We start from the raw sequence: 61805 nt of genomic DNA, 5'->3' as shown, positions 1-61805 counted from the left end.
AGGATGTATTGCCTAAGCTTGTCCTCATCAGGCTTCTTAAAAAGCCTTGAGACTATCAAGCCAGCATGATACAGATGCAATTTCAGGAGAAAAGTGGTTCATCAGGACCTAAAAGAGGATCTATCGCCTTCAAATCGGGGGGGTTATGTTTGTTTTTAATCCTCTTCACTTCATGAAGTCAGGCCCTGCCAACAGGCTGGGCAATCTCTTCAGCCATTCAGACCTAATGTTTTGCTGTAGGGGTGCCTACCATCATTGCAGAGGGAGGGGGGTACAAAAGCAGCAGGTGGGTCAAGAGCAGCTCCTGCATTTCCAGTGAAACATGTGAAGAGCTTGTTGTACAGATGGTGGGTGCAGAGGAACCTGGCAGAGAAATGACAGATCTGCCTTGGCTATAAGAAAAGCAGCTGAGGTCAGTCAGACCTTAGAAGAGGCACATAGCCTACAACTGATCTCCAAAAAGAGTGAAAATGTCTCCAAAAAGTTAAAAATGTTACACATAGTGCCAGAGAAGTGGAGCTCACTCAGCATGTGCTTGCAGTGCATGACCATAATGAGATCACTTGTCCGGGACAAACTCAAAAGGGAGAATGAGTCACTTCTGGGATACAGGAGGGAATTGAAAGAGATTGGACATTTCAGGAACTTTTGTTTGCTGAAGTGTTTCCTGAAGGTCCTTTTGCTCACAGCTACATTCCTCAATTCTTACATAAAGATTACTGCATCATTATTCACTTGCTGGTGTAAAAGTATATCTGCCTTGTACCAAAACTCTCCCTCTTGTGAATTCATCAATATTAGCGGAGTTACGCAGGGGAGGTCAGTTTGGCCAATGGAAGCCACTAGAGGGATCTCAGAAGTTTGAACCAAGAACTGGAATAGGTGAGGTTTTCACCTCTGATACATGCACTTATAAACATCAGATGCACTTTGCACTGAAACAGGTAAGGAAATCCTCTGCAGGATCAGAGACATCCCCACACAAATACTTCTGGACCCTACAGCACTGACCCATCAGCCTCAGTCTTCATGACTGGCACCTGCTTTGGGGTCGAGCTATTCAGAATCAGTTCAAAGACTTAAAACAACAAAATGTGACAGGTGCACTCGTAACAGGTGAGGAAACAGAATTTGCTTGTGCTGTGTTATCTTACAACTCTTTGACTTCCAAATGCAAAGCCACACACATACAGAGAAGATCCTAAGGATACTTTTAATCTTTCTGTTAAAGAGCAGCAGAGTCTTGCAAAGGGTGAGGGGTTTGTCCATCCAGGATAGAGATTTATTTTAACAATAGTGCCTGTCAAGCTTGAACATACTTTTATTTATTTATTATTTATTTTAACATCTTTGTTCTATGAAATTTCAGTTGGATTCTAATAGAGCTACATGCTATGAAAGATATTCAGTAGCATATTCTGTGAATAAGCCAACTGGAGAACTAGATTTGGTGATATATTTGGTGATGGTGGGTGACCAGGTACTCAAAGAAGCTTCATAACGCTCAACAAAATTATTGTTGTCAGAGAAGCACAAGTTGAAAAGCTATTCTGTGGGATCCAGCAAACTCCCAGGTGAAGTAACTTTTTTTTTTTTTTTGTCTGTGTCAAAACATGTTAAACCCCTAAAAATATCTGAAGTCAAATAAACCAGATAATAGGACCCATTCAGCTCTACAGCACTGAATGATCTCTTGCCATTCTTCTCCCTCTGGCACCTAACCTCACTTGGTTCATTTATCAGAATAGACTCTCCTTCCCAATCACTGGGATCTGTATCAAAATGACTGCCATTTCTGCTTTTGTTTATTTTTATTCCAATTAGTGCATGGGCAATAGGTGCTGCACAAACACATAGTGAAAGCCAGTCTTTCTCCTGAGGACCTTGTTTAACCAGGCATAACAGCCGATAGGGAGGAGAGGCACAGAGCTGTCCATTCCCAGCTCAGCCAGAGCTCCTCAGACAAGCGAGGAGCATGTCAGAGCAGAGATGGAGGGAAGCCACACGTACCCAGACTGGGGTCAATGCCCTCATCTGGTGCCAGCCAGAATACTGTCTATTAACTATATGGAAAAACCCTTTGTCTCAGAAAATCCTCTGCAATAGGTTAGAATAAATAATAATTTTCTGTGCAGACCTGGAATTCTGTCTGCTTTTATGGAGGCCTGGCCTCAAAGGAGAACATGAATGTATACAGGAGTTGCAAGTTTGCATTTTTAACTTTCATGCTGATAAAACCTGACATGCATATCCTTATTTTCTTTTCTTTCTTTAATTTGGTGAGAATTGCTGTACTATACAAGCCTGTGATGGTCTATTCCAAACAGACCCCTGACAAGGAAATGGAGAGTTTAGATGTTATAAACTGCTAGTAATTTAGTATTTTGAGATTGGCATATATTTTGGCAAAGTTAAAGTTGGCTGGAGTGATAGTGAGTGATGAAAGATGTTATGGCATTTGAGAAGTGGCTGAATTCCTTTGTATCTAGACTTTTCACTTTTTTTTAAGGCGCGGAATGTTTATATAGAAAGTGTAATATTGTTTTATGAGTACTTGCTGGACCCTGCTAAAACCAAGCGTTTAAGCTTTACTCTCTTAAAGTGTTATGTTATGGAATTCCTCTGGGTTTTAATGTTTCTAAATTAGGGTTAAATCAGGCTGGTATGTGGGGGCCATGAGAGAACAGCCCAGAAGTGAGAAACTGTCTGATGCCTAACAGGGTGTGCTTCCTCTCCAGGGGGTGATGTGACGGCAGGAAGAGAGAGGACTCTTCAACTGGGCATAAAGAAGCCATAACACAGGGGCACAAAAGGGAGAAAATGGGGCTTTTAAGTGCTGGGAAAACTTTTGGCATGTTAAGAGTTTAACATCTTTAATGTTTCAGAGCTACGGGTTGGGTGGAGAATAGATTCAGAGCAGCCCTGTGGAGAAGGATGTGGGGGTGTTGGTTGATGAGAAGCTTAACATGAGCTGGCAGTGTGCGCTCGCAGCCCAGAAACCAACCATATCCTGGGCTGCATCAAAAGCAGCGTGAGTATTGTGTACAGTTCTGGTGTCCTCAACATAAAAAGGACATGGAGCTGTTGGAGCAAGTCCAGAGGAGGGCCACGAGGATGATGAGGGGGCTGGAGCACCTCCTGTATGAAGACAGGCTGAGAAAGTGGGGCTATTCAGCCCGGAGAAGAGAAGGCTGCTTGGAGACCTCATAGCAGCCTTCCAGTATCTGAAGGGGGCTTATAAGAATGCTGGGGAGGGACTCTTCCTTAGGGACTGTAGTGGTAGGACAAGGGGTAATGGCTTCAAACTTAAACAGGGGAAATTTAGATTAGATGTAAGGAAGAAGTTCTTTACTGTGAGGGTGGTGAGGCACTGGAATGGGTTGCCCAGGGAAGTTGTGAATGCTTCATCCCTGGTGGTGTTCAAGGCCAGGTTGGACGGAGCCTTGGGTGACATGGTTTAGTGCAACGTGTCCCTGCCCGTGGCAGGGGGGTTGGAACTAGATGATCTTAAGGACCTTTCCAACCCTAACTATTCTATGATTCTATGATTCTAAGAGACCCTGCCTGCCCCTTGCCTGCTCTCTGGGCCACCAAAGCCTGCTTGTTTCCCACGTCTCGCTTCTGTCATCTGGGACACAGGAGTACTTTTGGTTAGTTCCATAGTTATAAACAAACATTCCTCTTTCCTGCTCATCTCTACTTTCCCCTCCAATACTGTGGTATATGATGAGCCATGATACACTCAAGAAACAAATTCTTGTTTGTGATATTTCTATCCACATTTCCTCCACATTTATCTCCTCCAAGTTGGCTACTCACAAAACTCTTTGGCTTCCTGCCCTCAGTTTGGCCTGCTAAATCTTGGAATCCATCTCCAGCCTTTTTGTTTTTACAATAAAGGACAGCCTATGTACAGAACTGTGAGCCACAGGATTGCAGGACATTGTGGCAGCGTGGAGGTAACTTTAAACCATGAAGAAACGGAAGCTGCTAAAGAACACTCAACTCAGTGTTTCATTGATGTCAGCCATTGCATCAGGGCTTCCTTCAAGCTGAGTACAAGTAAAAAGAGCAAAGTCTCTGCTAAAGCTAGGGAAAACCAGCTCCAGACAACTCACAAAGCTTATTAGGAACAAGAGTCAATTTTCTGATTGTGTCATGCAGTCTGTGCTGTGATAACTTTCTGAGTCTGTATTCTCCAGTTTAATACTCCACTTTAATGAAGACCTCACATAATGCTTCCACTCTGCTCCTGCCTGCTTGCATTATAATCTTCATAAACTCCTTTTGCCAAGTAGCATTATGCAATTCCAGCCCTCGAAAAGACAAAGCAAAGGTTATCTTTCCTGCCCTGGCAATGCTAGAGGGCAAATAAGGCAAGAAGGAAAATAGCAAGGGGAAAAGCAGAAGAGCTTGCTTCAGAGAAATTTAAGAACCAGGCATATGAACCCTCATCCCTATTAAAATAAAAGACCAAACTGCCAGTGGCTTCAACAAGATAAGCATTATACCTCCAAACTATACAATTTTTATTTAGATTTTTTTTTTTAACTCATAAACATATATATAGATTTAGCTTAGCACTGTGAGGCCTCAGCTGGAATACTTTTCACAGTTTTGGGCACTGCTCTTCAAGAAAGATGTGAACCAACTGGAGAGAATCCAGATGAGAGCAACATGAATGATCAAAGGTCCAGAAAATGTGATGTATGAGGAAAGACCAAAAGAATTGGTTTTGTTTAGACTAGAGAGGAACAGTCTGAGGGGAGACATGACAACAGCCTTCAGACATGTTAAAGACTGTGGCAAAGGGGAAGATAAACTGTTCTCTGTTTCTACTGGAAGTAGGCTAAAAAGCAATGGATTTAAGTTACAACAGCAGAGATTCAGATTAGACTTTAGGAGAAACTTTCTATTGGTTACAGCAGTTATACCTGAGAAGACATTGCCTATGGAAACTGGGATCCCATCATTTGAGGTCTGGGTACTGGTATAGTGGGGTCTGCTTTGTGGCAGAGGCATGAACGATAAGACTGGTCCAAGTCTTTTTCAGCTTATTCTCCCCAGTGTTAGGAATGCAGGAGAGAGACTGCACGTGAACAGAACAATTAATTTTTTCTGAAGGAATTTGTACTGCCTGACCTGAGTGGTCTTTGAACAGGACATTAGTTGTAGCCTTAACTACGGAGTTAGTATCACTACCTTATAACCGTTACAAACTGTCTGCAACTACCAAACTCAGGAAAATGGGAAAATAAAGTTCTGAGGTTTATCTGCTCTAAAAATCCTGGACACTATTCTGGCAGTGGAGGCCTGTATCAAAGAGCCTGGGTTTAAATAAGCATAGCATCCTAAATATTGTAAAACATACCATCCAGTGATAGATTTCTATGAACTCTGTTATATATAGAAAGATTTAATACAGGAAGGAACCCAAACATGTGACATCTTATTAGAAAGTAGATTACATAGTAAAACATGTATTTTGGAATGAATTTACAATGAGTTTTAACTATAAAATGGAATCAAAGAAAGAACAGGTGAAACTAAGACAAATGCAGGGTGAATTGAGACAAAGTGCCTGACTGATAATTCCAGCAATAATTGGGAATGTAAGTTAGCACTTCTGAGATCCCTTGTTTCAATAGGTGGCTTTTTGTTTCTTTTTTCTGCTTGTTTGTCTGCTTTCTGTTTATAATAATAACAATAAAAAAAGGCAAGATTGCAAAAGCCAGCTTTTTCCTCAGTTTCTTTGGTGCTTTTTGCTAAGCAGCCTTGGAGCTACAAAGGTTCACAGTCTTTCAAACATACGACTCATACCCTAGAAGTGTTTACAATGGAAAGAAGACTCCTTAAAATATATGACCACATAGAGAATCATATGGGATCTGCTGACAATACATCTTCAGGTGTCTGCAGCCTGGTAGGGGCTGTGCATGAAGAGGCCTCACTCCTCAGACAGACATAGGTCACAGGTCTGTGGAAATACTGATTTGGTTTGGAGCTGCTATACGTACTGGCTTCTGAGGAGAGTTCTGCAGAGGAAGAACCGTCTCTTTGATTTTAATGTTTCCAGAGCACAAACTCAAGGTTTAGAAGGAGTACTGTGATACATATATCCTCAGCCGGATGACAGAGCTTCCTCTGAAGTTGATGACGGTGTTAACAGTGATCATTTCCAAGTCCAACTCAATAGTACGGGGCCCCTTCACAGGGCGGGTCATCACCAGAGTAGCACTGATTGGTCCGGTTTGCTGTGCACAAAACAAGAGAAAGCAGGTAAGATTTTCTATTATTTGCTATTGCCTCACTACAGTCTTCAAGCAGCCAAAATAACTGGTTTCTGTTGCATTGTTTGAAGCCACTGCAATTCAGGGGAGAGAGCACTTCATTTCAACATTTGGCTCCATTTGAGTGTTTTGTATGAACTATCACCTTCCGTTTGTAGAGCCTTTGGGAGCCCTGCACACAAAGGGAACTATTGAACATAGAAATTTGCTATTGTCCAAATGGAAAAAGATGAAAACATGGATTTAGGATATAAACAAGTAGTGACACCTTTTCTTTTTTTTTTTTTTTTTTTTTTTTTTTTTTGTAGGGGGGATGAGGTGTAAGGGGTGGGTGGAGGGGGGAAAGATACTATTTCGTTTGATGTAAAGAACATTATTATTTTGAAGCAGTGAACACCAAGAAGGGGTTATGTTAACGGATCTCCAAGAACAGATGTTCCTATGTGAACAGGATCAGAGTTTGTTATATAATTGCATATATTAACGTCACAAAACCTTATGCTCTGAAGAGAGCTTTAAATATGTGAAGGCGGTTCAGAAAAATCTGTCTGTAGTAAGTGGAACCAGACCTTTGAAATATTTGGCCAGAACAGTGGATTATGAACATTTAAGAATCAGAGCTTCTGATGTGAAGATCAAGTGCATTTTGTTTTATTTTTCTGGCAGAAGCTTACGTACACGAAGTGGTACCTGTTTTACCACTAAACTGAGCAGTTTGTGTTACCTCTGATCAGAGAAGCCCAACAAAGCTGTGAGAAAGAGCTGGACGGGCCCTGGTGCCTCAGCCCATGGGCGCAGGGTGCGGGCCCTTGCCCTTGCCTTGCCTTCCCCTCCTCCCAAAGCAACGAAGCGACGACTGGGCACCACCTGCTGGCTACGACCTCACCGAAGAATGAAGATGCTGCCAGGAAAGGGGTAGCTTGTGCAAGCGGAGTGGCTTAGGTGACAAATAAATGGGAGTGTGATAAATGAAGAAAAGAAAACAAGCAACTTGAGCACTGATGCTGGTCGCTGGAGCTTTGGCATCTGGTGGGTCGACCCAGATAAAGAGGAAAGCTTGGTGGGATCAGTAATGACTTTGCAAGAGGAAAGCTCTTGTGAGATGTAAATGATCATTCCGGGACCACTTGTCATTCCAGGATTTTGAAACATTTTCCTTTTTTTACAGTGAGAATCTGAGGCTCTTGTGAGAAATTAGAATCTATCACACTACCGGTTTCTGTGGGCAACGGGAACCATCAACAGCTGCTGAACATTACTTAATGTGAATATCAAAGCCAGATTTTGCCTAGGGTTAAAAATCAACCTTCTGAATGTCACCATCCCCCTCATTCTGTGCAGATGCTTCCCATCATCCCTACATGTCAGAGATGCAGTAAAGATGACTGGAGAACAAAGATGTCTCCTGAGGAAAATTCAGATTAAAGAAAAAAAGTAGTTGTGTATTCCTCTAACAATAAATACATAAAATGTGTATTCTCAGTGAAAAAAATACATAACGAAAGAAAAGAACCCAGAAAGTCAATTACTGAGATAAAAGTTGGGGTTTGGTGGGGGTTTTTTTTTTGGTTGTTTGGTTTGATTGGTTTGGGTTTTTTTGGTTGTTTGTTTGATTTTTTACTTTTTGGTTTTCATTTTTTCCCAATTTCCAATGAAGAGTTTAATACAGCAAACAAGAAACATTGACTCTTTCAGTGACAATTACTGATTGTCCATCAAATATAAAAGGTTTGGCACATAGTTTCTCTTGAGCGTGGGAGCCCTGAACTATTCTTAGGCATGGGTAAAGACCTGGACTTTCCTGAACCTAGTCTCATAAAACAAGCATATTTGCTTTGGGTCAGTTACCTTCCTGAAAGAGCCAGCAGCCTCTGCAGATCAGCATACCACTCAGCATGTCTACATGTAAAAATGCTTCATACTGAAGCTTTAAATGATATTCATTAAAAATAAGTTCTGCTATGAGAAGGATATTCAGCTAATAAGAAGATAACTCCGTGCTTTCTCTCAGTGAGCACCAGACTTACCCGCATGTAGAATTCCCTGCCCTCGTTCCCTGATTTGATTTGGAAGATGTAATAGGCTCCAGGGTAGCGAGTTGTTGCTTGCATCTGAAAAATGTCAGAAGGCACAGACCGCCCGGACACCATATCCATCACTCTGTACAAGATGGTGAATGGCTGATCTCTGCACCCGGCGTTTTCAGCTGGACACATGCAGCGGCTAATTGTTAGAGATAGGATTGTCATCAGGGATTACAAACTGCTGTAATTGTTGATTCTTTACATGCAAGTACAGCTGCTTAAATAGATAAATGAATAATGTTGTTGACCAGCTAAAAGAATCACTGAAACTTGTAATGAATTTTCTTACTTTTAGTATTTATTCTCTGTGTTGCTATTCTGACCTACCTATATCCTTGCCTTCTTTTTCTTGTCTTCTAGGCCAAAATATCTTGGCATCTTTTGTCTCCTTAGAGACAACATTCTCTTTTTTATCCATCAGATTGTCCAGCTTCCCCTTATATCCACATGAATGTTTGGCATCCACAGCCCTCTGCAGCCAGGAGCTCCACAGTCCCCTTCACCTCTCTTTGCACTGCCTCTTGCTCACTTCGTGTGATGCTTCCAGCTCTTCTATTGAAAGGAGAGCAGCCAGTCAACCCCTGCTCATCCTCCTTACACAACTTAGGGTTTCATATTTGACCCTGCTCATGGCTGAGGAGTCTTAACTTAGTTGTTTCTCTACGAGGAAGCTATTTCATACTTTTGATCATCCTCATAGCTCTTTATGAGCCTTTGTCCAGTTATATTTCTTTTGAGAGGAGGGGAAGGAACTGCACAGTTTGAAGATATGGGTACACAATGGCACATACTCTAAGGACATTCTCTACTTATTAACACTCAAATTCAGACTGCTTTTCTGATCTTTAGGTACGTACTGCAGATCATGGCAATATCTATAACAACCCTCAAATCTTAGTTTGGATGGATTATGATCAGATCAGTGCTTTTTATTTAATTTGGGAATCTGGGATTGTCTTTTTACTTTGCATTCATCTACACTGAATTTCATCTGCCACTGTTATTGCACAGTCATTAAGGCTCCTTCTGCAATTCTTTTTTGACCACTCTTTTCTCTACTGTCTTCAGATACTGTTGCCCATCTTATGATTTATCCTTGCTCACAAATAAGTTACACAAAGTAGGTCCAGCTCAAACTGCTGCAGAACTTCACTGTGAAAGTTGACAATTTAATACTGTATTTGCTTTTTATCTTTCAGCCTCTTACTCTTCAGTACCAGGAACTTCCCTCTTACTTATGGCTGCTTAATTTCCATACTAACATTATGTGAGGTTCTCAGAAACTAAGGAGACTGCATCAGCCCATGCGTCCTAGCCACATGCTGCTGATTTCTTCAGAGAACACTAGTAAAGTTGTGAGGCAGGATGTCCCTTTATAAAAGCCATGTTGGGGAATTTACTGGAAAAGAGTTGTGTCTTTTTGCCTATTTTTTCTATAACCTCCACTACTGACACCAGTTTCAGACAGTTCATCTGCCATGCGCCCTATAAAAAGGCTCCTGGCATTACAAGCACCCAATTCCTTCCACAGAAAACACAGATGCAAGGAATTCACTTGGCTTTTATACTGACCACTTCTAGACAGATGCCACAAATTAATGCAGTCACATCTAGGCACCAGCCAAAGCCACCAAATACAAAGTTCAGAGATCAAGAGTTCTAATGCAAGCTGATCTGCAAGGAATCAGTTGGGCTCTGGGAAATTTAGATCATAGGATCATAGAATCATAGAATGGTTTGCATTCGAAGGGACCTTAAAGATCATCTAGTTCCAATCCCCCTGCCACAGGCAGGGACACCTTCCACTAGACCAGGTTACTTAAAGCCCCATCCAACCTGGCAACCTACATAAGAGGCTTCAGATGTTTCAAAATCCAGTTTAAGACTCTACCACCTCTGAAGGCAGGTAAACCAGAACTGGAAGAGCAGAACATGTCCGCTCTTCTGCTGACCTGGTTCAGAAAGCAATATAATGATATTAATAAATTATAATAAAAAGAAGCTTATTTTTCATCTCTTGCCTTTCTCTAAAATATATTAGACTACCAAGCAAACCCAAATAATTTTGTTTCGATCAAACACTGTGGGTGAAATACTATGGGCTGCGATATATAGACGTCTATCTGGAGCTGAAATATTTTGAGCCCCAGAAATACACTTACAAAAATATAAAAGAAACAAGCAATTTTCAGAAATGTGGGGTTTACTTTTTGTCTGCTCAGATAATTCCAAATTTAGACAGCAACAGTGCTAACAGCCTATCCAGACATACCCAATTTCTGTACAAGGCAAATCAGTCTGTGGACTTTTCAGCACCTCTAACCTTTAAGCACTAGGAAACTACTTGTATTCTGCTGTAACTATCATATAACGTTTTAAAGTACTTCCCAGACATAAGCTAGTTCATATTTACATGAGGAAATTTCATACTAAGTAGTTTCATATTTCATGAGGAAATACTCATACTAATAAATAGGCTGGATTTGAGCATATATGAAGTCAGTTAGTAATGTAAGTAAATGTCTCTTATTACATTACAAATCTTGCTGGTTTTTCTACTCCCTGGTAAATGTTTTTCCAGTGTAACTTCCCACACATCTGAGTATCATATCATATCATATCATATATCATATCGTATCGTATCATATCATATCATATCATATTATATCATATCATATCCCACCTGGTGACCTGATAACGAATTGCAATTTCTTATTTTTATAAAGCTTACCAATGATAAATGCAGCAACAGTATGTATGTATAGCTTTCTAGACACACTTCATGGCTGTGTTGTAAAAATGCAGCCTGTTTGTTTCGCTCTAGATATGCTTCACACAGATAGAATTTGCTTTTGTGGCTGTGGGTACGTTACTCACTTCTCATTAATTTGGACATAAGGATCCTCACATCGTACTGGGTCTAAACATTTATATTCTCCTGGGATATTGAAACACGTTTGCTGTGGAGTGCAGGTGAAGTTTCTGTTTTCACATTCATTGATATCTAAAACATCAGAAACAAGAAAAAGGCTAAATCAGCAAAATACGTGCAAGACACCACTCTTACAAGCCAGTTCCATCTTAAGGAGTTGCCCCAAAATTCGTAAGACTCTTGCACCATGAGAAGTGGCCTTTTGATAACTGGCCCCTCTTTTAAGATCAGCTTTTACTCCATTCATTTCTGCTATTGGAGTGCTCCCATATGCTGACCGCTGTAAAACTGAAAAGAAATTGGCTGCTCAAGCTCTCTGACCTTAGAGAATCAGAAAACTAAAGAGAGACGTGCAGCAGAGAGGAATGCATCTGAGGGCTTTCCCATGTAGCTGTTTCCTAGTCAGTAAAGTCTTACACCAACACACCAATTCACCTCAGCGGGACTATTCACATGGTGACATTCTTACCAGAATTACATAATTGGCCCCCATGAGTATTCACTGTGCAGTGCCAAGACAAAGCATCTCAATTCTTGAAAACCTTTCCAGACACAGGACTATTTTCTGGTCCCCTCGGGTTTTAATCAGTGCAGGAATGTTCTTACCTTGGCAGCTTCTGTTATCGTCAAGCAAGTTATAGCCCGAAGGACAGATACAGTAGTAAGAACCAGGCCCATTCACACATTCGTGCTGGCAAAGGAACTCTGAGAAGCTGCATTCGTCCATGTCTGCAGTGATAAAACAAAATTTAGTGTCTTTGGCTTTACAGTCCCACAGGCAGGTGGCCATCCAGACTAAGTGCCCATCAGCCCAGCTGGAGGTTGGCACCCTCCAGCTCCCTAGAGCTCTGGAGCAACCTAGAAAAATGCTATACAACAGGCTCATGGTTCAACACTTTTTTGTTCAGGAAATCAAAACTCCTGCTGAACGAAATGCATTTTATTTATTTATTTGTTTTCGAATACCTGTCAGCAGTTGGCCATGTTTTCAGTTCTGTTTTACGTCAGAGCTAGAGCCACTCCAACAACAAAGCTGCAACTGTAATTTGAAAGGAGAGACTTGGCAGTGGTTTTCTTTGCTTTTTTTTCCACCCTTTTTTTTCTGGAGAGCAAACTTCCCTTTCCCAGGGCCACATGGGTCCCAGCAGAAGTGCTGCAGCCAGCCCTGGCTGTTTTATGATTCTTAGCCTCTAGCCAGTTACTTCCAAGGCATTCCAGCAAGACTACAGAGCTCATCCCTGCTTGGGCCAGACCTACTGAAAGGCCCAGCCATCTCCCAGATACCAGGAAGCTAAGCAGTCTGTCAAATCTCTGATCGAATGCAGAAATTGTGCTCTTTTCCCCTTGCACTCATGAATTGATCAGTCATTTTAGTCTGCAGAACTGTGCTTAAGTGAGAAATAGGAACTTCAATGCTGCACATGGAGGCATGGCTGACTGAGGGGAAAACACATGCAAAGGCGCTAGACTGAGGGAGGCTGCAGTTAATCATTTCCTTATTTCCCTGTTCAGGAGAAGAAAGAAACAAAGGCCAAAGCCCCAGCCAGGAACTCCCAAGTTCTTATTCCCAGCTCTGACATGTTGACTCTCCCAGGCAAATCACTTTTACTCTTCAAACTGAATTTCCCTTTCTTCTAAATTGGGCTCAGTCCATTTATCCACTTTTGGTGTTTTGTGCAGATGGATTGGAAAGTATTTGAAGTCCAAATGTGTTAAAGTGGCTTTATGGCTGTAGCCACATTATCAAAAGAGTGATGAAAGGAACTCTACACCTACATAGTCCTGTTATCATGTGACTTGGCCCAGAGAGTTTGCTGAAAAAAACCCACCTTCCTAAGAAAACATGAACTGAGGGCTGACTCCATGAAGGGGCCGAGATATCAACCACCCCCTCCAGGTGTCCAAGCCCATACCTCCAGCACATTGGATTCATATAACCTGGGCTCAGCTGCTGTTAAGTGCTGGAGGGACGTAAAGCCTTAAGCGTCCTACATTTCTGTCACTGAGCCCACACAGGACAGACACACCTTTACTGTCACTAAACACTTGGGGCATTCTGCTGGCTACCTGCAGAGGACAAGATGGTAGGCATTTCAGAGCACAACTAGTGCACATGCAAGACCTCTGTGGCTAGAAAATAATGCCAGTATTGGGAAAGCCAGGCTGAAATCTCTGCCTCTCCCCTTCGATTGGGGTAGAGATGCCTCCTATCTTGAAGCTAAGCTAGCTGCCATGGAGTAATCCAGCAGCTGTTGAAGTACATCTGGATCCAAGATGCCTCATAGGAGTGTCCTCCTAACCAGGCATTCTCTTTGTGAGCATCAGCAATGTCTAGTGATTGCTTGCGAAGTGAAAGAAGCTCATCCAGAAAAATTTGACCTGCTTTGACAAGCATTTTCTTGCACAAAATTGTCAAGAAAAGGTTTTCTGCATCTCAGAAATGGCATGTTACATCTGTTTACTGTAAATTAAAAAACAAGTATTTTCCAGTGTGCTTTTCCTTCCAAAGAAATATTGGCTGGATTCTCTAATTTTATCAGGCTGTGGGAACATTAAGCAAAGAAATAAGTTTTGCCTTCAATTAAAATAAAGCAATAAAATAAAAACAAAAACAAGAGAGGAAAAGTACAGTGACATGAGCACAGTTTCGTCTTCTATGTGCTGAACAGATTAGCAATAGCTGTACTGAGAAAATCTATATTGTTTCTGAAGTGTAGCCAGAGCCATACAGGACTTCTGGGGGAGGTTTCAGGCAGAAGTGTGCAGTCATGAGAGCAAGAGGAATACAGGCATTCAACAGACAAATGGAAAAGTGCTTTATATAAAGTATTTAATCATGGAAGAATGTTCTAAGACTATCCCTACTTTACGTGCTCTAATAAAGTTTCCTGTTCAGCATTACAAAGCATTTTCTTATGTTTTGCTGTTTTTTAATATTAAGCTTATTTCTTTAAAACCTTTTGCAGCCCTTTTCTGTTGTGCTTTTCTGGGTATTTGCTGTGTGCTTTAACTAAAAAGAGGATCATGGGAGTTGCAGTAATCCTGCTGCTAACCATGGACCAAGGTAAAAAAGCATGTACGGAACAGTACATTGGAAAAAGAAAAGTTAATAGAATTAAAGAAACCAAAACAATAAATCACTAAAGATAGTTACCACTGCAGTTAACTCCATCAGCTTCCAGTTCATAGCCAGGTTCGCAGCGGCAGAGAAAAGAGCCATAGGTATTGACACAGGTCTGAGTGCAAGGGTTTTCAGTTGTACATTCATTCACATCTACGGAAAAACAATGCCCAATGCATCACTGACTTCTCCCCAAACTCTATTTTCAATTCATTACTGTAAAGCATTTCAAAGAGATTATCTGTACAGTCAGAATGATTTGTTCTGAAAAAATACAACCAAGTCAGCATTGTTTATCAGGATTCAGGCTGATGCCTGGAAATAGCGTGTTGGAAACACAACATGCATGGAAATGAGGCATTTTGGGAATGTCTTCAATTAAAATAAAAAAACCATGGAAGATGAGGATGAAATATTTATTACAAATGCTTCTGCCTTCATCCTGCAATTTTAAAACCATTGAACTGATTTGTCATAACAGACCTGAGACAAAATGCAGCAGGATATTCCTGAGGAAGATAATGCAATGAGAAATGGTCCTCAAGGAAACCTAGGACTAACACAAAACCTTTTTTTTTTTTTCATTTTAGGAAACAAGCAGCTTCTGGTCATCATTAGCACAGACCATTTCCCACAGCATGTGGGAAGATGCTCCTTGCTTAGCTAGAGAGAGGCTTTATGATGAAGTTGTGTTGACTTCCAGAGAAGGGCAACAAAACTGGTGAAGGACCTAGAGGACATGGCTTATGAGGAGTGGCTGAGGGAACTGAGGTTGTTTAATCTGGTGAAGAGAAGACTCAGGGGGGACCTTATCACTCTACAACTACCTGAAAGGAGGATGGAGCGAGGAGGTTGCTAGTCACTTCTCACAAGTAATGAGTGAAAGGACAAGAGGTAACAGCCTCAAGCTGCATCAGGGGAGGTTTAGACTGGGTTATTAAGAAATATTTCTTCACTGAAAGGGTGATCTGGTATTGGAACAGGCTGCCCAGGGAAGTGGTGGAATCAACATCCCTGGAAGTGTTCAAAACCCATGTCCTGCAGGCCCTTACTGACATGGTTTAGTGGTGGACTTGGCAGTCCTGGAGGCTGGACTTGATGATCTTAAAAGGTCTTTTCCAACCTAGTCGATTTTATGGTTCTATGATAGATTCTGTGACTTTGGTTGAGGTAGCATATCACAGCAAAAGGTGGTCCAATGCTCAGGACCCAAGTCTGGAACTTGGGAGACTCAGATCTAATTTACTGATCTGACAGAGTTTTCCTGTCTCAGGTGGGTCATGCAGCCTCAGATTTTAGATATAAAATCAGTGCTTAAACTCTTGGTAATTTCAGTGAACCAGATGTTTCTCCCAACATACTGGTCATGTTGCACTTGTACCCCTCCGAGGTACTGTGAAACTACAGAAATATCTCAGGCTGACAAGCAATGAACATTTTCAAAAGAGTGTTAGGAAGGTTACTTGTATTCTAAAACATAAGCAAGTTTTAAGCGTTGCTGGGTTGGGACCAAAGGCTTCAGTCATTCACAATACCTTGGCATGACCTTCCATCATCGTTAAGGGTAAAGCCTGGGTTGCACGTACAGGAGTAGGAACCGGGCACATTGGCACACAGCTGCTGGCAGTAGCCGTAGCGACATTCATCTATATCTGTTGATGGGAAAGATGAAAAGTAGAGATGTCTGCATTCTCACATGCAGGTACAAAGCAGCAAACACACTGAGTCAACAGTACCAATAACACAGAAATAACCCAGCATACTGGTTAGGGATATAACAGCCAAACTTTCAGGTGTTCAGACCCAGAGTCAGTTAAAATATGTCTCAACACAGACGAATATAGTGATGTGTTTTTATCCACAGCTGACATTTATCAGTATGTCCTAAGAACTGATTGTCATTGCTGTAATCTTCATCTTAATGTGATGCCATACAGAAGCCAAGAATCAGTCCCTTTAAGCAGCCACCTCGAAGCATACCTGATAGCTGGCACAGACCATCAGCACAAGCACAGCCAACATTGTGGCAAAGTTTTGTCAGAAGCTAGATAGAAATCTTTTTTACCTCTACAGATACCAAAGCTACTCACTGGGAAAGCAGTATTTGTTACTAAATACTTCTTTTTTAGAGAGAATATTCTTTAAGGCTTTTTTCCAAATAGTCACATTCACATTTTATATTAATTTTTAACAGACAAGTTACAGCCTCTAAAATGTAAACAGTATATTTAATGCCAAAATAGCAGTTTGAGCTGAATGCAGCAATAGGAATACATTCAACTAATGCTTATAAGCACAAGAAAATGGTGTAAGATATGTATGATCATAAGTGCTAGAAGAATTTTGCCCCTGGACTAAGAACTGGAATGAAACACCTGGAGTAGCTGACCTTTCCAAAGCTTTACATTTCCTTTGGTATCAACTGGCTTTTGATTTATGGAGATTTTTTTAATGGTTACTCTCAAAGCTTTGAAGTCAAGTTTGCGCAGTAGAAAACCAAGTGTATTCTCTCCTGTCAGATAGCAAGATAACCTAAAGGCAAGGGTCAGCTATGGTATGCAGACCAGCAGAAGCTTGGCCCAAATCCTGAAAAAAGTGACATGGGGTTTAAGTAAATTAATACCTCATTTCATTAATACAGTGCATTACACTAAATACATGCTTTGGCTTTTGCAGGACTTGCGATAAGCAAGAGTGCTACATTTTGAGGATAAGGACTTTTACAGGGCTGCTTTTGTGGGTGGGTCATGTGGATACTGCTGTACTGGCTCCTCCTGTATAAACTTTACTGGGATAATTACAACTGATAGAAGTGTAGTTTTTTTGTAACTGTGGTTTACTAACAGTGCACCAAAAAAGCCTGTCTCTAAAACCCAACCCAGCCTCTGATTACAGTAAATAGCCTTCTACTGCTTTATGCCAGGAGAAGTCACTTCTCCAAAGGCAGTGGAAAGCATGGAAAACTGAGAATTTTCTGACACTTACAGAAAAACATAGCAACTCTAAACACAATTTGCTTTTAGCTCTTTGTATTGTCTTGTAATAATCTTACATGATTATTTAAAGTGGGCAACACTGGGATATTATTGCCTATTTTAAATAGCAAAAGCAGATACCCGAATCAATTCACCAATATAGCCATTTCAGTTCTTTGGTATATCCATCAAGCAGTGAAGTACTTTAGATCCATGTCTAAATCCGGAATTGTTGTACACAACCCTTTTGTTTGGGTTGTAACTGGGAGAACTAAATGGGTAACAAAACAGGCAATGCAAAGCAGAATCCCAGTCCCTGCCCTCCCTCATCTCCACCCCATCACATACACCTGTACAACTCCCGGCACAAGCTTTTTTCCCCAAAGAGGAATTATCAGAGATTAAGAAGCAGGGGACTTGGAGATTTCATATCCCAGAGGAACTACAACACAGTGACTCCCCAGAGTGGCTATGGCTGCACAGACCCTGGCTTGGGTGAGGCTCGGCTCTGTCCTTGCCAGGCAAGCTACACAGCAGCTGTTTGCAGTAGTTAGGAAAGCAGCCGTGAGTCAGTCCTTCAATGGAATTGGTACTTGGAAGAAGAAAGTTGGAAAATAACTGGAGAGACTCCAGGGATGAATGGGCAGGGACAGCCCATTCTCTTTCCAGCGGAGGTGTTGTGGCAGGACAGTCCAGCTCCACAGAGCTGGCAGGCGAACAGCCTGTACCATGGGGAAAGATATAATAATGAGCAAACATTACCACAAAATGTTGTATCCTATCTCCTAGGTCTTATCTGTGTACCTAAAATTAACATCTATTTCATCATCACATGGGCATGTCAAGTGAGGGGAATGGACTGGAGGAGAGGGGAGCTGGAAGGTTTTCCTGTGCTGTTGTTGAGGGATGGATTTTTTTAACAGGGCTGAGCTAAAAGTATGAACAGGACATTGCTGCAAGGAAAATAATAAAATCAAAATAAAACTGGTTGGAAGCTACCAAAACAGCACCTGGCTCAGAGGTATTTCTCACCCCAAAGCAGAAGATTTGGTTGGTTGAATCTAGGGATTTACTGGTCTGTTTCTTAGTATCAGATACTGGTCCCTACAGGTCCACATTGTCACAGTGTGGATAGGACAAGTCTGTTGGAGAATAAATCTTTTTGTATACATGCTTATGATTGATCGTATATGAAAGGGAATCCTTCAGACTGGGAATATGAAAATCCCACAGGTCACATGAATACTAGTCATATGGCATTTACATCTAAATTTTTGTTCCATAAGGGAGTCTCTGCCAAGCATACCATTGGCACTTACAAAGATGAAAGACAATTTCCACGTAACCGAAGGTTTAACCATGTACTTGACAAAGATGCTCAGTGACATTTTTTCAGCTGTTCATAGGTACACATGCACAGATGCTCAAATAGCATATCAAATAGCAATAGCATTTTTACCTAAACACTGGCCTTCTAACAGCCAGTAGCCTTCAGTGCAGGAACAGGTATAGCCCCCCTCAGTATTTATGCAGATCTGGGTGGGGTTACATTGGTGAGAATCTGAAGCGCATTCATCCACATCTGCAACACAGAAACACAGCAAGAAAATGTTAGAAATGGCAACAGCTAAAGACTGTTCACACTGTGAAGCGGCTTGCACTCACAACATGTACACTGGCTCCATGCGAGGAACCAAAATGTGGTGGAGCATAAAGAATGACCATAACCTGAAGTAAAACTCATAAATGTCTGAGGGAGGTGAGAACTTAGAGTGCTCACCAAATCTCTCCCTCTTGCAAGTGACCCAGTGTTTCTCAGAGCTCCTCAAGAGAGGGATTGCATTACCTTGAGCTTTTTATTACTTCCACACTGAATTTTGTCACTGAACTGAGATTTCCATGCTACAGGGCAGTGTTCAGCCCTAGGGAAAGGCTGCTAAAAGGGCTATATAACCCCACTGTGGAGTTAGAGATGAATGGGAGATCGAGAGATGTACAAACACAACTCAGACATCTAAAAGCACACATTTCCTGCCCTCAGCAATGCAGATTATCTCACTGTAATTTTTCTGACAGAAGGTTCAACCAAAATCAACCTTTACCTGACAAAAAAAAACCCCAAAAAACTTCCCTGGAATCAATTTCCTGACAATAAAACTCTTTTCTTTTTAATTTTTTTTTAACTGTCTTTAATATTTGTAACGTATTTGGGTTTTATTACAATGCCTCAGGGTGATTTGTTGTGGGCTTTTTTTTTTTTTTTTTTCTTTCTTTCTTTCTTTTTCCTTTTGCAGGGGAGGTGAATAGCATTCCTACGTTTATATAAGCCAGGACCCTGGAACCTAACTGATTAAAAATGCCTTTCAGAGTCAGAAGTTCAATTTGAATCCCTCCTTGCTCAATCTCTTCCCTGATGTTTCTGGCATCGGATTTGCCTCTAGATGTCAGAAATGGAAACATCAAAAGATAAATTATGTCATTTTTTCAGCCAACTCAAATTTCTATGTTTTATTTATTGATACCTAAATTTTTTTTATTCCAGCATACTGTGTGCTGGCCTTTGCTGAAGTACTGTGCTGCTCCCTTGACCACCCCATCACCATACACCCCCATCCCCACCCCCATTCTTATTAACCCAGACTTTGCTGGATTGCGACTGAAGGTATCTCACAAACGTGTTGGGCTGGAGCAGGCAGCAGAGGGCAGGAATTACCTCTCAATATCTACTCCTGAGGCACCTAGCACAGCCAGGCAGCTCTAAAACCCCAGCAGTCTTGAAATAACTGAGCCAATCTACCACAGCAGCATATCTAACATGTTCAGATATATAAATAAATACATACATATTATATATATGGAGAGAGTTCTTATCTTGCCAACATCTGTACCAGAACAATTTATGGTGAGTCAAAGCTGGTAAGATAACAAGGAGTGGGACAATTAGAGGTAATTAACTCTGTCAGAAGTTGGTTCCCATGTATTTATTGGCCAGATGAAGGCCGGCAAAACAGTGGGGGAAGTGGAAAAGGGGTAAGATAACAAGTCTAGACTATGTGGTTATATAAATATGTTGTTCGGTTCAGCTATTGCTTCTGCAATTGGGCTAAAAATTCCACATCCTCCCTTCATACAACATATAACATAATTGGTAGTATTTAAACACAGATTTTATCTAACCATAAATTTAATAAAAATGACATTATTTTCTTCTAAATGAAAAGGCTTTCTATTTGTCATGTTTGCTTATTGTTTTAGGAGTTGGACCTTAGGATCTGGCCAATTCTGTTTCTAACCTACCCCGAGCTTAAAAAGGAGATTTTATTTTTTCATGCTCCCTGCTTCCAATAATATTAACAGATGAAGCATAGTGGAGACAGAATGAAGGTCAGGATCTTACCACCACATATGGTAGCAATGATGTTTGAAGACTATAGATCCTCTACTGTTCTGTGGTGCATCTTTCTTGCAGGGGTACAACATGCATCCTTCATCAAAAGTTAACAGCTGGCTACGGGATCAGCTTTGTTCCTGAGCCATCTTTGTAGCAGTTGCATGAGCAGCAGTACAATCACTCCAGAAAAGTAAGACATAGATCATCTTTTCTTTGCTATCTACCAATCAAATTTTTTTTGCTTACTGCCAGTCTTCAGCTTTTGTAGTGGTATTGGAGACATATTTCCATTTGAATGCAAAAATTTTTACAACAGTGGCTACCTGAAGGGTTTCTGCTGTCCCTAGAAGACCTCATCAACCCAAAGTTCTCTATGTAAAACACCTTGACTCCCCACACTTTACAGTGAATAATACCTCACTGACTCCATTAATGAAGCTTAATGCAACCAACAGGTACAAACAGCTTTACTGGTAGGATCAAAACTTTTTGTTTGGGCCTGAGTGCACACACCCAGTTCTGTATTACAAGTCTCTGTCTTTCTCTGAGAAAGACATGCCCTTTACCATGATGTCCCATTAACCTCTGACAGACTCAGGCAACGCAACCAAGAAAGATGTCGGTACAACATTAGGTATCCTCTTGAAGAATATCAGAACTGGGAGACAGAGGGTACATTGCCCAGCCCATTTACAGAATGCAGCATACAGTAAATCTGGTGTAGCTGATAAAGTCAAAACTAGACATTTGACAGGGAAAGGAGAAAACCAAAACCCAAATTATTTCCACTGGGGAGAAAACTAGTTATAAAACTTTGAGAAATTGCCTATAATGGATTCACTAGACTTAAGTGCAAGCATAGAAACTATATCAAAACACTCCCAGGGCATTTTTGGTTGAGTGGAAGATTGCAAGTGGAAACAACCTGCAAGCTAGTCAATAATGTGTAAATCATTTCTTACTGTGGTTGCCAGCTTATTTCTGTCCCATTCGAACATAAATCTTAGGTGTGTTAATGCTCTGGGAATATCACTTCAAAGCTCATTTTTACTGCCTCTGCCCTTGTGATGGGGGTCACACACAATAGTAGACTAAGAAAGACTGTGATGCTAAATGTACATGATACTAGATTGTCATCAGTTTTGTACGTTCAAAGCAGGTAAGACAAATTCAGGTAATAAAAAAAAAAAGAAGTAAGGATTACTCAATACAAGGATTAGAACATGTGGCAAAGCAGTCCCTGAGATGCAGTCTTCTGAAGCCTGGAAGAGTGCCTCTGACCCAGCATAACTGGAGTTGGAATCTTCACCATGGAAAGAAAGACCACAATGAGATATCAGCCCCAAAGTAAAGTCTAACAAGCTGAAGAGTAGAATAGTTACTAAAGCAAAGCCAGCTAGTAAGAAAACCTAGAAACCCCACTGCCCCCTATTCAGGGTGTAAATAGCTTGTGATATTTGGTGATTTTGACATCAGTACCATGAAAGCATCAGATGATGTCATCCATCACTGATGAGTTCATTATACTGAACCTGCTTATAGTACCTTTAATAGCCAAGGTCCTTAGAAAACACTATCTGCATCCCAAGAGCAAGTCTAGATTTTACTAATAGCTAGCTTTATTGAATACCTCCTCTGTGATTATGCCTAGATTACTCAGTGTGTGGCTACAAGGAGAACTGCCATGAGGTCAACTAGGACACAATCATAAAGTGGATGTGTCCGCAGTGAAAACAGACTAAAGTATCTGGTAGCTACTATGCAGGACAAAGAACCAGCACAGCAGCAGTGAATGTAACTCATGTGCTGAGAATTTACTCTGTGGGAATTCATACTTGCTCTTCATCTTCCGCCTCCCTGCTTCCTATTTGAAAAATACGAATAACAGAATCTCTGTTGTAGTCAAGCCTCCCTCAACTGTTTAGCATCTAAAACTATTCATGGCAGGGCCTGTCCTTTTCTATAAAGAGAGAGTTCATGATTAGTCCATTTTTATTTGAAGCCTTCCAATCCTCACACAAATCAAACTGTACTACAAAACCCTGCAATGTCCCACTTGCTGATAAATATCAGTGTCCCTGGATTTTAACAAGGAAATTCAAGGCTAAGGAATTAAAGGACTAGCCCGAAATCACTCAACAATATAGAAGTAAGAACAGGACACAGTTATTTCTGACTTGTAATCCTTCATGTAGCCCCTATTACATGATCACTTAAGAAGTATGACTTTTTCAGAAATTTTGTGCAGCCTCTACATTGGCTACTGAGATCTAAAGTAAAAGATAAACCGTCATTCTGAAAGCATTATATTCTACTATGAGACCTCAGAGACACGTCAAAGGCTCTTTCAGCTAAACTCTATGTTACTCCCAATGTTAATGGTTTACCCTAATGGTGCATCAAACCTCAGTTTCCAGAGGTTACTGAAACAGAAAGATAATTATTGACAGTGGCAAATTGAAAATGTTATCTAGCTACCAGACTTCTTACCTCTATAGACAGGACTGGGACTGCTGCTGTGAAATTACATATGAAACCAAGAGGATGTTAAAGATCATCATATCTAATCATTTTGAGTGAGTCCAAATTTTCCCAGGTGACTCTGGGTGACTCCTTAGAGGTTCCTGACTTCGAGAGCACTGCTGTTCAGCACTTAAAACCACACTAGAGAACCAAGGCAGGGCAGGATGGATACCTGTTCAAAACTTCTCTTGCCAAAGAGTCCTTGGCCACCACTGGCCCTGGATATCTTGGCTCTTGATAATGCTCCTGTGTGCTGTCAAATCAGCAGCAATCTACATTCACTCATCCATCCTTCCAGTTGTTGTGTTCACCTTACTGCTCCCACAGCTAGTTCCAAGGGCAGAAGTTCAGGCAGAAGTCCAGCCTGAAATTAAAACTTTACCTGAAGTGGGAATGATTCACTTTGTTACTTCCCAAATGAATGTTGAGAGCAACCACACAGCCCATCCAGATGTCTGCTCTCTGCCTCCTAAGAAATGCCACCTAGAATGAATACAGAGCCTCATGGCTTGAAGCCATGAATTTTATAGATCTTTGGTTTACAGGCTGAATGAGAGGATGGGTAGGCGGCAACTCCATATACATCTGTCAGGAAGTCCTTGATGCAAGAGCCTGAGCCTGAATACACCAAAATTAACCACATCCCTCTCTCTTAGCTCAGTTTGTCTGCCTTAAAAATTTATGGCTGCAGTGGTTTGGTGTAGCAGCCCTGGGGTGTGATCTGTTTACTTGACATTTCGACAGAGGTGAGGTGGCTGGGGCAATGAGGTTTCATCTGGGGATTGGAAGGGTGGAGAAAGTGGGTTTTTTATGTTTCTGGCTGACTGGTTGCCTTTTGTGGGATGTGATATGCTGATGCTTTGTTTTTATTGGTACAGATTGTATTTTTAATGGATGGCAGGATGCATGGTGACTGGATAGATATCATTTACAATGTCAAAATAAATAAATGAACTAACTCTGTTTAGCATGCAAATTACTGGCTCTGTGTTTTATTATCTGTAAAAGCTAGCAGAAATCTTCATGGATTCTTTAGAATTTAGCCACATCATAGAACAATGAATGAAATTTTTAATTCATTGCCCATAAAAATAATACTTAAAAAAAATTTAAAGCCATAAATAATGGCTTACATATGCATACATAAAAATGGAGCAGCATATTAATACAGACAGAAAGAAAACCTAGATGTCAAACTGCAGCACAACAGCATATCTCACCCAGGAGGCTAATTCCTACCAGAAGACTAAGTGATCATTTATACTGACTCAAGTCCACAAAGACTGCAGGACAGAGGCCACTTTCATGTGTATCAATAATATTGCAAGAAATCACAGCATAAAAAGAAGAACAGTAGTCCACTGAATCAAGACCAGACATATTCAATACTGCTCAAAAGAAAGAGGCTAAAATGAGGCGACCAGAAACCTCAGGAGAGAATCATAAATGTGGAACCACACTGTGAGTGTCTACAGGATCCTGAGGATCTTGGTTTGGTCCACTCTTTTCCACATTTGTGATATAATGCAAAGGATCACAAGAGAGGCAAGAACTGAAAAGTGAAAACAACTCTTATAAGAAAGTAATTTTCTTAGCATGGGGGACACATTTGAAAGTGTATTTCAAGGCAGACAAATGCAAGATCCTATATCAAAAGTAAAAAATGTTGGTCATGAAAATAATTCTGGAGTCATTAAAGATAATCACTTGAACATGAACTTTTCCTGACACAGTGGTGCTGAAAGGACAAGCATAAACATGAGAACACTGAATAGACACAGGAAATTGTTCTTACCGCTGTATATTGCAGTAAAATAATTACTGAAATACTTTCCTGGTGTCAACTCTTCAAAAAGCAATATTGCAAAGAGATCAGAAAATCTCCAAAGACTAATTCCAAGACACAAAAATTTGTCTCAGATCAAGACAATGCTCCATTTAATAACCTATTTAAGAAAAGTTTCAAGGTATATTTGCCTGTGATCTATAAACATCTTTATGAAAATAAAGGTTTTAGCTGGAGATGGTCACTAAACCTAGCAAAAGACAATGAGATTAAATTCTCTTGGCCAGTGAAACTACTGAAAATGGGGACAGGAATTTGTAAATATCTGCCAAGTGCTTTCTCTTTTGTAAACATTTAAATGTACATGTGCAATTTTTCATTTTTTTTTGTTTGTACTTTTATCAATAGATTTGATTTTTAGTCAAAGGTATTGTACCTCTAATGTTTGTAGTAATTGCAGAAAATACATGGAAAATTTAGAAAACATTGCTATCATCGTTATGTTAGAATGTGTTAAGTCATCAGCCTAAAGATGTTGGGCATGCCAACCACCTTTTTTTCAGGACACATAGAATGATTGCATCTTCATGAAGCATGAAGTAAGATAAAGATGAAGAATCCAAGTTCTTCAAGAATCTTCAAGAATCCAAGATCCACAGACAATCTGTTGAATCAGGTAGGTGATTGTTTGGCAAGCTAAGTGACTTTAAGAGGTGGAAAGCCATGGAAGAAAGCCAGCAGAAAAGAGCAGAAGGAGCAGAGGTGCTTAGGAACTGGAAGAAGATCCCCACTGGAAGGTGAGGCTCAAATACTGTCAGCAAAGACACTCTCTACCTTTCTTGTGCTCAGAAAAACAGGACTTGGTGCATAAAGAGGACTTTATGCCTCAAAGAATACAGAAGGAAACAAAGGCCTTAAGATCAGCTCAAGATCAGTTCAGAGAAAATATCAGAGTCCTTTAGGAAGAGACCTTCTTACAAAAAGCTACTTTTAAAAGAAAATCAAAAGTTAAATAAATATATTGATGAGTTTCATTTTGGTATTTATGGTTATATACCACATGACAGAATAAATGCATGTGGAAAGCTTACCAAAGAACTCCATCTCAAGGAGATGATGTGCACCTGCCACTACAGGAACAAGAGAGACTGCTGCCTTCTTAAGACCACCAACTGGTGTTGAAACTGGTGGGATCTGTGACTAACCTTATCCTTTCACAAGCGTGGTCCATACTTAGGGTGCTGTGACCATTCCACTCCCTCCATGACAGCTCCTTTCCCTGCTGGCTGAGAAGGTGGTAACACCACTAGCAGAGAGCTATCATGGAAGGATGTGGAGTTATCATCTCTGAGCTAGAACCACATTCTTGGAGACTTTGGTGATTAGAAGACAAACTTTGCTTGGACTCTGTATTCAAGAGGAAAGCCAATGTGGACAGCAGATTTCCAAGACAATATGATTTTGGCAATGCGCACTGTTTCGCAGATGGACTGTTACATTTTGTTCTATTTGGAACATATTTAGTATGCATGACTTCCTTTCTTAAGTAATGAATTCTGATAATCATGCCACAAATTTCTGTGGGTCACAGTAGCAGGTATGGCTGCATTTCCTTCTTTGGATCAACCATTGACAAAAGTGGGTATGTTTTTGCCATCATGATTATTTGAGAGCCATTAGCACCACGGGGTTCAACACAGTAAGGCTGAAGATTAATTTGACAGTTGTGACAGCGTATGGTCTTGCAGATCAAAAAAAGTTTGCCATGGAAAGTCTTCTTCCCCCTTCTGCTAGGAGGTGGGGGTGATTTGGGGGCCCTACTTCTCTATTTTATTCTGTCTGTATTTTAGATGCTGTTGTACCATCACAACCCCAGGAGCTCACCCCACTCTCAGGATGCAAAGTTCTTGCAGAGATACTCAAGGCTGTGAGCTTGCTCCGAAATCTGTCTGCTCAAACACTGAAGCTCGTTCAGTCATTTATAACCCTCAGGGCTCCACTTTACAACTATACAAAGATTGAATGTCTATTTTTTATGGGAATAATTGCAGGCCAGGACTAAACATCCGAGCTCAGTAACATGGTATCAGTTCCAAGATTACTTGGAACAGAGCACTTTCTCCAAACTTCTCCCCCACTCCTTATTTGGACACTGAGAAATAATTTCCTCAGTAGTAGATTTTTACTCAGTGAAATCACATGTTTTCTCAAAACTTTTTTTTCTCAAGATAATTACATTTGATAAGGAAAGGGGAGAAATAACAATGCCACATTCCTAAAGTGCAGACTGAAGCCAAATTCAAACTACTGCTGTGTGGGGTCAGTGTTTTTTTTCCAAGGACAACTGACCCTGCTGAGCTTGGACACAATCCAAGACCAACTCCCTAAACACCTGTTTAATGGCATATTTCAGTGTCTGAGGACTGGCCATTGATTGCTGAATTCATTTTCTATCTGCATCCCATATACATTATGTTATTGGTTGATGGCTGCATAAGGATTAAAGTGTTTTTTCACATAGATGGTGAAAAAAACATCTATGGTGTGAGGCATCAATCTGTAATCCTGCTCTTTCTGCCTGGTATGAATATTGCTCAACATGTGTCACAGGTTCTAGATCTCCTGCCAGCTATTTGAGCTGTTCCTTAGCTAGCACACTTTGAATATTACTCAAAGATGATAAACAACAGCTAAACTGTGAAAGGACTTTGCTCTTTCAGCACAGTTCTAGTCCTGCTTTTTTTGATTGAGATTTATAGGACAGCCATGTAAGTAAGTGCATAGAGTAAGGGAACAAAACGGGCAGCAGCCTCTTCCTCTTCTGCTGAGAACAGACCTGTGCATGGCTCATACACCTGGCATCACCTGCATGACCACAGCTCCTCATTCCCACCAATTCCTAGGGCTCCGTGTTGGTACAAGAGCGCATGTGGTTGTGTGGACTGTCCCCCATGAAAGCTTTTGCACAAATGTACAGTCTGCTTGTTAATTCTGATATCAGAAAGATGACAAACTACTGATTTCAGTTAAGGGCTTTGCTTAAACATGGGAACTCCATGGACTGGAGCATAACTGTATTCTCTGGATTCATGATTTGCTGTTGCGCAACTTATGAAATCCATGGTCAATGCACGTGATTTGGGAATCTCAGTCATTTTCCCACCTCACTTATGCTATTCCAAGTAGCTGTGGTATAGCAGAACACGAGTGACCCAAGTACCCTGTTGGAGCAGGGTAGAGATGTGTTAGAATCCTGCTGATGACACTGAACCTGCTGAATTAGAAGGTACCAAGCAGTTGTTGCTCAACATGGTTTCATCTGCATCAGCAGGAAACATATTTTTCAGCTGAATAAATGGAGAATTACTGTTGTACTACCCGTTTCTCTAGATTATCAGTTCTGTGTGATCATATGCTACACTGAGATCTGCTGGTAGGGTGGTGAGAGGAGCCAGTGAGCACTGAGAATGCTCCCAGATGGTGGAAGGTTATGTAAGCCACACTTTCTTATTGCAAGGTAAATGAAATAGATGTGCAATCAGAGCCAGGAAATGTACACTAAGAAATTAAAACATACTTCTAGCAAAAGGTCCTTACAGTCCTCCCTCTGCTGCATGATATGAAACAGTCTCTAGAGAAGTCTCTAGAGAAGGTGTATAAAATTTCACAGTAGAAACTATTAAGAGTAGAACTATTAACACTGAAAACGTGTATTTTCTATGGCTGAATTGTATATTTTCTCTGCAAGTCTATGGACTAGGTTAAAAAGACCCTGTAAGAAGGAATGTATTAAAAATATTGCCGTTTAAAGCACTATTTATAAAGCTTTCAAACATCGCTGTGAAATCCTATTGGCTTCTCCTCCAGCAAATTCTTTCAAAGACTTTTCTGTTAGGGTACAGAGCATGAGGGAACTGAAAGAAGAGAACTGCTATTCCCACTTCTGCTCCCCACGGAGCTTTGAGAAATCACTAGCACAAATAGTCCAGCCAGCTGGTTTAGCCAATTGGTGGTCAGTTTACATTTCCTCTAATAAGTGAACTTCTTGACCGTACATTTTAACTGAGTCATTAAGAGCTCCTTTTCCAAGTGTTTTGGCAGGCTAACAAGGTCTGAGACTCTGAATAGACCACAATAACCAGTAAAGAGGAGAACAGCCCTACTTTTAATACAGCAGAAGAAATCAATCCAAATGGATCCAGAAATTAAAGCCGCAATGAAAATAAAGGGATGCAAATATCCACCTGCAGCATATAATATAAACTTTTATTGGAAGGGCTGCTTCTTCCATTAAAATGCCACTTTGGATATACGACATAACAAAAGCTTTAACCATTGCTCAAGCATGTTGTGCAAACAAATGGGGGAGTGAAGTATTGGAGACCTGAAAATACAAGAGACATCTTAGGTGTGCCCTATGTACATACCCCTAGAGAGAATTCAGCACGGATGCTCTAGTCACTTTCACAGAATACCTTGAAATCTATAATATACATGAAAAAGAAAGGACTCCATGCATGTATATAAAGAAGAGAACTCCATTATGGGGAACTGGAATAGTAATACGTGATTCACCAGTAACTACTCTCGCACAAAGCTTCAGCAATCATCACCAGCGTCTCATTCACTCATACACTGGATTCAAAGCTTGGCTTGAGCATGCAAGAATGCTCCAGGCAGAAGGTGCCATGGCTGTGCACTGCCTCATGTCACTTGAACTGAATGAGTCAAACACACATGCAATGGAAGCTACAGTGCTTTGTCTTCCTCCAGGAATCTAAGACCTTATTCCATGAACCCCGATGATAGAACCAGGGAAAACAGCCTAGAACCAACATGCAAGACGTGTCTGGACAGTGGGGCAGTTTTCTCTTTCCTTTAGGGCTTATGTAGAGCTGACCAGTTATACCTGACTGAATACTCACATCACTGGTCTGTCTGGGTGCAGCCACAAGGTCTTTAGGCAGCGTGAGTTAGAAGTCCTTTTTAGGAAGGGAGAACTTGAGATCTCTGCCCATGGCAGCAACCCTTGCCAGCTACTCTAGGAGCTGTCGTGATTGAATACGAAGAGAGTGTTATGCTTGGCACTAAAGGCATTGGGGAGCTTATCAGGGGAGAAAATTGTTTTTCATATTTCATCTGAGTTTCAAATCTGTCCATGTGTCAGCATGCTTTATAACAATCTCAAAAGCACCACAAAGCCAATGTAATTCTTGTATAAATGTTAGGGACTTCTGGGCTCTTTTGTAAGCAAAGAATGGGTAGTGGACAAAAGCCAGTGGAGAAGAAAAATCTTTGAGAATTATCCTCTGCAAATACTGGCTTTCAGGCTCAGACAGCTGTGTCCTCATTACTGTTAATAGCAAAGAGCTATGCATGTTGGGCAACATTCTCCTTTGAGTGTATACATAGCAAGCCATCTGTTTATTTATTTCTGCGGTGGTGATCATTGGAAAATGCCTATAATTGCTGCTCAAATAACTGGCTTTAACTCAGATTTGGCATTCACTGTTTTATAATGACTGAGCCACATTTGCTTGCAATGTTCCAAAAATTGCCGCCGGCCAACTGGGTTGCAAACCTTCCTGGCTAAATGAAAACTGTGTGGATATGGGAGGTTTACTTTGTTCCAATTGGCATGCGATGTGGATGTCTACTGGCAATTCTCTTGCTCTCCTTACTCTCAGTTCATGGCTCCCTGGAAAAAGAGGTGTTTAATCTCAAAAGGCTTCCCCCCAACTCTTGCTTTCAACCACATTCAGTTACCTTTAATGCATAAATTCAGACAAAAACTTTCAAGATTTGTAAAATCCTGAGATAATAAGCCCTCAAAGCAGATCTGCTGAGCCTTTAGAGGCAAAAAGTTGTATTTTGTTTAGCCTCAAGAACTGCCAGTTTTGAGCAGGACCATGACAGGTTCTGGATGGTTATGAAACTCCCAGGCAGGACAAGGTATGAGGCTGAAAGTACAGCAAAGAAAATTTCTAATAGAAGTTATCTAACACTTGCAAGACTTCCGGCCCCTGCCTGTCAATCAATAAATCAATCAACATAAGGGCAGATCTTCCCCTGTGCTGATCCTGGTGTGAAACAGATGTGTTGATCTGGATGGTCTTGACTGAATCTGCACTCTGTGAAACTCGAGATTCACTTCACTGCAAAGCTGGGAATAAAATCCTTCACTTCTGATCATTGCTTCTACTTCACTACATCAGCTTCCATCCAAAGATCTTACAGCATTTTAAAATCCATGCTAAACCTCAAAATCTCTGTGACAAAGAGAATATCACTTTCATTTTATGGAAGTCTTAGATAAATTAAAGGCTAGAACCAGCATCAGACACAGGCTCCCGCAGTTCAGGGACTGCAGTCTCAGTACCACTGTACAAGGCATGTTGGAGTTGACATCTGGAAGTCATCTGGTCCAAGCCTCTGCTCGAAGCAGGCCAATTCAGTCAGGTTGCTCAGGGCATTCTCCAGCTGAGGTTTGAACTTCTCCAAGGATACAACTTTTAGCCACAAATTTTATGAACCTCTGTTCCAATGTTTGACCAGCTCACAACGATAGCATTTCTCCTTATATCTAATAACAATTTCTCATGTTGCAACTTTTGCTCATTCCTGTTCAAGTGCACCTCTGAGATGAATCTGTCTTCATCTTCTCTACATACTCACAATAGATAGCTGAAGACAGAAAGCAATACAATTCCCTCACCAGCCTCATCTTGAGGCAGAGTAAACCTACTTCTCTCAACCTGTCCTTGTATGTTATGTGCTCCCACCCTGTAACCACCATAGTAGTCCTGTCCTGAATACCCCTCACTATGCCCATGTTTTTCTGTACCAGGGAATCAGTATGACTGGGAGAATTGGGTGCCTGTGAAGGCAACAGGAATCTGCTGCACACTGAAGTCTCTCCCGGAAGTAGCTGAGAGAAAATACTTAGAACGCTTGCACGTGAAGATTAACTACAAACCGTGTGTCAGTGCGGTTCATCACAGTGGAAATATTTTTGTGAATCTCTGCTTAATTTGCTAGGAACTTTTGAGGTGGGAGAACTATTTCACAGGATGCTGTGAAAGACATATCTAGAAACACAGCTAGAACAAGGACTGCCCTACTCACACATACAGATCTGCACATTTTTGTCCCCAAAGCTTCAAGGTAAGTCTACCTTATTTGCACCAGAATTCAGAAATTGCTGACCAGTGCTAAAGGCTGAACATGTCGCCAGTCATACCACCAATATCACAGGCATTCCCACCACCTCTCACAGTATCCATCAAAGCTCAGAAAGACACATGCTCACATTGAGCATTCCTAAGCCAAATGGTTCAATTCCAAGTCGCCTGGCCTGAAACAAAACAAAAAAAAAAATCTGTTTAGGTAATTAAAAAAAAAAAATCATAAAGAAATAAACAAAAAAGGCAATGTTCCCAACCAGCAGGAACATTTCATGTCTGTGGTTATTTCTGGAGCAAACTCCTGCTCTTACTGTCCAGAAGGCACATCCCAGTGAATTTTCCATCATGTGGGCCTGTTTTAGTGAAAAACTAAATTACATTTTTCCTTTATCATAGTACTTTCCTTTATTAGCCCCTATTACTAGGGCTCTGCTCATATTCAGCCACGCAAGAGAGCAGGCACATTTTAGAAGGCACGATCTCCAGCACAGAAGCATGCCTAGCAAACCCTTAGCATGACCAGCATTTTACCATTTGTAGTCTTTCTAATCATCTCTAATCAAATACTGGAGAAAGTGATTAATTCTGCATTTCCTGTCCTCCCCAGGTCAGACAGAATGAACCACAGACGGATCACATGTTTCTGAGATAGTTTCATGTCCCAAGCTTCTAGATGTCACCTTGAAATTTGAGTGGAGAACATCATGATGGTATTTTGTATCTTGTAGAAGTATACATCCCTTATCAGCTTCAGAATGCACACACCCAGTTGGGCCATTAATGGATATATTGCAAACTGCCAGCTGCTGATTGCATTTAGAGGTGTCCTCCAGTCCTTGTAGGACACATCTATGCCACAGGACTCTGGGCTCAAGTCTACACTCAGGTTTGCAAAATTGCCTGGGGAATATGAAGATAAAATTTCCACTTTTTTCAAATAAAATCATAGGTGGTGTTGGAAGTCTTATTTGTAACCCTATAAAAAGTCTTATTCTCTTATGCCACTTTTCAACTATGTCTAATTAAACCCCTCGAAAATGTCAATGAGCCAAACGTCATGTTGCAAACCAAAATAAAAAAAAAGGGATAAAATCACTGTTTTCACTGAGAATTTTGTCCCAGAATGCAATGTACTACCTGAATAACATAATACAGGTTTTGTAAAACCATATCTTCAAATAGCACTGATTTAGTGGGGAAGAAGACCTCCTTCTAAAGCTGTCAGGCTACATGATTTTGGGTTGACTGCATGAAACCAACTGATGGCTGCCAATGCGCAGTTCTGAGCTATTCCATCAGCCTGCTATTTCATCAGCTCCACTTTTAATTAAAATAATTTCAATCTGCTTCTGAATTAAAGCTCCAGATGCAGTGCTTAATGATTTGCTGGCAGCAAGTGTTGTATATATTGCTATAGTCTGCCACTGAAATACATGAGTATGATCCAAGGCTGCTCCAGCCTATGCCTAGTTTGGGATTCCCCACAGAGGTTACAATAGCTGAAAATTAGAAGTGTGCTATAGCTTTCAGACCACAAGTCCTCCCCCTGGCCCAATCCCTGCTCCAGGAGCAAAGAGCGGTAGTCTGGCAAACTGACTGCACTGCTCTAAGATTCCTCCTTCAGAAGGGGGATGTCTGGCTACCCATTTAAGCTATCTCAGCTTTGCATTGCTCCACCATAGTGACAATAACTGTTATTTAATGGGCGGCAGTTCTTAACCATGCTATGAACTTTTCTCTGCAGCATTAGATAAAGCAAACAGTTTTCTTTTGTGCTTCTGTGCACATTTGAAGCTGGAAATACATCAAAGGACTTGAAACTACAGCAACTTAAAGATCCTGATAACATCTATCTCACCCCCAACTTGTGCAAGGCTCTTTCTTGTTAACAATTTTTCCATGCAGTTTTTAAATGCTCCTGCTGATATATTTTCTACTATTCCTCTACTACAACATGCCTACTGTATTCTTGTATAACCTGATACACTGCACTGTCATAAAGGGCTTTACTATGTTCAGTTGGGCTGGTGATGTATAACTCTCATTCATCTTGTGGTAGCTTTATTTTCTTTGAAAAATTCTCTCATCTCATTGAAGTACTAAAATGGGAAGCCAGTCAATTGGCAGGTGAAGGCGCCAGAGCATGGTAAATACCACACAACATCAGGCAGCTCTTCTATTTCTGCGTGGCAGCTCCATCATGGGTCCAGTGTCTCAGGGACAAGACAAAAGAGCAATGCCAGCACATTACCTCTGCCTATAGAGTCTGGCAAAACACATGAACCATCTGGCTGATTTATATTAGCAAAGCAGCCAATTCATATTTTCTATATATTTTGGCTTAGCGTCTTGATTGTGACATATAACCATGGTAAATTTCAGGCTGGAACCAAGTGAAAAGAAACAAAGCTGACCCAAAAAATATAAGGGAGAGGCCAAGAAAAACGATGACTTTAAAGTCATTGAGAACACTGCCATCTCTAGGCACTGTGAGTGCTGCAAATAAATATAAAAACTGACAGAGGCCCAGGCAGAGTGCTGGTGCTATAAAGGGCACTGAAAGTAACTAAGCCTTCCAGGTAAGGAGACACACTCTACCACATACTGAACTCTGCGCGTCATGCCACAGGGAGGTAGAGAAGGTGTCACTCATGAATCAGACCCCCTGAGGGTCCCAGCAGAAAGCTACACATGGACCGTCATCCACAACAGAAACAGACATCCATAGCAAAATGAGAGAAGAACAAGCCACAGAGCCAGTATGTTGGAGAAGGGCGCTCATAAAGTCAGTCAATCTTCCAGCACCATTAAGTGACTTAATTTTCTTTCAAGCCCTGTAATTGTCTAGTTGGCAGGACTGCCTTGCATGACAGCTATCCCATAAAGGAAAGCTCACGAAGTCCACTCCAGAGCAGACAGAGCTAATAGGTACATAGCGGCTTTAACTGATCTGGCACTGCTGAAATCCCTGGAAGTAAGACATAATAAAGGCAAGGCGGCCACAAAGCCCCACATGTCAAACTGCTGTCAGCAGTGAGTCTAAGGAAGCATTCAGAGATTAGCAGCAGGGGTGAGAGTCCTGCCCTGGCCAGCACATGCCTGCAGATATGGCAAGCTGGGCATGATTACTGCTCCTCTGAAGTGAGTCAGATATAACCCCCTGCCAACTAGCTCTTGGTGAAAACTGAAGTCTATGTATTATCTGGCTCAGAGCCCAGCACCCAATAACCTCCAATTCAGCAACCAAGCTTAACTGAGGCCATTAAACCAACCAAAACCCAGAATATCAATTAATCCTCTTTCACTTGCATACCCTTTCCCTCTGCAGTCTACAAAACACAAGGGAGATGGGATTCCTGGCTTCTTGCCACCTTGTATACCAAAGTATCATACAATTGCAAGAAAGAGGGAAAACTGAAACATATCATGAAATAGATCACAATCCAGAGAGATTTTAACCTTGCTTTGGCTGGATATGGCCTGCACATCTAGCAAGACATGGATGTTGTCCTTTCTTTGCTTATGCCTCATCCCTGCATATAAACCAGTTGCACTTTGTAACGTGACACATTCTCATTCAGTTGTTCCCCTCCATATGCCACTCTGCTTCCCTCCTGGCTCCCTGCCTCAAAACAGCAGAAACCAGAAAACTTTTAATCACCGCTAATAAGCAGGTGAAGACATTTCCAGACAGAATCAGTTTAGCTCAAGCTGAAGTTGAAAGCACATTCAAACATTCTCCTGGTGGCCATGGGTTTTAATCATAAGGTGATCTTCTGAAGAGCTGCCTATTCATCCCTCACAGTGTCTAGGAAATTCTTATCATGGTATCAGGAGGCTAGCAGGAGGAAAATATGGTACCAATCTCCCTGACCATAAGCTACTTATGCTCAGTGGCTTAGGCTCGAGACAGATTAACTTAAACCTAATCAATTCACTGCAAGAACTTCTGCTCTCAGATCCTAAAATCTTCACTAAAATTGATGGGGTCCATAATGAGAGGTCTAAGAGGTTTTGGTATCCAACTGACTATGTAGCTATCTACCCAGTATGACTGTTGTTCAGTCAAGTTCAGTTGTGGCTATACTGTAGCTTTGTTCATTTTATTTTCCCATTTCACATCATCATATATAAATACAGTCAGTCAGTGATGCTTGAAAGGCACTGACATGCGGAATGATAGACTTGCACTTCTTGTTACACTTTGCCATACCCAGGAGCCTGCTAGTTTTCATTCCAGTACAGAGATGCCAGTTTTCTTAATAACATGCCAGCCTTCTTGGCTTGCATGTTGTATTTCTTGGTTCGATTTTACTCATGCCTTTGTGAGCAGTAGAAGCTTTACAAATAAGCGAAGCACTTGCCTGTGTTTTAACCACCAGACCGTACTCCTCCCACAGTGCACTTAGCGAGGAATGAAAGAAGGAATAATCCAAGCCACAGAAGGCTCAGTTTACCCTGCTACAGACAGATACGTACAGCAACCTTTTGTATCAAGCCAACTCCCCCACAACAAATGGATTCGCTTCCGTGAAAAACAGCATTTCCATCCTCATTCTCCTTGGTAAATTCTGCTAGGGGAGGATATGTTCATTGATGGCCAAATTTCTGTAGGAATGACCCTACTGATGGACTCTACTGTAGGGACTGAATCTTGCCTTTCCTCAGGCCTGGCCCATCCTTGGTGCTGTGCAATGGTTTCCTGAGGGAGGAAGGAACTCTGAGTGTTTTCAGATGTACCTTTTTACCCATTAATATTTTATGGCCAATTAATGATTACCTTTATGAAGACTTGTGAATAGATAAGGCCATCAGATTAGAAGCGTTGAGGCTGGACCCAGAAGAGTTATGTTTGTCTGGAGCTTTACAATGTGGGTTTATTCAATGGGACAGGGCTATGTTAAATATGTCGGTACGCTATGATGATAATGATCCTTCTTCCATTAGTCCCCTGGCATATGGTCTTCTCTCTTAATGTACATAGTTTGTTATTTTTCGTGTATTTCTTTTACCTGGCTTGTCTAGTCTCATTACATTAGATAACCAAGGGTCAACCATCTTGAATTGTGCTAAAACAGGAAATGAGCACAGCGTAAGTTGATGGTGACTGAAAAACTCTAGGATCAAATAATCATTTAAAACTTTTGTAACACAAGTATTCCTGAAGTAGATGGGAGATACCGATTAAATTCTGTGACTACCCCTCTCCTCTCATCATAGACAAAAGTGCCCAGTAATTTCCAATCAGTTTAGTGCACTAGGGAAGTAAATACGTTCCACATGCCTCACTTTGAGCTTCACTGTTGTAGGCTTATTAAACAGGGCCTTTCTTCTCCTGTTTATGTATTTTTACATGATTCTTGTCAGGGGTTTATCTCAGCACCTATCATCTACTCGTGAAATTACACTTGGTACAATCCTGAAAATTAATTACTATTTCAGTTTACACGGAATGACCTGAAGACCCAAAATACCCAGCACATTTATCTATTACAAAGTCAGGAGCTGACTGCAAAATCCTCCAACCCAAGCCTTAGCCACCAACTACAGCTGCTTCTTGAAATGCTTCAGAGGCAACTTTCCTGTTGCTATGGCAGCATGAGATCTGAATTTATATTTCCCCATACAAAACCTGAAAGGAAAACCATCTTATAAATAAAGGCTACATATCATGGCCCTTAATTTAAATGGGAGTTTTTATCCATTACATATCCTTTCAGGATGCTGCACTCAACCCGTTTCAGAACCTATTCTCATGCAATCTTTTTTTTTTCTTAGTTAATTTGGACATGCATAGCCTTCAGGAACTGGCCCTCTGGAATAGCAGAAGAGATTATATCACAGAGCAAAAGAACACAGAGTTGAACCAAATGGGGTTGAAAAAGGCAATGGCAGGAATGGATTACATTTGTTTCTCCTTTACACAGCCCCTTCCAGGGCATAATCTCCCTGCTGCATTTCCTTCTTTTTCTTCCCCCTGTTTCTATATGCCCAGAGAGGTCACTAGAAAAGTTACTGTTAGGAGGCAACCCGGCTTAGTAGCTAAGCCATCAGATAAGGAATTCCATGCTCTACCCCCAGCACAGGCATGGGCCTGCCACAAGACCTGGGCACCTCCTTTCAGTTCCCTGTATCTTCATTTCCCTCCCCTCTCCCAAGACACACACGCATCTGGTTCTTTCATTTTGCTTGAAAACTCATCTAGGCATAGGCTGTTCTTAATGAGGTTGTGCACAGGGCAGGTCAGTATAATTGAAGGCTTGGATGTGGCTTTTAGGTATGCTTGCAATATAAATGATAATGATCTAAAACCCATCTGTGCAAAGGTAACGTTTTGAAGGAAGGAGTGGGGACCTGTAGGTGGGGAATGTAGGAGGTCCTGGCAGTCTTTGAGAAACGAGGAAAGCTGAAGCAATGACTGCTCCACAGATGAGGTGACTGCTCCATAGATGAGGTCTTGAAGAACGATTCTGTCTTAGAAAGAGCATCTTTCCATTTCCCTCTTTTTCTGTGCTCCTTCCTTTTAGCTTTTGTTTTTAAAATAATGATGCCTTTTTTTTTATTTTTTTTTTTAAATTAACTCCTCTGGCCTCCTCCCTTCCTTCTGTCTCTAGGGCATACTCATCTTGCCTTATGCTTATATCTTTCCTAACATCTACTTTTATGCAGTAGTCTGAGAGAAGACTGCAGTCTGCTTTCTCCAGTCCCTCCATTCAATCCTCTTAGATGCCTCTCCACCTCCATCATCTCCTCACATTGTGCACGTGCATTAATGGGAGAGAAAGCAAAAATAGGAGCCTACCCATTACAGTTCTTTCCATAATGCCCAGAAGGATCTGTGTTTGAGGCATGCTTTAAAAATCATTGTAAATCAGGAAACAGCAAGGTGGAGTAAAGGGAAATTGGAAAGAGCTCTCAGCTTACGAATGTATAATGCAAGAACACAGGCCCTCGCTCCAGTTTAATCTTGCCAACAGTTACTAGACCGAGTTCCTTGAACAAAAAGTCATTATTATGACTAACCGTTCTGTATTTATAGAGACGTAGCGTTAGAAGACAAACAGTTCAAGCAGTGCTCTTGTGCTAGATGTTCTTTGCCTTTTCCTGTATGCGATCTTTTATTCCAGTGTTAACTGTGGTTATAAATCATTCCCAACCCATGCTGTTGAAAACACTATACATTTATACATACAAAATATAAAGCATTCAGCAACTCCAGAGGTAAAAATACCTTGTAGCAGGAATTAAACCCACAGAAGATTTAAGAAGTAATTATCATTAAAATATTTCTCTAGCCACAAATGACTACAGCTACTTCTGCACCATGCAGAAGACACTGGAATGGGCAAAGTTCTCACTGACAGGTGTCTCTGAGATGCACTTGTGCCTGGAAAGGTTTTGTTTTAACACAGGACAAGATCTGGAAAGAAGAGTGGTGAACAGGATGGTGAACCTTCCAGAGCAGAAAGGATGAGGAAAAAAGCTTGAAAGGGAAAAGAATGGCTTAAATGTCTTTTTTTGCTGTGTTGGAAACATCAGCCCAAGAGGGGGAATGTTATGTGAACCACCAGGGGTGCGCATTCCTCTGAATGCCAGGGAATGCAGAGCCTTGGCAGGCAGGCCAGATGTCAGGCTGGGACAGAGTGACCCTCTCGCAGCCTTCCTACCTCTAACAAAGGGGGGATAAAAACAAAACAAAACAAAACAAAAGAAAAAAAAAAAGAAACACCCCCCCACACACACACAAAAAAAAAAAAGGAAAAGAGCTTGTTAAATCTCTTACAGCTTTCAGATTTCAGACCAACTTTTTACCCTGTTTCACTTTGCAAGTCTCTTGAACAAGCTCAGCCCTTCAAAACTGAGACTGCAAATCTCCCAGGGAAGGTTCCTGTGTTTAATAAGCTGTTTTGACTGGAATTCAAAGAAAAAGTAAAGATTTCTGTTGGCCTAGCAATAGAAGATGTGGCTCAGACCTATAACCCCATATCTGACTAGACAAAAATGTGTGGTCTGTTAAAAACTGGAGATTTCTCAGAAACATTGGCATTAGAATAGCTTTGGTTCCCCTGAAGTCAGTAGCAAAAAGTCTCATCATCTCTAATGGAAATACCTGTGACTGATTTTATTTGGAAAGAAGGTGCTGGAAGGCGGTGCCAGAACACCACATAACAAACCTGTAAGTTATATAGTGGCTCAGCTACTGGGAAAAATAGCTTCCAGTTTGCTCTTTTCAAGCATTCCACCACAAAATTAACCCTTAAAGTGCTTCATATCCTAAGAGCTTGCTGAATTCTGACAAGCGGGGAAGCACAGAGCAGCTGAAATGTCATTAACATGAGCAATGCTTATAATCAGCTTATAATAGGATAGAGCCATAATTCATGTGATTCAGACTTCCTTGAACAATCTGGGCAAAATTTTGGTCACTCCTGAGGATCCTGTCAAGGTTCCCTGCCGTCTTGTCTCCAGGCCTTCAAGCATGAAAGAGCACAGTGCCCTGTTAATTGCACCAGAAGTCCTGAAAACAGGAGATCAGGCCTTTCTACCACCACTGCAGTGAGACACTTCCTTTCATGCCACACTTTCCATCCTAGTGCACACAGATACAAAAAAAATCCTACACCAAGACAGTGAATGTCCCTAGAAGATTTCACTGAATGAAAAATTAAATCCAACCCCAGCAGAGACCCCTTCGCTCTGACAGGTCTTGTTTTCTTTAAGTTTTGTTTTTCTTCCTTTAACACAAATATGATCCATCATCTGCCCAAATTCAAACCTGATGTAGGCTTTCTAAAACTGCTTCCAGCTAACTGTGGCGCTCAAATGGCAGCCTGTCTTTTCCCATCTATTCTCACTAATGTCTCTATTCACCGAACTTTCCCTTACAATTAAACTCCCATATTTGAAAGTTAAAGTGACAGAAGTGAACAGCCCTGACTGAAGAAAGCATTAGTCCTCACATTTCTGCCAGCATGAATAGGAACATATATTCCTTTGCAGGCTGGCAGGTCCGCTGTCAAAGTTCCCAAAATCCACCTGTTTTGATTAGCATGGCTTGCAAGCAACATGCCAGACACAACAGAAGGGTTTCATTTCCACTTTGGTTTCAGCACTTCTTTTCCACTAACTGCCCCTTATTTATCCTTATTCATCTACATCAAAATTAGCAAAATGAAAACACTCTCGGAAATCTACAAATCAGTAGATAAATAACTGAGGTTGATCAATTTGCTAAGATGAGAAGGACTATTTCAATTTTCAAAGGACTGAATAGTATACATGCTTATTTTAACAGCAAACCTACCAGCTATCACAGGACTTCAAAACTCCTCATAAAAAACCCCAAACAGATTGGTTTGGGTTTTTTTGTTTGTTTTGGTTCGGGTTTTTTTTTTTTTCTTCACTTCCAGTAGGTATTACTACTAGTGCTGGTTAGAAAATACATTTTTCCCACCTTGGAATGTAATGAAGGCAATGATTCGAATGCAGAAAAATGTGCCCCGAAGTCTGTGAATTTAAACCTAGACTCTCACAGCTCCCATGAAGCATCATGGTCTCCTTACTAGGGAAGCAAACAAAGTACATCATCTGAAACCAAGTCCTGCCAGAAATTTCAGACAATAAGGCAGAATCAGCCCAGAAGACAAGTCAGTTTTAGCTCTTGTGTTGTTCTGCAGCAGCATTCAATAAAGAAGTGTTCCAAGTTAAATGCAGTTCTTAGTCTAAAGACAGGCAACATTCTCTATTGAAAGCTCGTATCTTCTGTGGTTTGGGCTATTTTTATTGTCAAAGACCAGTTCTATTTCAAAAAAGATTTTGATAAAAGCCTTCAGACAATTAGCTACATGAGATAACAGATAAAAAGACTTCATCATTAGGACAACTGAGACACAGAAGTGGTGGTTGTGGATATAGGTTCACTTTGTGGCAGACCTGCGGGCTATATCTCTAGCACTTACTCTGAGCAGCCACCAGTGATCACTGATCCTGAGCTCTTGGTTTCAGATTTGGCATCAAACTAAGTATTTTGGCGGGTGGAATTTATTTTGTTTGGTGAAGAAAATTTCTCTCTGTTCCTTCATAACATGACATTATCAAATGAAGCAAGCCAAAGGGGTATAATCTAGGTCTTCCTTAAATTTGAGTAACACAGAGGCAGCTTATATTTAATTAAACACAGTATAAAATGGAGTAAGTGGAACCAGAATCCACCAAAAGATGCAAAAGTAGAAAAACTACCAACACAAGAAATTTTTCATAGGCTTATTTGGTTTTTTATTGGAAAATGGGGAACGTGAACGCGCTAAGAAAAAGTCAGTGCTCTGCTGGGGCAGTGATCCTTTCTCCTTGTGTTGTTTGTGCAGTGCCTTCAATGGGGAGTTCCAGTCTCAGCTGAAGTCTATAGTCATTAAAGCAATGGTAGTGCTAACAGTTGTGTTCCACCCTCTAGATAAGAAACATATGTGCTCCAAGGGGCTTATGGTCTCAGTGAAAAACGCAAAACATGGGAGGAAATCACTCTTATTTATAACGTTTAAAGGAGGAAGACTGAGGTCCAGACATCTCAACTGTCACACATGGCCAACAACTGAATCAAAGTTTTCTCAGTCCCCATCTAACACTTTAAATTGAGGGCCACCTTCTCTCTCAAGGACAGAATCATAAGAATAAAAGGCATGCCTTTGATGCCCTAACAAATCCTCTGCCATCAATTGGTTGTTTATCTCATAAAAACATTACTTCTCTCATAAAAGTGGGTTTCCTGATTAAATAATAGGACTAAATCATATCTTGGCTTGCATCAAGTAATGACTATATGAAATGTACAGCTCACATCCTTTAAAAGAAGTGTAGCCGAACTTCAAAACACTGGGCTTGAGTAATTCAATTACTAAAGGACAATTGTTTCTGCAATGTCAGACAAGCTTTAATCCAAGTAAACATATAGAACAAAGATGACTACTACTTACCAGCGCACTGATTGTTTTCATCCAACTGGTAACCAAATCGACAGATCAGAGGTCTTGTAACAGTAGGGTAGTTGGGAACAGGGCCTGGTGCTGGGGGCGGTGGATAAATATTTGAATAAGGGTTCAGATATGGTGATCGATACACTGGGTTTGTTCGGGGTACACATAAATAGCCACCATTCTGGTTGACACACACCATATCTCCCCTGCAGGCCTCGGGAATAGTTCGACATTCATCAATATCTGGAATAAAATTGCAAAAGTTAAATGAGTGATTGCTTCTTAATGGGACCTATCAAAAAAAAGTTCATATTTTTCTCAAGACTTTACTAAAACATTTGATACTCTCTTTGAATGGAAAAGCTAATCCTTCCTGGTGGAGCCTCACTTTGAAGTCAGATCATACTAAACCAGGAAACATCCCATATATTCAACATATCCTGTATTCTGCTTGCTTTACTTCACTATTAGAGAGGAGAAGGAAAGAGGAAAGCCTGCTTTGTTATTCCATTAATGTTCAGTTTAAGCACTGATTTACACATGACTACAGCAAGCTACCGCCTGTTCCTGCTAAAGGGTCTGTCCAAACCACAACATGCAGATCAGGATTTCAAACACTGGTGGTTTGGTTTGCCCAGCTGTGAAATTTGGATTCCGACTTGGAACTCCTGAGCTCCCTCCCACAGAAGAAGTTAGGGATGTTCAGATCTGGTGACATGGTTCAGACCTCTTTCTTGCTATGACTGAGATCATTGCTGAATTAAATTTAGAAAGATACAAATGGTTTAGCCAAACTGAGCATTTGCCTGGTTCTTGGGGCACAGAAGCAGTAGGCTGCTATGACAGGGCAAGCAATCTTTTTCTGTTTTTTTCCTTATTGCTTGAGTGACTTTAATGCATGCAGAAGATGCTGCCCTGGAGACTGAATGTTTCCCTATATTGCCTCAACAATTTACTTGGAGTTTCAATGCTGAGAAGTGGTAGACTATATCTGAGCCACCAAGTGGAGACTGCCAACAAAGACAGTAAGTACTGAGTTTGAAGGAGAAAGAGGAGGGTGAACGACCCTTGTCATTTGGCAACTAGAGTGAGCTCTCATCAAAATGCATCACTGCTATTTGAGAATCACTGACAGCCGATTAGTATCTCAGCAATGTTGCTATATCCTTGTACTATGTAAACACACACATTTTATACATACATACACACACACAAACACACATATTTGTCACACAGCAAGAACTTTCAACTAAAACGTACTAGCAGCAGCACAATGTTAACTCCATAAATTCAGGATTTCTGACCTCGGTTTAAATGCATTGATTTAATCAAAGTCCTACCTAAGCATTGCCCAGAGGCACGGTCCAGGTCAAACCCATTAGTGCATTGTTGCTACAATGAGAAAACAAAAGACGGTCAGTGACTGTAAAATCAGAGAGTTGCAGAATCAAATGCTCATCGGGATTATTACGCTTAGTACAATTGTTCAGCACTTTACAGTACACCAAAATGAAGTCCCTTCCCGAAAGGACAACCAGCAAGGCATGAACCTGAGGCATCAGAACATATTCCAGCCCCTTAACAGTTATAACAAAATAATAAAATAAAAGTAAGGCTTTTCATTTACACCAAACCTTTTGATTTTTAGAGGATAAATCTTTAGATGACACATGTTCTATGCACGCAAGGTTACTGGAAGCCTTGCTCCTTCCTACCCTGTGGTGCTGGTCTTTATTAGGGCTGCAACCTTAAGTCTTCAGCACCTCATCAGTGGCCCTCAGAATTTCTAAACCAGTCAGTCCTAATGATAATTGTAAATCATCATTCAGAATGATTCCCTGCTCTCCCTAGGTTTTGACTGTGTCTCCAGCTACGCATCAAACAGCCAAGCAGTTGACACAAGCACAGGAACCTGCCAGTAAATAGGTTCTAGTAAGGAATGTAAGCACAAGATATCCAAAAATCAGGAACCACTGAAGTGACCAGGGCATGGAGTATGTTCAAGATCCTTCCTTTTTTTGTAATTGCTAAATGATAAAACCACTTATTTTTAGACTTTGTAGAAGAAATCAGTGGAAGAGTAAAGTACTTGGTTCATGTTTGGAAAAGTTGTAGGTGGGAGACAAGGGGTTAGAGGGATAAGTCAGTGGAAGCAGGCCATTGCAGGAACTAGGGAGGCACTGCTTGGAGTGCACCTGCCACTTGCACATATGAATACATGTGTCAAACAAGAAGTGTCAAACAAGTATGAAGAAATTCAGCCCTCATTTATTTTGGCATTCTGAAATGTTTTGGTATCATGTTGTGGAAAGCCAAGATATTCTGTTGGGAGAATGTATAATCAGCCTCCTGTTTTAAAGACTGTATGTACTCTACCTTTTGTTCTCTTTTCTGTGCTGTGGCGTATACACTACACCTAAGTTAGCAGGAAAAGTTAAGTTACTTTTAAACACAATTATTTTCTTTTGGACAGTAAATGATGATTCAGAAGCACTGAAACTGCTGTAGAACTGGTTTCAACAACTTTCTAGAACTTTATTCTAGAAAAGAATCCAATACTGTCAAAATGACCAGCTTCAGTATCTTCCGAAAGAAGTCATTGATATCATTTTGGTTTCAAGTTGCTTCTGCTTAGACTTCAAAAATCAATTTATGGTACAAGATGTTTTTATAAAAATCACAATAGAAACAGTGTTTTTTAAATTATAAAAACAAACCCTTAAAGACATCTCAAAAATTCTCCAGGGGCATGAAAAGCATTTCCCATACAGATCCAATGTTCACAAAAATACCAATAAGCATGCCATGTGCAGGAAATTTTCAAGGTAATAGAAAAAAACCAACTACATTTCAGAGACTTTTGGCAAAGGTATTTAGAGACACAGCTCTGGACACTGAGTATATCTGGATTATCAACTAGGAATCCAAACTTAACATGCCTTTGGGAACTGTTTTTCCTGATTTAAAGTCCACATGGAGCCCAACACCACAAAGAACTAATGCTTCTGCTATTTCAAGAACTGGACTGCTTTACTTCCATCCACCCTCAAAAGCCCTGCCTCTTGAATAAAAATGGTATCAGGCATAAATTAAAATGAAAACTAGGATACAGTCATTCAGGATCACAGTCCAAAACTGAACAGTCTTAAAACAAGATCCTGCTATACACAGAAAATGCCTGTTTATATGAATAAGTTTTCCAAGAGTGGATGTTCCCACTACAGAACTGAGCTGCCCCTGGTCTCATGGGACAGCTTTTCTCATTTCCTTTTCCAGAAGCATTCAGGTCAGAGGCAGAACCAGGTTTTCAGTGAGGTCCAGGTTTCTACAGGGCTATTTTGCTGAGCTGGCAAGGTTGAGCCAATAAGCTCAGTCCATGTTCAACTCCAGAATACTGCTGGCTCCAAGTTCTCCCCTCTAAACCCTTAGACCACAGAGTTTCCTTTTCATGTAAACCCCAGACCACAAAGCTTCCTATCCACCTGCTAGCCAGTTAAGGCTCATGCCATACAGCACTTCAGTACAAAACAGTACGTAGATCTCTGCGTACACCTCTCACCTGTGCTTTTCCAGGGCTTGAAAGGCAGACGGCCAGTGTGAAAGCAGTCAGTATCCTGTAATGTGCATAGAAAATACGCTGAAAACCTTCTGATATCCAGGCTCATTATATAGAATTAAATACACATGGACAAATTAATTTCTAGTGATGTTTCAGTATATTCCACAGCATTTTGCTAACATAAATTTGGCCTCAAGAGAGGAGTAATACAACTGTGGGCCAGACTTAGATCTCAGAGTTCCTAATATACTATGGTTTTCTGCAACTAGGATCATGTCTATTAACTAACCTATTTTTTTATGACACCCCATGCAGCAACTGTTTAACGAACAAGTGTGCGATATTCAATAAGCATTTTTGCCCCTCTCTGACATCTTTCTTTTGAGAATATAAAAGCTTTTCTTGCATATTATGCACATTTTATAGATGGCTAAACCAGAGCACAGGCCCTGCCTAAGCTCACAGTGCAATGCATTGGCAGGGCTGCAGACATGTCATGCAGGAGGTCCTGAATCCAAGCCAGTTGCTCTAACCGCTAAACCGCATTTCATCCCCAGAAGACTATATCTGAGATGAATCCATTTTCTTAGGGCCAGATTCTGTCCCTTTACTCAATCTTGAGCAATACGTTGCTCTGTAAGCAGACAGACTGTGCCAGGTCATCAGCTACTAGAAGTTGCTATCTTCAGTGGAGCCTTCCACAGTTGTATCATCTTAGCATCTAGTGGGACCTACTGGGTCTCTTCATTGCAACTGAAAGAAGAGGATCCCTTTTTAATAGAGCTCCGTGGCTATTTTTGGAACTCCTTACCTGGAGCATAAAAATTCTGGTCAACTAAGCTCTCACGCCCAAGTATTTACCAAGGGACTGAAACCCATGAAAGAATAATAAGAAATTATTTTTTCTATGTACTACGGATTTCAGTGTTTTGCCACTGCCTCATACAAAACTTCTTCTCAATACAATCAGACTGACATCTTGCTTATCTTGGATTCTAGTTCTGAATGGCAATTGTATACAATATGTTCCCACAAAACCAGCACAGGAAGCAAGGGATATTTTAGGTAGCCTTAGTTCTGCTACCCAAGCAAGCTGCCAACTTTCTCTCTTAGAGCTGTCTCTGATTTCCAGTGCAAACTGAGCTGTTGAACAAGACCTACAAATGCATCAGACAAAACCACACACAAGCAGTGACCGACACATTTGAACAAATTTGTTTTAAATGAGGAGACAGGCACGAGCTCTGAAAAGTAAACATAAACCCTAAAATGGTTGTCCATAGTGCTATGAAGACAGATTGTGCTTGCTGGCAGCTTTTGAGTGACAAGGAATGGCAAATTCTGCACAGATTTTTCCTTGGAGTTAGATGGAAAGCATTCAAAGTACAACGTTACCCGTTTAGGATTGCACTTCATTTACTGACTCCTCAAATCTTTTTGAAGAGATTTTAAAGCATGCACTATTACAAAGACTGTATACTCACTTTGCATATAGCAAGAACAGCACTAAAAGGAAATAAAACAGGTTATAGCTGAATGTTAACACCTAGCAACTGTGCTACACTCTACATTATTGCAGAGCAGTGCACACTAACAAAATCCCCTATAAAACTGGTCAGACAAAACTTACACATTTCTAGACAGTTTCCATTGTTACAAGATAATATAGTCTTTCCTCTTGGTGGGGGGTGACCCTACTGCCTCATACGTGTTCTGCCTGCAACCATCATCTCAATTTGCTCGTTACTTTAGATCTCAAATCCCCTCAAGAATTATTAACAGACATGCAGCACGACCTATCAACACTATATGCAGCTGGTCACAGTAGCTTGCCCAGCAGGCAAAATATTTTAAACTAGTAATTAAGTTCTGCAATAGTAACTAATTAGCTTCAAATCAATCACTGTAGCCAGTGGGATCGTTTGCTGTCGCAATTCAGCACTCCCGCGGGTACCGGGGTTGCTAAAGCACAGAGTATAAGCACAGATTACGAAGGAACTCGTCAGAGACAGCACAGATTTAATAACAGACAGATCGTCTTTCCCCACCTCTGACCATTGAGGTCCTGTCTCTTTGCAAATGGCTTTAGCAAGTGGATTGGCATACTGAATCCCTGCCACAGCTATTTTCCACAAGTAGGTTTCCCTTCAGTAAGTAAAGAAGTTTCATGCATACCACTTACCTTTTTAATCCTTGCATGTCCAAAACCGTTAGGGAAAGGTGGAAAAAAACCAGAGTCTGTGCTGATGAATAACTAGAAAGTTTTTCCAAACATTACCCTCTGCTAGCACTTCAGTTCGTCAGTCATTTATAGTCCAAAGAATGAAATAGCAAGTAATGGAGAAGATCGGGAGCCGTCTGTACCTCCTCAGACACTGGAGAGAATACAGAGAAAGCACCTGGTTTTGCTTAGTTCTCTTCTGTAATTCAGCATTAAACCAATTGGAGGAGGAATGTTAAAAATGAACACTTCATTTTCTAAGTATGTTAAACAATGCAAATGGGGGCCTCAGCCTGGGACAGCTGGTTTAGATTACAAAGCTCACCAACTGGCTAGACTCCTCACAACAACCTCGAGGAGCCTGCCAGGATAAAACACTAACAGCTTGAAGGAAAGCCTCTCCCGCTGCAAACTTCACAGTTAAATGTGCCTCAGAGCAGAGAGCACCGTTATTGGACAGAAACCCTTATCAAGGGACTGGAGAAGGGAAGGGATTGTTTTCCTTGCTCTGAGAACAAAAAAAAAAGTCAGGCTTTTTGGAGGCCCTCTAGCCGGTGTCTCGGACGATGAATATGCAACACTCGCTGCTTCATGCCAATGGCATACTGATGAAAGGTCTGACCCTCTGGGAGGTGAATAACTTGAATTCATGACAATTGCAGCTACAAGAACTATACTGCTTGGGGATTATCTGAAAACAGGAATAAACAAATTAAAAGTTCAAAGGAAAACAAATGGCTTGTCTACAAACACTGACCCCATGCTCAAGGGAGCAGCTTGTGAAATGAAGTATTTCTCAGGAAAGACAAATCTTGCAGATCTCCAGTTAAAATTGCAGAGGAAGGAAATAAAGTACTTTTTCAGGTGTTTTGCAACGTTGCCACAAGCAGACCTTTAACAGGTCAAGCAGAACATTTATGAGATGTGAGAGGTAAGCAATTAGATGCTGCAAGGTTTATGCTAGATCCAAAGATGAACACTGAAATTGAATACAGACACAGACATTAAATGACTGCTTCAAATTTCTGTTGAATTTTCCAATTGAGGAAACCATTTATTCCTAACGAACATGAGATGTCCAACAAGGTAAAAATCTATCATACATTTCTGTAGCAGATTCAGAAACAGAGTTGTTACAACAGATATTCATAAAACTGGCCTCTAATCATGGATACCCAGCTTAAGACACAAAGACTGAGCTGCTCCAGGGTTGCTGAGTCATATCGATGCTAATGGGACGTGCAAGAGCTCTGTACCTCACTAACTGCCTGCAAGTGTCCAAATTACTTTTCAAAAATGACAGCATCAGACAGTGCCATTTCTGAAAGTTTGTCTCTCAGTGGCTTCCTTGCATCACTTGTATTGCATGGAAAATTAAACACTCTCCTAGAATTATTCAAATAGAATCAATACATTTGCAGATGAATAAGAACCGATTTTAAACTTCCCCAGAGCTTAACAAAAACTCACACAAGGGACTTCTGAAGAAGCTCGCTGAGCATGTTGTGAGAGGAAAGTTTTGCCATGGGTCAGAAAATAGGCAAGAAATACGAAGCAAAGAGTGGGCAAATTTTCATTGTGGCAAAAGGGTAACAGAGAGTGTTCTCATTACTCCATAACTCCAGTGTTTCTCAATACACTCAGTGATCTGGAGAGCTAACAAGTCTAAAAGTACCAGGGCTTTCTGTATGTTAGATGCGTGAAGATCAACTGAAACTATAAGAAACAGCTCTATAGTGAAACACATGCTCTAAGCATCCATTTGTGTAGATGAAGAGCTTGCTTCACATACTTGTTGATATTTCACTTGTTGATCCATTGAATTTTTCTCACCATTGCATAGAAAAATCATTGTACACATGCCAGAATCACTGTAAGAATGCAGTACCAGGCTGTTCCCAAAGAATTGCCTCAGACTACTGCCATGAGCCAACTGGCAGAGGTGCTCCAGTGCTGGAGACAGGAGCTGAATCCAGACCTGACCACCTAAGGGGCTCCCTTAAGAAAGAACACTATATAAATGTTTTGATTTTTCCTGTCTCCATCTGACAGCTGGGGTGGATAAAAAGACAGAGTACAAGAAGTGTACCAAACCACAGCTTGGGCTAGTTTACAGTGTGGTGACTGGTTTTGTTCCTAAATAAAAAGATCTGATGTTATGGCTAAGTTGAATTTCTGGAGCACCTTTCTGCAACTACCATCAGCCACAAAGTAATGAGATGCATCCACACCCTTCTCACAACTCTCTTTGACAGGAAGAGTTGCATAACGGAAGAAGCTTGTGGTACATAAACCCCCTTTTGTTCACTCTATATAAACATGGACAATTCAATATATCTTTCAGCACCATGTACGGACACCTTCACCATTTGTGCTTAAAATGGTGGATAAATTTCACATCTAGCAGCACTCTCACTTCAGTGCTCTCAACTATCCCCCCATGTTATAAAATCCATTACTTAATTCAGGTTTCCTTAACATTTCCTTTGTCTTCATGAGGAGGTGCAGAACAGTCCCCAGTATAAAAGGGGTAAAAGTTAAGTAACTATGTTCTTAACCGTTTGCTTTGTGCATAGCTGGGGTTGAAACTATACCTTTAATTATGTTTAAGACTTGGATTTCAAAAACTGTGTAATATATAATCATAAAGGGCACATGAACTATGTCATGTAACCTTAACTCTACCCTTCTTGGGTGACAAAACTGAGTGTATGCATTGCACCATACTCCTGCAGATAATGCACAGCACTGGGTTAAAAGGGACCCTCAGCACTGGAGAACATAATCCAATGTCTTCTGAATGCTAAGACAAAAGCTGTAGATAGGTCAGGGAACCCAGTAAGAGTCAATTACACTCAGCACTCCTGAACAAAACAACTGCCTCACAAAACCAAGTGCTCATATACGAACTTTTACAACGCTTCATCTCTTATTTTAATTCTGATATTATACTTCTTCAGAGCTACATTGTTAAACACCCTTCTTAGATGTTCTTGTAATTTTTTAAAGTTCACCCCTTATGAACATTCTCAAGGACACTGTCAAACTGTGGGAGCAGAGTGAAATCACACAGATCTGTATGGCAGTAGGTGTGCAAGCCCAAAGTCCTTCTGGGTGACAAGTCTTAGGCATCTTTTACACAGCCATACGGTCTTCAATTCATTAAAGGAATTTGGCAATAACTGACACTTTAAGGCCACATACGTGCAAGCTTTAGATGCTTAAAACATCCATTCTGCTCCTATCAAACCTTATAGAACCAAGTTTCCTACCAGCAAAACTGGTAAAGCACTTAGAGCACAACTGCTGGGTATTTACTGGATTTTGATAGTTCCTAAGCTCCATGAGACTCACAAGTTGGCTTTTGCCTGCAAAAATCAATCTAAGTGATCCTGGAGACCAAGAAGCTTTTGTATTGTCACATGTTGGTATAACAGAAGACAGGCAGCAAAATCTGAAACACACACATCTCACCCTACTGCCACATGAATAGCACTAACCATATGGGAAACTTGATCTCAAACCCTAATTCTGCCTGAAAAAGAGTAGGGCTTGTTTCTTCTGCCTCCTGGGAAAGAATCTGAGTTGCAAACTGTTGGCGTTTGCGGAGGGTTCCCTCTCCTTTTTCAAAGATGGACTACCTTACATTATCAGCTGAGGCCTGCTTCAGTCACTGTCTGAATTACAAGTGCTATCTCATAACATCAATGCTACACTAACCTGTTCCAGATGGCTCGGACCAGAAATCAAAAGCACAGTCCCTCACATATTTTCCTTTCCTAGCCAAACACAACACAAGCAAGAATTAACAGGAAAAATTAACATAATACGTAATGGTAAAAACATCACTAGTGCTAACTAAAACGTACTGGGAACGCAGAGTCTCGAGATGGTGTGTTGATCTGCAGCTCACACTACCGTTATAGGGAGGAGAAAGTGTACAGTTCCTGCTGTCTCTTGGGACTCAGTTGCCTCAACATGGTATAGTTGAGGCACACACCACCTCTATGAGATATTCCTTACCTCCTGTATGGGGATGCCACCCATGTGCCTGCAGCATGCATTCCTTTGGGGTGACAATACTGCTGATGATATCACTGCTTCCCAAGAACCGTAAGCAGAGAGCCCTTGTAATGTGGCAGATGGTCTCGGAGTTCCCTACCAGAGAAGCCACATAATTTAAAGTTTTTGTTTCACTTTATTTAACTCTACATCTTACAGATGTTACTATCTTGAAGGTCTGTGCTCACTCTGATACTGCCTCCTAACGGCATAATTTCTTTTCGGAAAAAAGTTATCAGTGGAAAGACAGGCACCACTGGATCCACTCTGAAACGTAACAACACTAAACATGGACTAATATAATTTTATTGCTTTGAAAACATATTAATCATCCTATTAAATGAGGAATAGGAGAATCTAGCAAGCACATACCGAAACCCAAACAGCTGAAACTTATGCCAAATGAACTGCATCTGGTACAAGACAAAACTGTTTCAGGTGTATTACCTGCAGTAAGATCAAGTTTGATGTTCATGATCACCCACTTAGCTGTAGTGTTTTCTAGGAAGGTCTAGGAAGTCCACCTGAGGCAAAAAACAAGAGAGTACTGTTCTTGGAAGAATACTTCAGTATGGTTCAGTTTTGGTTTTTTGTTTACTTGGTTTTGTTTTGGTTTGTATTTTCCCCAACAAAAGCAAGGTAAGCAGCAAACTAAGTCTTCTTAACTTTCCCAGGAAAAACACAGAATCTTTCACAGCATTTTTGGTGTACGCAACAACTCTCAGCAAGTCCCTATTACTATTAATTTGCATCAGTATACAACATTCTTCTTGATTTTTCAATCCTTAAATGACTGGCATTTATGCTTTTAAACCTATTTTCCTGCAAAAAGCCTATAGATCATCCTGCACCTAAAGACTAAAGATCTCGAGAACTCACACCTCCCCCTTGAGCAGTTGTGAGTATTCAAGAACATGATGCCCCAGCCACTGTTCATACTTCTTCTTCTTTTTTCCCTGTTGAATCTCATTCTTGAGCATAGATCTGGTAACTGTAATTTGTATTCTGCCTGAAACTAGAAAGCTCCTTTAGTTTATTTTTGTTTATTTTATAAGATTGACATGTACATAAGCTAGGCTGCAGTTTTTTCTCCTCTGCATTTCTGTCAAATGATCTAGACTGCGTGGTTGAAAACAAAGCTCTTTAATCTCATGACAAGATGTTTACTAGCCCCTTTCGATAACAAACATAAATCCTTTATGGCCAGTTTCAGCTAATAATGAGCATCCATAAATAAAGACCTAAAACTCTTAATACTTCTGGACCAAGACTAAAGTCTGTGTCACTATCTGAGCAAGCCAATATTCAGTGTTCGCAAGTGCTTGGGATACATAAACCACTGGTCTCCAATTATGGCCAGACAGTTAGAAGTATGTACTAAAGCCTGCCTTAAAAATACTCAGGACCAATTTATTTTATGTTTAAATGCCATGAGACTGCAGTGTCTTTTGCAGTTTCTCAAGTTCTTTACTATCTCATGCACCACACTGTCTGATCTGGTACAACAGCACCAGGCTGCATGTTACAGCAGCTGACTGGAGACAGTAGCTCAACCTTCCAATTTAACCTGGAAGCATTCCCTGTCTGCTGGGACATGTGTGTAGTAAAACATCAGCTTCATCTGTGCTTCCTCCTCTACCAGGTGCTTTATTTTCATCACATGGAATTTACATTTAGACTGGGGGTTTTTTGTCCCCTTCAGATTTATTTGAGCATCCTCTCTCTTTTGTTAAATATTTCTTTTAGTCTGCTCAGGCAATTTGCTTTGTTTTTATCCAGAGCAGATTACTCTCCATAGCATCAAGCCCATTCTGCATTTTCCATTAAAACACTTCAGGTTTCAAGCAAACCCAAACAAGTCTGTGGAAATGCCATCTCTCAGTGGGGATGTTTGAATGGTCACAAACATGTGCGCTATTTTTCTAGGGGCACCTGCCAGAACCCTGCTGATGAATCCAGAGTAGAAAAATACATGACATCAGCCCTCTCCTTTCAGGGCTTCTCTCTTTCCAAGTGGTGGAAAACATTCCCTTTTTAAACATGTGTCACTGGTATAGGTGCACATATAAGAAAAGACTTCTAGTTTCTTTCTCCAGTGACACAATAGGCAAAGATGTCCATGTCCTCAGCTCTTTTCTTTATCTTATGATTTCTAGAGTTACTGTTAGACAAATATAGGAGTGACAGAAGGTTTCTGTACGAGGAAAGGGATAATTTTGCCTGGTTTGTACTTAACTGTTTTCCTAACCCCAGAAGACATTTATAAACTTTTCTTCAATTTAAAAACTACTGCACTTAATTTACTTATTCCCATAGCAGGGATTACACTGTTTCACAATTTACCTGTTTATTTTGGCAGTTTTGTAAGTTAACCATGCTGTTTGGAAATAAATTGGCTACAAAAGCAGGTGATACAAATGGAGTGTGTTGTCTAGCTGTTTTCAGACTAAGTATTCAGTGCTCTGCAGCAATGAAGGCCGCTATAAGGAAGCAATTCAGGATGCTATAGGTATCCACGCCACTGAACAGAGGATGTACTCCTGTTTGCTATTTGATGTACACACACTGCAGTGCTTACAAAGGTCTTGCAAAAGAATGCAATTTGCAGCAGAGATGGTTTCTTTCTTTTCATTTAATCAGCTGGCCTTTGCTTTGACATGCACTGGTTGTCACAGCTGAAGGAGCTGAGCAGTCCCAGGGGCTCCCCCTGCAGCAGCAGCTCGGCTGCTCCCAGGGCTTCAGTTCAGGTGATCGGTGGGGGGGCACCACAACCTCAAGCAGCCATGTAAACACAGTGGAAGTGGACCCTTCCCCCAACACAGGCATTCGTACTGCTAACAGAGCCCATAGCTGGAGCCTGATAAAGTAATCAGTCCCCGTTTTGTCCACTGTTTCAGAGCAAAATTCAAGAAGCTGAAGTTGTTCCAGGTGAAGAAAATACAAAGGAACAAAAACTCTGACAGATGAAATGTAAAGAACAGAAAAGCAGGCCAAGAAAGTTAGAGAAACAAATTGTAAGAGGCATAAAAGCTAATAATAAATTATTTTACAGACACACCAAGAGCAGGAAAACTGCCAAACAGTCTGCAAAGCCAACAGATGAACAAGGTATAAAAATAGTGCTTAGAAAAGATAAAATCACAGTAGAAAGTTAAATGATTTCTTCTTCATCTGCATTTGCTCAAGAAACTCCAAGGGGTTCCCATAGTGGGATTTTAAAAAAAGAAAAAAAGAAAGGAAAAAAAAAAAAAAATCATACTTGAGAGGATCTGCCTAAAATTGAAGTGGCAGCAGAAGAGGCTGTAGAACAAGTCAAGAAAATGAAGAGTAATAATTCATCAGAACTCACTTGACATTTAGAAATTAAGTGTTGTAACTGAATTAAATGAGAAGGTATTTGACAGCTGAATTATTTATCCTAAGTGTAACCTCTCACAAAATTGCCTTTGTGCTAGAACAGAAGCTATCGAATAAGATACTGTATTTAATAGGTTTCCATATAATAAAACACAGAACAGTAAATCCAGGATATGCGGCAAACCAGTAGCACAGCACAGGAGACAGTGTTGATCTTTTAGGCCTAGATTTTCTTGGAGATTATCCTTAACTACTATGTATCTCAGGAAACTAGCTCTGATCCATGGTATATGGATTCATTTTTACATTTACTCTGTTACTCCATGCAACTGAAACTGGTTCCAGCCAGCTCCTAACTGGCACCTGTAAATAGCAAACATGAACATCTCCCAGCAAAAACTTAGGAATTTGGGTATAATAGCTGTTGTTTCTTTCCAAGTCTAGGATTTAATCTACAGGCTTTGCAGACTTTGTACCCTTGGTAGCCCAAAAAAGAGACTATGGAACGGGCACTGAAGCAAAGTTACATGTGGATAAAACTCCCAGGGGTCTTGGCACTGGAGCATACCATTAGGATGTCTGCTGGAATACCTTTAGAAGACCAGGGAGAGGGGAAAAAGGGAAGGACTCAAGAAGATAAGTCTAACTGCTTATTGAAGTGGAACTTCTCAGCTCCTCTTCTCTGCACTCTATTTTTAGCAGCACTCATTGATGCATCAGTATCGTGGGCAACTGGGGGACTCAAGCACCAAGCACAAAGTCAAGACCATGTCACTGTGGCAGAGTACACATAACCTTCTTCCAGTGACTAACAAGCACAATTCAGTCTCAGTTTGGCCTCTCACTAGGGTTTTGTTTTGTATCTCCAGGACCTGGAACATAGGCCCTCCAGGTTTTGATCAATTGCAATGACTTCTGACGTTTCCCTATTCCACTGTAGTTTCTAATGAAAATGTTTTCTTTCATGAACTAGATTTACTAGCCATATTTGACCAGGGCAGTGCAGGCTTCAGATTGCCTGACTATTAAAAGTAACAGTACAAGGAAGCTGGAACCACTTACCGAGTTCAGAAGAACATCACAACAAGAGTAATGAGGGGTCCCTGAATCACCAGTCCAAGTAAGCAGGTTCTGGACAGCACACCGTAGCCGTCGTTCTGTCAAGAGTCCAGCAGAGACAGAGGTACTATCTACAAGACCTTCGCTTGCAGGTGGCTCTCTGCAGGTCCTTGATCCTGAATACTCTGCAGACAATGTGCTATTCAGAATCCGGGTTTGGGTCCAGACAGATCTGGCAAACCTAGTTATGACTCACTGGTTTTCTTTAGAATCCTGTACTCCTCAAATTTTTGTAGTTTCACAATAAGCCTACTCTAAGCTAGCTGAAAACTGTTAAACACATCTGTTGCTGTTCTATTGTCGAAAATAAGGCAGTCTTCTGTTTGCCTTCGTTATTATTGGCACCCACTACTTGGGAATACAGAGCGAAGTGCAGTCTAAATATTTTCCAGTTCTATTTCCAGAGAAAGTTTCAGTTTTGATGACTATTTTTCACTGCTCCAGTTCACCATTCAAGCCACTTCCTTTACTATATTTTTTACCCCGGTAAAATTTAGTGTTGGATCCATGGTATGGCAGGTAAAACAAATATGAATGAACCAGAATCAACTCAGTTATTTGCTTGCCATTCTGAAAACACCCTTTTATTACAACCAAAAGCGTTGCCCAAGTACTTTAATACCTTATTAACAATAAAGAAAACTGCTGCAGGAGACAGTGAAATATTTGTATATAAAGGTTAATTTTACAACCAACATTTAATCTGGTTGGCTCCTCCCATGTCTAGATGAACACTGAATCTTTTATTCCCTTTCTAGATACAGTATCTCAGACACCCACACCTGAAAATGTTCAGGATCACTCTCATAGTGACTACTTACTCTCCTGCAAAATGTTTGCAGCTCTCATCTTTTACACATTCCCAATTAGTAACTAATATTTTTATCCAACTCACCTTATTTGCTCAAAACTGCTAGTATGTCTTACTGTTGCGCTATTTACACCCAGTGGCCACTTTGTTCTTTAGGCTAAATATATTTTTATTGATAATACTCTACTTATGCTCAGGACCCACATGGATTCAAGGTACCTAGGTTGTATAAATCAGGTTATCTTCAGTTGTGTAAATGCAGTTGCCTCTGCCAAACTTAACATGGGCTTCTGTCTCTCTCGGCAGCATCAAAAGGTCAAATTCTCAAAACCTTAGCATGTCCTTAGCTGCCTCCTCCCTGCTTCACAGAAGTTTAATTTGAGGCATTATAACTGTTGACTTCCTGTTCTCAGAGGGTTATGTTTAGCAGTGCTTCCTGTTCCAGGGAGTCAGGAGCTACCACCCATCTGCCTTTACTAGGTCAAGATCAATCATCCAACTTTGTTTGCCTGATAGAATAGCTTTTGCAGAAAGCTGCCAAAAGATAAAACACACGCTATTTTGCGTGTATTATGTACTTCTTTCCCCTGACCCCTTGGACTACTAATTATTCCATCAACAAACATTAGATATGAAGTGGCTTTGCCACAGTGATGGCTACTACTAGTTTATTGATTTAGGGCAAAATTCCAGAAAAATAGAACACTGCTACAGAGCTTTCTGCAGCTGCTACCACTGGTGACCAGAAACTGCCACTGAGAAGGCAGTTACCTTGGCTGTTTTCAGTTGCTGGGGCTCAGCTCAGTTGGCATGTGGCTGAACGGTCTTGAGGCACAGCCTTAGCTGTGAAGTTTCTCCATTTGTGTATTCAGCAAAGTTCCTTCAAGCTTGAGATTATGTTGAGTTTGACCTTTTTTTAGATGTGGCAAAGCTCCAATCCCTACCAACAGACACAATATTTTTAAAATAGGAATTATTCTTTCATCTTATAGGCATAATGAATGGTTTTGAATTCCTCAGGGTAATCAATGTTAAATTTGATCAAGATGTACATGTATTAGATTTATCAGATTTTTTCTCACTTCACACAAAACCAAGTCTTCTAGGACCATGCTACTAGATTCATGGTTTTCTTGACTGCTGCATTTTTTTAGTCCACCTAATAAATGATGACAGACATATGGCAAGAGAGAGTCATCTGACATATCCCATCCCCTCTTTTTTTTACATTGAACTTTTGGTGTGAACCTGCATCTCTCTTTTAGCAATTCAAGATCTCACTCTGGTTTTAGATGTGAACTCCACAACTACATTCTTATCTCTAGTTAGGTGATTTAGTAGCATAGAGCCACAAGAGCCATCCTAGCTGTGGTACTACAACATTCACATAAGAAGGAACTCTTAAATAAGGTACATTCAAAAGGAAGAAAATATTGCTATGGTAACAGGAATGAAACAGAATTGCAGAAGCAGACTTTAAAAAAAAAAAAGGGACATTTTCTTTCTGGGTGGAACATTCCACATAGCTGGATCTACCAGTAGCAGGGAGCTGCATCTCGTTTCCTCAAAGCAGGAAATGTCTGAGTATGGTTCCCAACAAGAACAATCCAAAAAACATCCCTCCAAAACAACCCAAGGCGTAAAAGAACTTAAATCAAAATGGCTACAAATAGAGAAAAAGGGGTGTTTTCAGTCCGCTTAAGAGGCCTGTGAAATGTTTTTGGTGCTACTGTGGATATTCACAGTAGTATTTATTGGCTGACCATCACAGACCAAGAAAGGTTAACCTTTTCAAAGGCAGTTTGGCACAGACTGACAGAAACTTGAGTGTAAGCAAGGCTGATTTTAAAATCTGATCTATGTGAAGGTGTTTAATAGATATCTTAACACAAGAGTAGAGAAAGATTAATTCACTATCAGTGCTCAAGGATGATGTACGACATCTGTGAACATTTTAAAAGAAATTAGTTTTAACCAGCAATGCTGCAAGCTCAGTAAGGCAGCACAAAACGACCCCAAATTACATGATACAGGCACTTACTGCATGATAAATGTCCCTTCTTATGTATGAAAAAACCTAAGTTATCTTCCAGTTGTTATTTCCAGCAAAGAAAATAAGCCTTTAATCACTTGATACAATTTTCTTCCACTTGGCAAAATGTTTTGACTTTTCGCAGCATGGCTAAATGCCAATTTGGAATAGATTTGTCCAAATTAGCCTTTCAACAGATGTACCACCACCTGCAGCCAGCCACATTTCTTACACACTCCCGCTGATAACATGCTTTAAGACTACTTGCTACAAAATGCCTTTGAGTTACAATAGGTGATGCTTTCAGGTACTTCTCAGCTTCTGTAAGCTTGAGATGAATACAACTGTCCAAGAGTCAGTGTTGCTACTGCTGTGAACAACATGCCATGTACAAATTATTTTTTCCTTTAAACAGAATGCCAGCAGTTGTCTAGTCCTTTATTTTTTTATTGAAGACTGGTTTCCACATTTAAGCTTTCAGAGGCTGCAAATGAATTCAGCAGTATATAATGGCACAACACAATAGAACAAAAACTGTAGGCTGGTAATTCTTATATATTATTTTCTAAGAAAGCTAATTACAAACTTTCCACCTGAAAGACACCTACTCAAGGCAACAAACTATTAAATTTACTAGAAGGGGGGAAAAGAAGAACGAAAATAAAACAAACACATGCAATGTTTTTAATTCCTTAAGCCTTACTGCTACCACTACCAGACGTCTATTAAAACGTTGACAAAAGCGTATCAACACAAAGACTAGTTTGGTTTGGATGTCTAGATAAATCAAAGACCTCTCTGAAAGAATTCATGAAACTTATTTTTGTTATTTCCACAGCATACCAACGTCTCTCCATATTAAATAAATACTTGTATTTTTTCTTCAAGTAGGTGATAAAAAAAATTAATTTTATTTTAGTTAAATGTACTCCCAAACCGGGAGTTTTGGGAGGATGCAACATCAGGTTTACAAGTATGTCTCATTAAACAAGTTGAGAAAGTTATTTTTGATCTTTTAGATAATGTGTCAGTAATCAAAACTGGCAGCAAGGTGACATCAAGGATTAAAATTGAAAAGCTTTCACAATGTATGTGATAATGTTACATACTTAACAGGCAAGAATCTTCCATTCTGTCTCTTCCACTTTATCAGTCACTCACTGCTATCTATGTTCCAGGTAGCCTGCCTTACTGGTAACTATGCAAAATGGGTCAGGAAAATGAGTAAGAAGAAAAAACAAAATGCAGGCTGGGAACCGACATTTGGTTAAAAAAAAGAAAAAATTCTTTCTACACTGGTCACTATAAAGTGACAAATTTTATGGCTGTGACTAACTGGTTTAATGCAGAGAGTTTAATTTAAAAAACAAAGAATAAAAACAACAAAC

The 61805-nt window shown here is 40.6% G+C and overlaps 1 protein-coding gene across 1 annotated transcript; it reads right to left on the bottom strand.

Moving 5' to 3' along the window:
• Window positions 1–3775: 3775 nt before the first annotated feature.
• On the bottom strand, window positions 3776–49444 carry FBLN5 (fibulin 5). Its single transcript, XM_030481807.1, has 11 exons — window positions 48998–49444; window positions 46816–46870; window positions 44597–44648; window positions 43257–43499; window positions 18862–18984; window positions 15963–16079; window positions 14461–14580; window positions 11913–12035; window positions 11252–11378; window positions 8318–8513; window positions 3776–6254 (listed from the first exon to the last, which is right to left on the bottom strand). Exons 1-11 carry the CDS (start codon window positions 49012–49014, stop codon window positions 6093–6095), a joined length of 1335 nt encoding a protein of 444 aa, XP_030337667.1. The 5' UTR covers window positions 49015–49444; the 3' UTR covers window positions 3776–6092.
• Window positions 49445–61805: the final 12361 nt, after the last annotated feature.

The sequence above is a fragment of the Strigops habroptila genome, chromosome 4, assembly GCF_004027225.2.
Source record: "Strigops habroptila isolate Jane chromosome 4, bStrHab1.2.pri, whole genome shotgun sequence".
In the NCBI taxonomy this organism is placed as follows: Eukaryota; Metazoa; Chordata; class Aves; order Psittaciformes; family Psittacidae; genus Strigops; species Strigops habroptila.
The sequence above is the reverse complement of the archived record's forward strand: the minus strand, read 5'-3'. Positions and strand labels throughout refer to the sequence as shown.

Excerpts from the sequence above, each read along its gene's own strand:
- FBLN5 (XM_030481807.1), bottom strand. Across the intron at positions 18,985-43,256 it reads TGAAAACAATCAGTGCGCTG|ATGTGGATGAATGCGCTTCA; the intron begins GTAAGTAGTAGT and ends TCTGTGTTGCAG. Across the intron at positions 12,036-14,460 it reads TGATGGAGTTAACTGCAGTG|ACATGGACGAATGCAGCTTC; the intron begins GTAACTATCTTT and ends TTATCACTGCAG.